The sequence below is a fragment of the Lissotriton vulgaris genome, chromosome 2_1 (genome assembly GCF_964263255.1).
Source record: "Lissotriton vulgaris chromosome 2_1, aLisVul1.2, whole genome shotgun sequence".
Lineage (NCBI taxonomy): Eukaryota > Metazoa > Chordata > Amphibia > Caudata > Salamandridae > Lissotriton > Lissotriton vulgaris.
The window spans coordinates 1,636,762,181-1,636,834,269 of NC_141687.1; positions in this window are offsets into that span (position 1 = coordinate 1,636,762,181).

Sequence of the window (72,089 nt, forward strand, 5' to 3'; positions counted from 1 at the left end):
AATCTTACGCCTCCTAGAGGCAGGTGCACCAAGGAAGAACATTTTTGTTCCTTCTTGTTTTTCCTACTTTGTATGTGTAATGTACAATGCACCACACATGCAAAGTGGAAAAAGCCTTAAAGCATAGTTTTTTATACTGGAAGCAGGGCAGGACTGGCCATAGCGGGTACTGGGCAATCCCCCGGTGCGCCACACGGGTGGGGGCCTGTTTTGGGCCCCTGGGGGGCGTTTTTGTTACAGGGCCGTTTTTGCAACATAGCTGCAAAATTGGCCCAGTACCAAACCTCTTCTGATACAAAACCTATGTTTTAGAGAACACACAAACCCTTGCACTATGTGGCAAGGGTGTGTACGTTGGTGCATGGCTGACAAAAGTGCCCCAGCACAAGGAGCGTCGAGAATAGCGCTATATCTAAGTAGTTCTGTTCTCTCCCTATCACGCAACTGAGTGCAGCTGCTTTAGTTGCTTCACTGCATTACATGACTTTTTAGTAAATTTGCACAAGATTATTGGACAGCAACATTGCGTCCACATTTCCCTCGTTTCATTTAACCTACATTTTCAACCTTAAGCTAGATTCTTCTGCTCTAGAGTCACAAGTGAGCAGTAACTATTTTGCAATCATTTAAGCTTGCAGCCTGTGGTTAAACTCCGCTAGCCGATGTAATCTTGATTCAGGTGAAAAGACTATTAACTTAAATAAACTGGACTAGAATGGAAGTATGTATGTGCCTTTAAGATAGTGCAATTCTAGCTGGAAGCAATGCTGTTTAGGGTCCAAAGCAGGCAAAGACAAAAAGAACTTGTAACTGGAGGGATAGCTGGTTACTAAGAGTGAAAGTGGACTGTTACATTTGATCATAATGTGGTGATCTTTAAAAAGATATGTCTTCGGTTCTTTCCTTAATTGGAGCAGGGTTGGGCAGTCATGATGGGTAAAAGGAGTGCTTAATTTGTGCTGGGGGGTTCCGGTGCTCGGCACCGGCACTTAATTGTTAACACCGGCTCTAGTGACTGTCCACCACATGATGGCGCTCTCTTTTTAATTTTGAGATGAGCACAAAGACCGTGTTTATTGAGTCAGTACACATTGAAAATGAATAATACCAGCTTCTCATGCAATTATTATAGCTGCATGTGACCTGAAATAGTCTGAATTGTCACACTTGTAGGAGTGCAATGGTTAGGTGTTATGTTGGTACTGTCATTGGCAGTGTATGGGTGGTGCACGCTGTAATGGCCTTTCTAGAAGGACCCCCGGCACTTAATGTTTTACAAATTAAGCATGGAGGATTTTGTTCCAGATTTAGATACATAGATACAGGACTGTTGTTGCCTTGGTTTTGAATTGTTGCACTTCTTCATCTCTAGTCTGCTTGGGTCCCCGCTAGGGTGTGCTGAAAGTTACCAGAGATGAGGAGCTTGTCAGGCAGACAGGCAGGAGAGCCGATCGTGATGTCTTTGTAGACAACGTGGTTGGGACTGAAATGGTTCAAGCTGGAAAGGGGAGCCACCGGCACTCAATCAGAATGAGGCAATGTGGCCATATGTTTTCAGGCGCTTGTAGAGCCCATAGCCCTCTTACGATTTGCCCTTAACAGGGAGCAGGGTGGAGTCCAGGAGGTGATGAAGCAGAGCATTGCCAACAAGGACTTCAACAGCAGTTCTGAAATCACTTTCCAGAAAATTTGCTTTGTTTAGAGAGTGGGTGCCAGGCCACTGTACTTTTCCTGGTGATGTTTTCCTCGAGGGTGAGATTGGTGTCCATGGGTGAATCTGAGATTCTTGGCATTGGGTGAAAGTTGGGGTTTGAATCATTCTAGGTTCTAGTTGAAGGAAGCCACTGTTGGACAGCCGAGAGGTTGCTCAGTGGGTTTTCACTACTTCTGCTAGAGCATGGTGGGAATGTATGAAACTAGTGAAGGAAAACTTTATATATTTTTCAAAAAATCTGACATCATGGTCACCAGTTGTGGCGGTTTCTGCACACATCGTGGAATATACCATCTTGGCTTCTGGGTTGACACACTCTTTTTGTAGAAGGCTATCAGAAGAATTCATCGTTTTAGAAAAAAGGTAGTCACAGTAATTAAAGCGACATGCAACCCGGCATAAAGTGTTCAGGTGTGTTCAATAGAACTTCAGTATGATCACTCCCTCAGACAGGTGCCATTTAAATTTAGAAGTTTAATCTACTTTCAGTCCATCATTCTGGTAGATGTCAGCATGTATCACGACAAAGCAAGAGTAAGAAGTGGAACAGAAAATAATGAGGATAAAAGAAGAAATCAAGGCAATAAAAAGGGAAGGGAAGGAAGAAACGTGTGGGAACAGGGAGTCTGGAATGAACAAGTATAAGAAGAAAAAGAAAGAAGGTAAAGCTGAGAAAAAAACAACAAAGTGAGTGAAAAAAATAGAAAATAGAAAGGAAATTAAAATGTTGAAGAAAAAATTAATTAGAATGTCGAACAGATAGAATGAAAAATACAATAGCCGATACACAGAAAAAGACAAGGAAATAAAAACTAAAGAGAAAATAAAAATTGAGGAACAAATATAAAGACTAACCAAGATAAATAAAAATATAAAGAACTAAACAGCGAATAAATAAGAAGCTGGAATTAAAATATCCAATGATCTAAAACTAAAGACAGAAAGGCAGCGAGGATGAAAGCACAAGAAATCCCCGAATGCCTTTCTGCTCCGTCTTCCTGTGGATGGCAGGAGGGTGACAGAGGCCACCCTGAACATGTCAGCACCCCGAGACTATTTTAGCCCAGCGCCTCACATACCAGTGTCCACATGATCTGAATGCAAATGTTGTCAATTCAGAATGCAAACATTTGAGCCAACGTTCTGTGAATTTCTGAAATGAAGACTAAGAAAAAAAAAATTGCCACTCGCACACGACCGCCACCCACACCTGAACACGTGCACCTGCCACCTGCTGCAAAGCCTACCAGGGGCGGCGTGACCCCACTTCTAAGACTCCGACAGAATAAAAAGCAGTCTCTGAAAAAAGATATTAAAATATCTCTGCATTCATCTCAAAATAATGAGTCGAGCTGCAAGTTTTGGGCGAGTTGTGATCAAATGCGGAAGAATCTGCATAAGTTGAGTGGAAAAAAAAACATTTGTGTTGGCGGTGGGTGGGGGCGCGGGATGGAGGGCAGGGGTGGAACAGGCACTGCGTTCGTTAACAGAGGACATTATTCTCTCATTTATGCGCCGGCAATAATTCTCCGACTGCCAGACAAAGCCCATCATTTATTAATTTAATGGCGTTATAAATGGGGCATATTATGTCTGTCGGGGAGAAGGCTGGGAGATAAGCAGGAGCTATTTATCTGTGTGTTACTGCGCGGCAAATGTAATGATTGCTTTCATAAACACAAGGCAGGGCCGTTCCTTCATCATTAGGGGCCGAGCATGACGGATCTAACGGGAAGGCGCGGGGGCCTGTACTTAGATTTTAGGTGTCTTGTCCGAGGGCTGAGGGTTTATCTCACCAACAGGGAGACTCTCTCAGTGGGAAATCGTGTTTAAATGCGCAAACTTGCTAGGCAGGAGGAGGCAGATAGAGACGTAATAACTTCAAATATACTCCAAGCAATAGCATTAATTCGTGTCAGATTCCATGGTCCGCTAAATTTCAATAGAACCTGAATCAGGACCAAGGCCAGAGGGCGCTGGTCCTTCCCTGCATCTGTGTTTTACAGGCTTTCACGGAGTGTCAATCATGATAAGAGTCTATAGTAGCATTGACATCAATAAAGCAGTCAAACCATCAAATGTTGAATGGTCGTGTGGCGCAAACCAGCATCAGCCATTCTAAATAGCTGTAGTCTTAATGACGTAACTGAACCATTAGTCTCCCTATCAACGGTTGAGCAGATTTTTGCAGGGTGTTTGTCATTTTTGACGCACCATTGATAGATTTTAAAAGTTTCTCAATCGTCATTTTCCTCAGTCATATGGACTTCAATAGAGTCCACATCCTTTTTAGATTCTATAATTTTTGTAGACTCGTTTCTTTCTTGATCTTACTTTGGACTGCAGTAGAACCTCCGTATTTCATAGTATATATCGCCTCATATAATTCAGTAGGACCTTAGTCGTTTTAAATGGCGCAGGTGATTTTGATGTCTATCCTGCCTCAATCATTCTCAATATGTAAAATCCGACAAAAATCTTCAATGGAGCTTCAGTCGTTTTTTAATATCTAAGACTCAGAAATGTCAGTGGCACATGAGTCATTCCAAATAACAATGCAGTAGGAGACTTCCGAAGACAATCAGTCTGTGCCTATGATTTGAGAGACTTGATCCTATGAGACTATAGTTTAATAACTTAATTGGAGAGGAAACGGTGTGCGATTTCCCCGCAAGCTCAACCACGCATGTCTTAACCACACATATGTGTAGTTAAGGTAGTGTGTGGTCTAGATGCTGAGATGAGCGGACCCAAAAACAGGAAATATCGGGAGAGGATGCGGGGAGGCAAAAGGGGCTGGGGTCCGGTTTTGGAGGGGGTGGTTTTCAAGGGATGAGGTCGTTTTTAAGGCTCAGGGGAGTTGGGTAGTTTATAGGGCTCCGGGGATAGGGATTATTTTTAGGGCTGGGGGTTCGGTAGTGTTTAGGGCTTGGGGGTTGGGTTAGTGTTTAGGGCTCCGGGGTCAGGGTAGTGTTAGGGTCAGAGTAGGGTCAGATAGTTTTTTTGATTACTCTCAGATGTTTGCCGTGATCGATATCACCAGTCTCAACTATTCTCAGTGTTTGTGATTTGATAGACCGAACTGGTCTCAAATCATCAACAGAGAGAATGATTGAGAGTTCACAAGTTTTTCAGTCACTCTTATCCATGAGATCTGAATTACTTGACCGGTCTCACTAAATCTCAGCATTCATTGATCTGTGAGTCTTTCCTAGATTCTCAATAATTGTCAATGTCTGCCATGTGATAGACGTCACTAGAGTCTCCATCCTTCTTAACGTCTCTGATCTTATAGATCTCATTTGAATCTCAGCCATTCTCCGTGCTCGTAAAGATTTTCTTATTCACAGTATTTTTGATAAAATAGTCCCTGGTAGACTATGAATTGCACTGTCCTTACCTAGTACAGTTTGCTTGAGTCAGTCATCGCTTTGACCACCACAATGCTTCCTTCTTCCCAATATCTGTAGCCTGCTGGACTGTAATCAAGCATAGCTCACCCCAAGCACTATTGACCACTGCCAGTTGATCTTCATTGATGCTTGACTGGTTCTGAACTGGGGTGGCGAAGTGAGCTTAAGAACAATGATGGATTCCCAGATCTGTGACTGGGGGTGAGTGTCTGAAAAGTTTCAGCGCTCCGTGCATCATCTCCTTGTGTTTACTTTGTTCGACGTAAGCTGGCAGGATATGCCCAGATGTGGGTCCCTTGCTCACTTTGCCACTTGATTCTAGTAGCCTGACTGATGAGGGGTGTTACCCCAAGACCAGTCCCAGGTGCTTGTTTCCAGTTGAGGGAAGACCTAGCTTGGCAGTTCATGCTGGACTGTTCCCATTAGGCATAGCGTCAAGACTGATTTGCATATAGCTAGGTCTGAACTGGGGTGGCGAAGTGAGCTAAAGAACAATGATGGATTCAACCCAGATCTGTGACTGGGCTGAGTTTCTGAAAGGTTTCAGTCCATCATCTCCTTACGTATGCTTGACTGGATCACAGCATCCATAATCTGATGAAATGGACCTAAACCCTAGTCACCTCCCCTCCCTGAGGGACCTGATGAAGGTTCACTTCAGTGATGGACTTCTGCGGAGTTATTTTCTATCTGCACATTATTTAAGCTGGTGCCTTGGTGATTTCCACACCACTAGGCTCCGTTCTGGGAATTCTAACATAGACCCCGGTATCCAGAGTCATGTTGCAAATACAAATCCCTTGCCTTACACTTGGTTGAAACCTTCTCCTTCTGTGATTTTTCTCTGTTTTCTGTCCCACGCTCCCACTATCCACATACTTCTCTCGTCTTCTGCTTTTCATAGGACCTAGATCTTTGCATTTTCTCTTCTGTAACTGTCCTTGAGCCATGTTCTCTTTGCCCTTTTCTCTCTCACCCTATTCTGAAAATCTTTCCTTGTTTCCTCTCTCACTTATCCTCCCCCTAATCCGTTCCCTTCCCGGTATCGCTTCAATGGCTCCCTCTCTTTTTCTCCCTCTCTCCACTTTACTTTCAATACCTCCCACTCCCTCTCTCTCTCTTTTTATTGATACCAGTTGAGTTTTAGCTATTTAAATGGAAATGAAATGCACTGGCAGAAAATGCCTAATGCAGAATTAGATGTGAGGTGGGCAGAATGAAATCGGTGGCATGGCATGAGAAAGGAGGGAGAGCGAGTATGGAAAGACAAAATGCATTGGCCGCAATTGGTTGCTAAGCAAAGAACCTTTTCTCCTCCATTATTTGAAATGCAAATTTCTCGATCTTTTTTGGAATAAAATCATCTTTTAGTTTACGTGTTCTTTCTAAGACGCATTAAACGCTGTAATACTGCGCAAGATAGAATCGAAAAGAATAATATAGTGTGGGGGTGTCATGTAGGGGGGCTGCAGGGGGAGGGTGCAGTGAAGAGGGGCCAACTAATCCTTGCTAAAGGGTATAACTCCATGAAAAATGGTCTCTTTTTATTAGAAACAATTTATTTATTTATTTTATTTATTTAGAAAGTTTTATAGAGCGCGAACCAGATCCTGCATGCAACCTTTCACCCTGTGCCTCTGCTGCATGAATGAATGAACGTCATAAGCATGTATGATAATGTTCCTTTTATATTTATTTGGGCAGCATTAAAAGTGCTGTTGGGACGCAATGATCGTATCAGTTTGATCTGGTGACTGCAGCAACCAATGTGTGCTGTATCTTGTGTATTCTGCATGCATTCTTCCCTAGTGCTCTGCTCCCTGCTGCTCAGCCAATGAGTGAGGTCATTGGAAGGTTGGAATGTGGAGAGGGTTTGTGCTTGGATGAGTGGACAGTTGGAGGGTGTTGAGGCCGAGCAGCAGGATGCTGCTCCTGGTGGGGCGCTACTAGTAACCTGGAACTAAGCTTAATAAACCTAGGGGCATATTATCAAGCACGGCATTAACATTATCGCCGCTTTAGCGGCAGAAAACTGCAGCTAAAACGGCGATAATGCGCTTGATAATACGCTGTAGAGAATTCCCATAGAAGCCCATGTTCACACCAGAACATGGGCTTTTATGGGAATTCACAAGGGTATATTATCAAGCCCATTATTGCCGCTTTAGCTGCAGTTTTCTGCCGCTAAAGCGGCGATAATGTTAACGCAGTTTCTTGATAATATGCCCCCTACATCTTTATAACCTACAAGGATCCGTCTTGTTGATAACAATATGTGGCCCCTAGTTATCGTCCTTGTTCAACCTTTCATGTCACAATGTAACATGGGGATGATGATGCTAAAGAGACTGGAGACCTGATGAAAGGATGAATGTTAGGTCTTATTACACAGAGTCTGAGCATAAACCTGTTTGCTTGCTTGCCAAACTACTTGTTAAGTCGCCAGACAAACACCTCAGCATTGTTTTCAATCATGGTGAGTGATTATTGGGCCGCTAGAATAATGCCAAAGACTCTTTTGTGTGCACTTCTGAAGATGAATTTTGGGGAGGCTGTACGTGCCAGGACCAGGAACGCTCCCTGCTCACCCACCCTCATGTGTTTGCTTGGGGATGTGAGCAGAAGGTTCACAAAGCTAAACAGTCTGAGGTCAAGGCAGGGGGATTTTGTTGCAAAGGTAAAGGGGGTGTGCAAATAAACTTGTGTAGTAGTAGTAGGGTGGAAAGAGGGTTCTGAGCTTTATCCTAGGATTGTGAAGTCTTTGAGCAGCAGGTTCTCTTTTCTTCAGGCCAGTCGACGGCTATGTGGCAGCTTATTGTTTCTTCTGCAGTCTGTTCTGTTAGTATTTCTTCATATTCATGATACACCTCTATGCAATTATATTTATTTTAAAGATTTGTAACTAGGATTCCCTTCAATTCACTCGGGAAACAAAGGGGCTTACTTTTAACATGGAAAAAAGTAACGCACTGGCGGCACAAGGGGCTTGTAAATAATCCCCAAACTGTCCAACGCCCGAAGATATATGTCATCAATTTCACAACGTGCTCCTTCCTAAAAATGACAGTTTGCTTCAGAAAGGCAAGTGGTTGACAGTAGTTCTGTTTCAGATGTATAGGAGATAGAAACAAGTACCTGCAAAGCCAATAGGTCTTACCTTGTGATGACTAGTGTCACTCTACTGCCTTTGCCAATGCTTATTAGCATTGGTGCTGTTTTGCCATGGCCTTCAACAAGTTGGAACATTAAAATCCAACATGGATGCCAGTGTGTTGCATTACAATGCAGTGTTGCACAGTACATTCATCTTAGAATGGGGAGGTGGTCGCCGTATATGATGTGCTGGAGGCCACTTTGGCTTTTACGGCTCCAATATGGCCAATGGGCATTTAGGAATGGTAAAAAGAAAAAAAAGTGTTCAGAAGTGCATCAAAGTTAAACGAGTGGCTCAGTAGCTTTCAGTAGATGCCGGGCTGACAAAAAGGAAATTATAAAAACAAGTGAAAATAAAAAATAAAAACAGGATGGGAATTCCTAGGGGCAGTAAAGCATAAGTGTGCAATGGATGAGTTGGGCAACTAGGTGGGATTAAGAATGCTGACGGAGTGAGGGGAGCCTTGCCTACATGTTAAATACACTCTGGAACTGTAAGATCATCCCTGTAAGAACCAATAGAGGGATTTATGCCCATGTAAGTACCATATTTTCTCTTGGGATAATTGATGTGTTTTCCAGGACATTTCCATGTTGTGAAGGAGCAGGCGGCCCGACTTTGTAGAAGCATGTTGTTTTGAGCCCTTTAAATTGGATCAAGTACCACCACAAACAAATGCTTTGATATTTTTTTTTCCAGGGAACTTAAGATGTCTATGGATGGTACCCTGCTGAAGATGCAGTTGAACGGTGGGGCCATTTTATTTTAATTATTTGCACTCTTCCCCGCAGCAAGAATCGCAGTGTTGTCTAGGCTAAAAGGTCTAAGGTCACACTGAGACAGATTGTATTTTGCCATGTGTTCCAGACCTCTATTTACTGGGATTTCAGATGTAATGGCTTCCATCTGAAAGTGGTGGATCTATGTTTTGTTCCACTGACTCAGACCTATCCTGCTTCTCCATCATTTCGTTGTTAAATAAAGCTGTAACAACATCTGGTTGCATGTGATTCTCCTCTCATGTGGGCCAAGGGGTATTTGTTACCTCGCAGTTCAGAACACCATGGGTGAGATGTCTGATGTGTTTTGATTAGGCACAGCATTTTGAAGTTGTGATAAAAGCACGAGGGAAAAAGAGATGTCCATCTGTGCTACTTTCTACCAGTCCTCTTTCTGCTATCATTAAAGCATCTGACCATCTTCTTAATCCAATGAGCTGGGAACTATCAAATTCTAGGCACAAGAGCCCTTAGCACCTCAAAACATTGATAAATGGCCTTCATTGACAAGCAGAGAGGGGAGGGAGGCGGAGCTTGACATCAAGATGAATGGTGGCATCTCTTTGAGGCTCTGATTCAGCCCCTCTGTCCTCGTCGAAGTACAGCAAAGTATGCAGTGCCAAACCTAAGTGGTGTGGCTCACTGGTTAGAGGCGGCAGACCCGAGAGCAGAGGACGGCCCGGGACCAGGGTTTAATTCCCGACACGACAGGGTCGTGGAATAGGGTCAGCGGACTCGATAATTCTCACCTCGGTGCCTACTCTAACCAGGGATCACACTCGGCAACTCTGGGCATTAGCTTGCCTCAACTCCACAACGGCCCCCCACATATGCCGGGGATGCCTGGTTTCACCTTGGAGATACCCAGTAAGGACCATCCCACAGGGAAAGCCAGGACGGGTTCCCCAGCGGTCTACTGCGCAGAGATACTACTTCGGGAGTCGATTCTAGCGCATTACAAACCCACAAACCCACAATTAAGCAATGTGATACCCATAAACTATACAGCACTGGAGACAGTACGGTACAGAGGAAGGCACCCCACAATATCACAGAGAAGATAAAGCAGAGACATATGTCATGTTGCACGTTGTAGCATCTTATCTAAAGGCCCTTTGAATGTGCCTAGATCAACTAACCACCTAGGAACACATGAACAGATGCACAGGAACACACACAGAGGTGGAGAATCCAAGACACAGCAGAGTGATGTCTGACTTACTTAGACAGACTTGGAGGCACAGAGATGAGGCCCATGGAGATCCTGATGGCTGCTTGTATCAGATCCTACACATGTTAACAGATGGAGACTCCTCAGAGGTGAAGGCAAGATTGGTCTGGGCCCAGGCAGACACTTGGCCACACAGATGGGGGCAGCATTGACCGCTACGGTAGGCAGTGATGGTGACACTTGATCGTGTGGCTGAGAATTCCACCCTCTTGGGTAACACAATGGTGTCTGTGTCACTTATCTTTCCAGGATAAATGCTTTTATATAAAAAACAACAAGCATTACTTACTTTTTTTTTTATTTACAGTAGTTTTATCTGCATTCATCAATTTTAAAGTACCCCAGTAGAGAAAATCAATTAATCCACCAGTCAAGTTGATGAATTTTAGTCCAGAGCTAGATTGAGTTGTCCTTTAGTCTTCTTGGCTTTGTGTGGACTTGCCTTCCAATTCTGTGTTTGTCTGTTCCCGTGAGCATAGCCACTTTACTTATCTCCTTCCACCAAAATATTGATAACAGGATATTGTTAGGTCAAAATATTTTGGCATTAATAACCAGGACCAAAATATTGTGAAGGTAAGTTTATATAGGCGAGCATAGCTCTCCTGGTTCATAAATGTAGAGTTAAGAATAGTACATCTATACTTGCCTATTAGCACTTAGCTTCTTCATATTTCTGTTCTCAATATTTTTGCCACAATATTTTGACCCACAATAGTTTTGTCATTGATATTCTGCCATACAATTGTCCTTCCTCTGCTTACTTTTCAGAAATTACATGTTTTCCTGTTTGTTAAGCACTTTATGAGAGTGCATGTGTTTTCCAGCTGTCCCCCTTATGCACTTGTTATGTTATGTTAAACAGACTTATATAGCGCACCTCTACCCATGGGTGTCTTAGCACCTTTCTTTCCCTCCTCCACCGTGCTTTGAGTTGCTCTCTCACCCCTGTGATTCTTACCCCGTGTTGCGACCGCCATTGTGTGCATCTCCCCCGTGTTGTTTTCTCGCTCATGTGCTTCACCCTGGAGTGCTTCTCCATCAAGTGCTGCTCTATCCCACTCCACCCTCACACATTCCTTGTTCCTGCTCCCTTCTGCGTTTTTTTCAAAATGCATATATATTGTTGTATAAGAGCAAGCAGTTAATTGCTGCTCTTCCATCTGCAGATAAGCAATGTTGCTCTACCTCCAGTTTTTTTATTTACTGATCCATCTCAGATCGGTGATTTCATAATAAAGTGACACCCGAATCATTTTGTAGGTGCTCAAGCTTAATAGAGCATGCATGCACCAACAAAATGATGTGGCCGGGTCATCACGCTTATATTATAGCTATAATGTATTAAGTTTGTGGAGTATTCTACCTTCCCAGAACATACAATGCTTTGCATTGAAGGATATTTAAAAGGGTATGAATCTCACATGTATCTACTGTTACCCTGGCAAAAATGGGTTAAAATGGCGTAGGTCCCAATTGGGTGTTAATGTTTCACATTTTGTGGGCGATTCCTCAAGGGGAGGCATGGGTTCTAAAGCTTTATGGGTGGGAGTTAGACTAGAAGATATTCCGAGAACTGATTGGTCATCAGTCTATACTCCCAGAGCATTCTACTGCAAGCCAATTTCTCATATTATTCTTCCAATAGTTAATTCCCTTTGAAAACGCATAATATGAGGCTCCTTTCTGTTTTCCAAGACCTATTGCTGGAAAGTTATAATTTGATTGACGACAGGGAGGTGAGTATTATCGCACCTCCATTTATGAAACTGTTATTGTATATTGTAGACGTCCCATCCCTTTATTTTCATGAAGTTATCGTTTATTTCTCCTTTCAGTGCTTCAATCTACTATTGCTCTAGCAACCCAGTGGTTCTGCAGCTATCAAGGAGCGAATTGTTTCTTTGCTGTAAATGATCATCTGTGAATACTATATTCTATTTCCGCTCTTGCACAAAGCAAACTGACTTTCTTCTGCGTCAAGAAAGAGGAAGTGATGGATTTAGAGGAGGTCTGTATATAATGTGTTAATGAAACACCTGTTTTATCCACATTAGTAGTCCAGCACCAGGGAGTGCTGGGTATTGTAGTTTTTGGTGTTTCTGTTATTATCTGGTGCCAATGTAATGAATCAGCAAGGAATACACTGCAATATTGGCCTCCTTATCTTTATTAAAATTAGGAGTTTCCAGCAATAGCTCTTGGGAAATTCACATTAGACTGTCTTTTTAAAAGATCCATATTACCCAGATTGCGATTCTTGCCTGATGACACAATTCTTGTGTTCTCCTTTTTGTCCTCATACCCCCATAGGGCGGTACTGGAGGTAGCACTGAACTGGAGGTCAGAAGTTATGTGATTCGTATCACATAAAATAAGGGTACTGCGTCAGAAGGAGGAGGGCTAGGACCCAGGCCACCCCTTTTCATGGGATCTGCTTGGTCACACCTTTCCCAGAGTGTTTATAAAAATAACCCCTCCTCACCCCAAACTCACATTCAGAACTAATGGGCACATGCATCAATATTGCATTTTGCGATTCCTTAATTGTGAAAAATAAGGAATCGCAATTAAGGAATTGCAAACTGCAATGCATCAAGAAATCGCTATAAAAATAGCGATTTCTTAAAATTCCTTAATTGCGATTCTCTAATTGCCCATAGGAATGAATGGAAAGACATTCTTAATTTGCAATTCACCATTAGAAATTTGCAAATTAAGAATGCAATTTCAAGGGTGCAGGGGTGTCCAAATGACACCCTGTTGCGCCCCTGAAATCTGCTTAGAAGTAAATTTTGCACACTCACATGTCCCAAGGGCATGTGTGTGTGTAAAATGGAACTTTGAAAAATGCACTTAAGTGCATTTTTCAAAGTTTTTGCAAATTACCATGAAGGTCAACTTCATGGTAATTTGCTCCCCTTATTTGCGAATTCGTAAATGTTTGGAGTTTGATGCATTGCATTTAAGGAATCTCAATTTGAGATTCCTTAAATGCAATTGCAATTTAAGAAATTGCAATCTTGCGATTTCTTAAATTGCGAAAATAACAAAAATGTTAATGCATCCCAAAAATGGGAATTGCATTCGCAAACGGCCGAATTTTGCGATTCGCACCATTTGCAAATTCAATTTCCTTTGATGCATGTGCTCCTAAGTCCTTCATAAAATTCAAAAGAATATGTTTCTTGCCATTGGAAATCTTGGGATGATCTGTTTAAGTTGAAGCCTGCCAGACAGCACAGCTGTTTGATTGCAAAATACTTATCAGGGACATGTCGCTAGCTGACCATGAAAGCAAATTTACCCATTGCCTCCCATTGGTGTTTGTCAGTTTGTTTTCTTTCTATCTATTATGGTTTCATTCGTTTTAGCCCATCCATCTAGTCTTTGCCCCTTCTGGGGAGCATAGCCTGTTTACCATCTTCTGATTGGCTTCTTTTATTCTTCCACAAGTGCCTGCTTTTTGGGGACTTTTTTTGCTTTTTAACAGCACTCTTTAAGAGTGCATGTGTCTCTCCCGTTCTCTGTGTTTTCCCACAAACTGCAGGCAGATTTTGCTTCGTAACAGTATAAAAATGTCAATTTTCAAGTCTTTGTCCATTATACTTCTCTTCTGTACACTTTAATTTTTTCATGACTTCACCTTTCAAGTCGGTATTCCGTGCACTGTTACGCCATGTTGCACTCGCTTCCACCCCTTATGTTGCTTGGTCTTCATTTGGTTCCAGTGGCTGCTCGCACAGGTAACGCTGTGGGGCGGCGAGGCGCGCGGGGCGGGGCTGGAGGGCCTGGGTGGGGGGGTAGTGGATTGTGACATACGAAGGGAAAGTTGAGAGTAAATAAAAAAAAATATTAAATCACTTACTTTGCGCTCGGCGATGCTGCGAGCTCAAAGTAAGTGTTTTTATGTATTCATTTCTTTACTCTCAACTTTCCCGTCGGATGTCACACTCCACTACCCCCCCACCCAAGCCCGCCCCACCTCGCCACATCACAGCTTTACCTGTGCGAGCCACTATGGTTTGGTTCCCTCTCAGAGCCCTCCGTGTAACTGGCCCGTCTGCACCCTTCGGATTCCCTTCCCCCTCACTCCTCTATTGCTTCCGCCTGCCCTCCGTCTTGCTTCCCGCACCCTCCTTTTCTTTCCCTGTCCTCCATGATTCTGTTTTTTGTGTGACTTCACCCACCTGCGTTCTTTCACAACCCGAATTCTTTCCACCTGCTCACAACACTTTCTTGTTGTTTGTTTAATGAGCCAACTTGTATTGAGAAACAAAAAGAAATAAAAACACCCATGTCATTTGTAGGTTTCACATGCTTGCCGCACATGCCTACAAAATGATGCAGCTGGCCATGTATGCTTCTTTCCTGTTTATTAGCTATGCTAACAAGATCCAGGACGTTGTGTAGCATGACTAAAACCATTGGCGAAGGCGAGCCCTAATGGCCAATGCTTGTTTTCAGACATGCATTAGCATGTGTGCCTGCACCAGAGGGTGTATTTACAACAAGGGGTGGTGAGGGACAGAGTCTCTGAATTAAGCAGAAAGCTCTCACCCAGTCAAGAGATCAGGGCTAGATCCAACACCGTTTTTTAGCTCACTGCACCATCCCAGTTTCAGAACCTGGCTGTATGCAAATTAGTCTGTTCCTGTCCCAGTGCATGATGGGAACAGGGCAAACCAAACTACAAAAGCCAATTCTTACACTGGGAAGGAAACAAGCTCCCGGGGACCGGTTTCTGGCATTACAGCCGTCTTCGGCCCGGTTTGCTTGAATCCTGATGGTGCAATGAGCAAGGGTCTCACATCTGAGAATACCCTTCCACGCTTAGGGTGGACAAACATATTTACAACAAGGGGTGGTGAGGGACAGAGTCTCTGAATTAAGCAGAAAGCTCTCACCCAGTCAAGAGATCAGGGCTAGATCCAACACCGTTTTTTAGCTCACTGCACCATCCCAGTTTCAGAACCTGGCTGTATGCAAATTAGTCTGTTCCTGTCCCAGTGCATGATGGGAACAGGCCAAACCAAACTACAAAAGCCAATTCTTACACTGGGAAGGAAACAAGCTCCCGGGGACCGGTTTCTGGCATTACAGCCGTCTTCGGCCCGGTTTGCTTGAATCCTGATGGTGCAATGAGCAAGGGTCTCACATCTGAGAATACCCTTCCACGCTTAGGGTGGACAAAAATATTTACAACAAGGGGTGGTGAGGGACAGAGTCTCTGAATTAAGCAGAAAGCTCTCACCCAGTCAAGAGATCAGGGCTAGATCCAACACCGTTTTTTAGCTCACTGCACCATCCCAGTTTCAGAACCTGGCTGTATGCAAATTAGTCTGTTCTTGTCCCAGTGCATGATGGGAACAGGGCAAACCAAACTACAAAAGCCAATTCTTACACTGGGAAGGAAACAAGCTCCCGGGGACCGGTTTCTGGCATTACAGCCGTCTTCGGCCCGGTTTGCTTGAATCCTGATGGTGCAATGAGCACCAGAGGGTGTACCTGACTATTGCCTTTGCTTTCACTTTATTTAGTCGGTCACTGTTATGTTGTGACGTGGACCATCCCATCTCCCAGATGAGAGACGCGTCACTGCAGAAACAGGGGGGTGATTTAGCCCACTCTGCACATCAGCGATCGTGAAGACCAAGTCCAGGCTTCAGTGCGAGGTCTGGTTCCCCGGTTTAGATGACTGAGTGGAAGCACTGTGAGACCATGTTCAATGTGCCAAGATGCTGGTCCAGCAGATCCTTCAGCACCTCAGATCATTGAAACCATGCCCCCTATTTCCAGGCAGAGAGTGAGTGCTGATTTTGGGAGCCTGCCTGATGGTCAGCACATGCTGGTGATAATAGACGATTTTTCCAAATACCAAGAAGTAGAGATTTTGTAGTCTATGACCACTGGCCGGGCCATACATACCCCGAGTGGAAATTTATGGCAGCCCATGGACTGTAGAAGGAACTCAGGCTGGACAACAGTCCTCCCTTCTCTAGTACAGAGTGCCTTGCTTCACAAGTCGTTTTCCATAGGTAAATCACTCTGACCCCAGGCTATCGGTAAGGCAGACCGCTTCATGTGTTCTTTAAAATAAAGCCCTGAGAATAGCACTGGCTAATGGTCAGAACATGGATCGCTCACTATATGCCTTCCTTTGTGTGTACGTCTCACTCCACACACTCCACCACCGAAGTCTCGCCTAGCATGTTGTGCATGAATCGAATGGTAGGTGTTACCATTCTCTATGTGGCGGAAATGTTGACGACCAGAGAAAAGGTTGCAGAGGCTTTGCAGAAACACGATGCACGAAATGACAGCATATCACAGAAGCCAAGGGCCAAGCAGCAGCTTCCAAACTGGTGACTTGATACTTGTCAAAAATCGACACCCGGGAAGCAAATTCCTGTTTCCATTTGAAGGTCAGCCATGGAAAGTAAGTGTCGATAAAGGAACAATGACCACTGCCCAGAAGCAAGGAGAGAGAATAACAAGGAATGTATATTTTTTCAAACTGTACCGACAAGCAGATTCAGCCAGTGAGTGGTGGCCAAGCCCCCCTGCGACTGATTCTGTGGAGGATGATGATACTATGACAAGTTCGCATAATGGTAGTTGCTCCTCCCCTTTATCACCCTGGGGGGTCTTGATAGTCATGACCAGTCTACTGACTCCTCAGAGTCCCCCTCAAAATGCCTGGAGGCAGGGCCGTTTCTGCCATTAGGCAGCCTAGGCGGCCGCCTAGGGCGGCAAAAGGGGGAGGGCGGCAAAAAACATGTGTGCCAGAAGGTCGGGGTCACTTGGAAGGCCCGGCGCCTTTTGGTAGAGTCCTGTCCGAGGACGCCGCATGCACAGCACTGTGCCCCCGTCTTGAACACAGGGGACGGCGCCTTGAGTCCCCAAGGAGCAGCAGAGGAGCGGGTGGGGGCATCATCAAGCAGGGCCCATGGCTCTGCTCAGAAGGACGTTAGTTAAAAGGTGCAGAGACATGCCCGCCCGTGGCCCCGGCCTTTAGCAGGGCCTCCCTCCCAGTGCCCGCCTCTAAGTACTTGGACAGCCTCAGGTCGCCAGCTGTGGGCAATGCACGAATATTTCTATTAACGTCAGTGCCGAACTACTGTGGAAGACTTACTCGGAACTTTGAAGTGCCTAGTCCAGTTTTTGTCATGTTGGTTTCTTTTAAACATACAATACTCACATAAAAATGTTTCCCATTTTCCGAACTGGGTAATGGAGGTTTGCAATGCCTGCGTTCATAACACACACTGTGTGGAGTTAAGCCAACCCTATCATGCCAATCATTAGCAGGGCAGATAGCGGTTATTTCAGAGAGGGAGTGAGAGCGTTACTAGGAGCTCGATTCTTCCTTCAGTAACACCTTCGTGAGGCAGGCCCAGGAAGCCCTGGCCAGGTCCACAGAGCCTTTCATTAGCTTTGCATTTCATCTGTTCCACAGAGCCGGATGGGGTCAATCTCCCATTAAGAAAGAATCTTTGCCTTTGATTGCAGCCAGCCGGCACTCAGGAAAGGCATCCTCACAGGCCGCTTCCCGCAGAGGCTTGAGGATATTGGCTTGCCAAGAATGGAAGTCTGTCAAAGCCAGAACTAGACATCCTCCCAGGGCCACCGCCAGCTCGACGCTGTCATCCCCGCAGGACCATTCTAGTGAGTAGTAATGGTGTAACGCTGCAGAAGACGCATGTGCCCAGTCCTGAGAAAGCACTAGAGACAGGCTTCCTTTCTTAGCGCCGCCTAGGTTTTCTGTAGTACACAATATGAAGTTTATTTCAGACAAAAAATTTATTTTTAATGGTGTTGTCTTGAAAATGTGCTTCTGAACATTGTTTTATTTTGGATCAATGTCTCCTCTCCCCCTGGTGCCAAAGGGAGAGGATATGGGGTAAGGGCCAGAGATGCCAACATAGGAGCTGGGGAACGAGGTTCGAGCCTCCGCGTCGGCTGAACATCCCGTGATTCTGGGCAAATCACTCAACCTTCCTGTGCCTACCAAAAATTAATGTGTCCTTGTGTAACATAAGAGGCCCTCGTGTAAAGCGCTCCAATACCTTTGGCTCGAGTTTGCCTAAATAAAACTGCAAAAAGTATACTTGCATTGGGTACAAATCCGGCCATGCTTTAGGCCCTTCCACATGACTCCGAAGGTGTTCAGAAAATTACAGTAGGGCTCACTCCCACCCTTGCACAGGCAGCTTGAAGCTGTAATCCTCACGGGTGCTAGTTTGGAGGGGGCCAGCTGAAGTGGACAGATCTACAAAATGCACCTGCCCGATCCCGAGGAAGCAGGCACGCCTAATCTAATGACGCTCCCCAGCTAGGACTTCTGGATGAAACGATTTGGAGTTAATGCCAGTTACATAAAGTTTATGTTTGATGGTCCTTCATTTGTGTTTAACAAGTGTTTCTGAGCATTTGGTACAGATTTAGGTCAACTTCACCCCTTTCTCCCACTGCACCCTCCAAACAATTTAGTGTTTCTTAGCCCTGGGGCTCCACTTGAAAAACATGTGTCCAGGGTTCAAAATGCAGCTGTTTTGTACACCTCATGTATTTTGTTTGCTCACAATTGTCACTATTACCTTATGTAACGTAACGTATGCTTTTGTAATCTGTTCTTTTGCAATGTTTCTCATTATGTTTCATTTCTGTTCCTAATGTGAAGGTAAAGTCTGCGCTATATAAAAATGCAGAAATAAAAAAAAAAAATAATAATAAAAACCCCAGCAGAGCGCAAGAACAGCGGAAATAGGATGTGCCCAGGGAGGCAAATCCTGGGACTTTTCCCAGACTTGTCGCAATACTGTTCTGTGCTTTTGCTATAACTTTAAAAGCAAAAACATCTGGACATGGGAGGGGGCGTCATTTTTCAATTCTCGCCTAGGGTGGCAAAATACCTAGAAACGGCCCTGCCTGGAGGGATACCAGTCATGCAAATCCGAGTGTGAGCGAAGGTGAAGGTAGTGAACCTGGTCCTGGTCGGCAAGGCATGGGGACATATGGCCTACATCCCAGATCCGTGCCATCAACTGTGACTGTGTGTCCAATTATTTGTTGCCCATCGCTGTGAGCCTATATGCATGCGGCCGCTCTGACCTAAACTCAATGGTCACTTGAAAAATAAACACTCAATTATTTCTGTGTTTTCTATCTCCATGCCCACACTGTGTTTCTTTTTTTTTTTTACTTCAAGTAGCCTCTGGCTCCACTTGTATTGTAATCTTCTAATTGGAATTGTAGATTTTGTGGCTGCTTATTTGAACTGTTTGTCCTGGCTGTGGGTTCTTTCAGCACGCAGATTCAGCAATTAATGTGCAAAATAAATTCAAGGAGTGTGTTTGTATCCAGAAACAGGGAGAATTTCAGCAGAATTACCATCCACACCTATGGACAGATTATGAGAACTTTTCTATGGGCACTTATCATGCAATGTAGTACACCAGCAAAGGTTGCTGCACTGAGTTAAAGGGACAGAGCCGAACAGCGCCATTTCAGCTAAGATATGGCACTGTTTTTCTCTCTTCCTGCACTGGCGCACTTTAGGCTGTTATGCTCCGCCTCCAACATGCACACCCTTGGACCATAGAGCAAGGTTGGGTGTGTGCACTTAAGCATAGGTTTTGCACTGGGAGGATATCCTTTCAGTCCAACAATTATGATGTAATACTTTTCTCACTTTGCATATATATGCTGTACAGTGCAACGTGCATGCAACGTTCGTAAAATGTGGAGAGTTTTAAAACTTCCTCCACAGTTACACCGGCTTTGTGGAAAATAAAATGTACGTTTTTGCTGCAAATCTCTGTCTCCAATGTCAAAATCCATACATGGGTGCATGGGAACGCCCATGTACCACCATGGAATGCCCCTTGAAGCAAGATAGCGCATACCACTGCTTTGAAATATTTTGGCCAACTTTCCAAAGCCAGACTCAAAGTTTCTGAAATGTGGGCCCCTGGTGTAACTCCTGCGAGTACAGTCACCCGCTGCATTTTTAGCTAGACCATGCCCCACCCAGTGTTATGGTGAGGGTATCAAGTGTACCAGATTGAATTCTACCCTACCTTCCAGTGTTAGATTGGAGGTACGCATAGTTCATGGAGTCTAGACTTTCTCTCTGTCTCATGGTATAAAGACTGAGAAAGGAAGCAGCCACCCTGGGGAAAGTGTAGACTCCCTGAATTATAAGTGAGACCGGAGGCAGTCATGGTGCAGGAAGCCTACACCCCCCCAGTATAAGACTGAGAACAGAGGTGCTTATAGTGCTTACAGTCCAGACTACCTCCTTATTTCAGTAAGGCTGAGACCAGAGGTACACATATTGCAGGAAATGTACGCTACACCCAGTATAAGACTGATACGGAGGCACTCGTAGTGCATGAAGTCCATACTAACCACAGGTGGTCATAGTCCATGCAGTCCAGACTACCTTTTGTGTCTCTCTGTAGAAAACTGAGAATGGAGGTGCATGTCGTGTATGGAGTCGAGTCTACCCCCAGAATAAGACTTAGACAAGAGGAACTAATCAGACTACTGCCAGGAAGAGGCTGAGACTGAAGGCGATGATAGCGTACGGAGTATAGACTACTTCCTGTATCTCCCAGCTTGAGACTCCGACTGATGATGCTCAAAGTGCAATTAGTCTAGACCTCCCCTAGTATAAAACGGAGATCAGAGATGCTCATATTTCATGGTGTCTAGATTGCCAACCAGATGCCCCACTGTATGATTGATGACGGTGGTGCTCACAATGCAGTCTAGACTATTCCCAGTCTCTGTTATGGGAATGAGATCAGAGGGGCACATAGTACATGGATCTAGACTGCCTTCTACTATAAGACTGGGACTGGAGTCACACATTTTGGACGGAGTCTAGACTATCCCCTAAATGACCCAGTGTAAGACTAAGACCATAGGCGCTAATACAGCACCCTGATATGTAACCAATCATCTCCTCAACAGGTACGCCAGCATAGATCACCATTAACCACGCAATCATTAACTACTGAATAGAGTAAATCAACTTAAATAAACTGTGACTGCCCCATTGGACAAATTCCTCACCCCTTCTGTGCTGCAGTGATTACCGCGACTGGCTGTCCCCACATTTCTTGATTTGTCTCTGTGAGACATAGAGAGATAAGCAGGGATTTCCATCTCAGCATGGTCATTTCAAGTCTTTTTTTAAATATTTATTTATAGCTTTTGTCAAAGAATGCAATGCAATAGCATCTCTTACATATGACATGGATATAGGTAATTTCCTGCACCCAATTGGGCGTATCTTCTTTGAACTTCTGATAACATTATGAAAAATATGTAAAAGTTAGGCTGCTTATGCCCCTGGATGCAGAGTATGTCAGTCTTTCTCATTAAACAGTACCAATCAATGAAACTCCCCCTACCCTCTCCAACAAAGAAAGGGGCAAACCATATGGAGCTCCACGTGTCGACAGAAGTGGTGAATGTACATTTGACTACTTCGCGTACACAGCCTGGCCACTGTTCTGCAAAGCATGGGACCCCCGCACAGCTCATTCTTTGGGTACCTAGGGGGACACCAGCTCCTCAGCACTCAGCACATGATCCCCATCCTCCCACTCTGTAAAACATGTAAGGAGGGATGCCCAGACACCAGCAATTGGGTGCTGCCAAAGATCCCTGATTTCCTCTGCCATCAGGGGCATTTCCTCTGCCCTAGCACAGCGCTTCCCATCAGATCACCATCTGCAGGGAGGCGGCCCATCAGTGGACCTCCAATGCATGACCTGGGCCAACCTGGCCAACTCCAGCAACAGATGCAGGAATCTAGAGTTCACCTCGGGCATTTTCGGGGATGCTGATAGACCGATGACCGCCAATCCCCCAATGTCAAGGTGGTCCAAGGCATGCCCTAGGTCAGACCTTACTCCCCACCAGCATCTCAATGCACACTGGCATGACAAGTTCATATGTATAAAGCCAGCACTGGGTACTTGGCAGCGGGGGCACCACTGATCATATGCATCCTTTATTGTATTAAAGCGGTCGGGTGTCAGGTACGTCATATAGGAAAATGAACTCTGTGTAATGGAAAAGGTTGTACCGGGAGACTGTATGAAACCTTTCCAGTGCATGAGTCTATTCACCATCCCATAGATTCGAACCCAACGTCATCTCCCATGTGCCCCTAAGCAGCATCTGGTCCGGTCATGACTGAAGCAGCGTTGATTTGTAAAGACAAGAGATTACCCTATGGCCCTCCCCGAAGGTCAAGACGATATGCAGAACCTCATGTGCCAGCGGTTCGGTTGGTCCACACCTCCATAAGGCGTGAATCACTCCTGCTGCCTTGGCATACGCAAGGAACTGCAAAGGGGGCAACCCCGCCCCTGCCATCAGTTTGCCCAGGAATCTCAGTCTGCCCTCCTCATAACAGTACCCCACAGTGAGAATGTCCGCTATGTTACAAACATAACATTTAGGCTGTAAGCGGGCCCCCACCGGGTGCCTGGTGCCCCACCTGCAGCCAAGTTCACCTAGCAATGTAATGCGATTTTCAGTAGTTTTAGGAGTGACCGTGGGTGAGCTGCTCCCCCAGCACAAGTGGTACTAGCTAGTCCCAATCTAGGTCCGCTTCCAGTGCTGCTTTATGGCTGCCCACAAACCAGCGGGTCAGCCGTTGTTCTTGTGCCACTATGTGAAATAGCTCAAGATTAGGGACACCCAATCCACCCTCCCTTGCTGCACATTGGATACCCTCATTAGGGTATCTAGGGAGCAATACCAGGATCTGGGTATCCAATGGGGGAGAGTCATGAAAAAATAAAGCAGTCTGGATAAAATTATTATTTTTGTGCGTGATACTTGTACCTTCAAGGGGAGTCTCAGTGTGCATCAGAATGCTATGTTTCCCTTCACTAGTCTAAATTCCCCTCCCAGGTTGCCCTCCAGGCTGCATGCATTGTTATGGAAAATTCAAATCCTGAGGTATCGGAATGACCAAAGCTCCCAAGGTGTGCCACTATCCTGGACCACCTGCATTGAAACGTTTGTGCTCTCTTCAACTGGGAAGGCTCACAACTTCTCCCAGCTGGTGCATAATCCTGTTGCCTCTCCCAGCTGCTGGAGCATTGAGACCCCATGGGGTATCCCAATTCAGCCATCCCATAAGAAGAGGAGCATGTTGTCCACATTTAGGGAGATGTTATGCTCCCCATCATGGAGCCATATGTCCTTATCCTGCCCCTGCTGTTGGTTGGATCCCACAAACAGCTCAATGGCCAGCGTGAACAACAGGAGGGAAAGAGGATACCTCTGCTGTGTGCTCATGCAAATCTGGAGCAGATCTGAGATATTAAGCCCAGTTTTACCCGGGCTCCAGTGTACAGGAATGAGATTCACTTGGCCTACTCAGAGCCCATGTTCATGTGGCGCATTACTGCTGACATATATCTCCACTGCAGGGTGTCAAAGGGTTTACATAGATCCACCAACAGAGCCACTGCTCCTGAGATAAGATCCCTAAGGGTCTTGTCGAGTACCCAATGGAGGCATTTAGAGTTATTGCGGTGGGGAATCCCCATGAATCAGGTGGTGTACATGGGGTTGCAGGTGGGTGGCTAGGACCTTACTTAGAATGTAGTAGTCGGTGGTGAGCATCGACAAGTGCTGGTAAGGGAAAGTGTCCGATGGGTTCTTCCCCGGTTTTAACAGGGAGATCAAAAGAACCTCCAAGCATGTGGGGGGCAGAGTGTCTACCTCCCACTCAGCTCTGTAGAGGGTCAGAAGCTGGGGCAGCAGCAGGGAGCTAAACATCTCATAAAATTATGCGGGGGCTATCCACTCCAGGGGTCTTCCCCAACGCTAGGTCCCCAATGGCCTCCCTGATCTCAGGTTCTGAAAAGGGCCAGCCCACGTCTTGTTGGACAGCATTGGGGAGGTGCAGCAGGGCCACCCTGGACAGAAACCCATCAATCTTGTCATCAGCAGCAAGGTCCGAGTCCCCATATAGGTCCTTGTAATGTTGCATAAACACCTGATGAATGTCTGATTGGGTCTACAGTAATGTACGATCTGCGCCTGGAGCGCATAAGTGGCCAGTGAACGCTGCTCTGAAGAGACAAGCCAGACCTACAGCCTACCGGACTTGCCGCTCTCCCTATTTGACTGAGCCACATACTCTTTATAAGAGATAATGCCCAATCGGTGCGTGGCATCTTCATGAGATGCCCTTGTCTCCAAGAGCTCCAGAAGACAAGAAGGATCCAGCAGAGATTCAGCCTCCAAGTCTTGCAGCTTGGTCTCAGGCTAATGAGTTTGGATTCCAGTGTTTTGCGCACCCCACCCTGTACACCCATTGAATGACCCCAGATCGCCACGTAAATGTTTCCCAGACCAAAGCAGCGTCTTGGTTCTGTGGGAATACATCACTAATTTCTTCCCGTAGAGAATCGTGGAAGACTGTCATGCAGGTCCTCTGGGCAGAGCCGCCACGTGGTGATCAGGCCTAGCCTCTTCCCCCTCTCCAGATGCAGCAGGAGTGGGTTATGGTTGGAGTATGTGCCGGCTAAGTATCCCGAGTGTGTGACTTTGTCGGCTATTGAGGGGACGCCAGAAGTCCATCTGATGACACGTGAAGGTCATGTACGTTAGGGTAAAAGGAATACTCTCACTTCTGGTCATGCTGTAGTTGTCAGATGTCCAGGAGGTTCCAGTTCATCATTCATTGCCAAAAAGAGGTAGCTAACCTCTGGTCAGGAGAGTCCAGGAGTAGGGGGAGGACCTGTCCAACAATACATCCACCACACAGTTGAATTCTCCATTTAACATCCTAGCAGGCGGCAAGGATTAGCCTAGATGCAGCACCAGAGATTGCAGGAATGTGGATTGCTTAGCATTGGGGGTCTAGACACATCCCAAACCAAAAGGCTCCCAGCCGGCGTTCCACTGAGGTGCACGCATCACCCTCCTTTGTCAATGTTTTGGGGCTCACAGTGAAATGGGACCTTGGCTCAAATCCAATTGAGAGTGCCCCTGGTGAAAGAGGAGTAGCCAGTGGCTGTACCTGCCACCTCCTGCGCAGCTGTTTCGGCTTGGCCCCTGCCACGTGGGCTTCCTATAGGAATGCAATGTCCACACCTCTCCTTCCCAGCTAAGAGTGTTTCAGGTGGCGTTTGTGGGCAAAATGCATCCCCCTGAAATTCCAAGTGATGTATGTGTAACAAGGAACCTGTGTGGCCATTAGAGAACATGGGTAAGTGGAACAATGCTCTCTGCTCCCACCTCCCAGACTCTATACTCAACCCAGAAGAAGCAGCAAAAAACATCTCCCTGAGGATCACAGAATGCACCAACACAATCGATCACCCAAAGACAGCCAAGCTTAAAGGACCAACTAAAAGATCCAGCTGGTCCACTGAGGAACTGCAATCTACCAAGTGCAACTGCCGGCAACTGGAAAGGAAGTGGCACATCAGCAAAAAGACGGAAGACCTCATCGCCTTTAGGACAGCTCTCAAGCGGTACCACTGAAAGGAACTAAGAGGAACTCCTAAGCAGAACGCATTGAAGCCAGCTCAAACCACAGCAAGGACCTCTTTACCATTGTGAAGGAGTTCTCCAATCACACTGCCACCAAGAAAGACATTACATCTTCTCAGGAACTGAGCGACACCCTTGCTGACTTCCTCCATGACAAGATCTTGGCCATCTACAAAAACTTCAAATGCCAACCCTCTGCTTCTGACAGTATCAACCAGTCACACCCATGAGCACAAACCCCAAACACCTGCTCACCCACTGGGACCGCCTCACCATGCGAGACACTATCTCCATCATGAACTGCGTGCACTCAGGAGCACCCGCAGACCCCTGCACTCACCATGTCTTCAATCTCGGAAGCAAGACAATCGGAAATGAGCTCAGGAAAGTTCTGAATACCTCCATTACCTCAGCATCCTTCCCTGAAGACTGGAAGCTCACTGGAGTGAAGCCTCTCTTAAAATAAACATCGCCGACCCAGCCAAACCAAAGAACTACCAGCCCATCTCACTGCTCCCCTTTCCAGCAAAGATCCTTGAGAAAGCGATCAACCGACAACTCACCCAACATCTAGAATAGCACAATGCCAAGCAATGTCCGATTTGTGTGGCCTTGCGTGGCTTTTAAAAATATTTAATGTAACACAGCTGCTTGCATTATGTGACGTTACATTTCAACTTGGGATGCGTTCCATGGATAAAACATGGGCGTTTCCATGCATCCATCCATGGATTTTAGTGCATTCCCAGATATACTAAAACTAGTAGACCTGGGAATGCGTTAAAAATGCTGCACCTTTCCCAGTGACGTGCAAAGGGAAGAAATGTCTGTATTTTTCCCCGCTATTTCCTCTTTGCACATGTGCTGCATTCTACAGCATACATAGAAAGACGACAATGCCCAAAAACAATCTGGGGCATATTATCAAGGGGGTTTATCTCCGCTTTTTTGGCTTTAAAAACCAAGAAAGTGGAGATAAAATTATCTCCCTATTACCTAGCTGTCGCTAACACCAGTTAGCGACAGCTAGTAGGAGATAGCGACCATCTTGGGCCCCGCTTTGCATGTCAGTGAAATTTATCACTAATGACATGCAAAGTGGGCGTGCCAAGATGTTAGCGACTGGAAACAGTCGCTAACATCGCTATCTTCTATTATCAACTTTTGGAGATATTCGCGCTAAGCGCGAATATCTCCAAAAGCTAACACCTGCCCCAGAGCAGTTCTTAGCCATGTTATCCAATGGTAGGTGGATAACATGGCTAAGAGCATTAGCTCGGTAATGCATGAATATCGCTGACTTTTCAGCGATATTCATGCATTTCGGCCGATTTTTATCGCTTAGGAGATAAACCTTGATAATAGCAAGGTTCCTAAGCGATAAAAATCGCCGCAGCTCGGCGATAAAAATATTGCAGCTAAGCCTACATAGCGATAATTATCGCTAGTTGTTGGTAATATGCCCCTCTAGTTTGTAATGAATGCACTCTTGCACTATGGTGTAACAGTGCATGCGTTGGTCCTAAGCTACACACTGTGCGACACCACAAGGCGAGAGCAGACATATTCCATATCTTTGTAAATAAAGAGCATTTCTACTGCCCTGTGTTGCGTGAAAGATTAGAAAATGTGTCCCATAATGTCTGTCCCATAAAAGAATGAAATAAAAAATAAAATAGGATAAATCATTATTTGTGCAATTGTTCTTGCACACAGATAAATCTTGCATGCTTACAGTGCGTGCACATCTCTTACATGGGGGGGGGGGGTCAGGGGGGGAGTTAAACAAAGTAGAAAACCTAACTCCAAGTCAGTTTCTCTAAAATACTCTTGAATGAATAATTCATGTGTCTTTGTTTCCTTCCACTGAATTGGATTTTAGGTGTTAAGCTTCAGATGGCTCACAGCCAGGGTGATACTTGAACAAAAGAAGAGCTTTTTGCCCTTTAAATCAGTCCTTTGTTTTGGGTCCAGCTGGAAGTGAAAATCACAAATCCCACTTACTGCTTGCAGGTTCTGCACCAAATGAAATGCAGAGAACCTGTGGGCACTGCTGCATTATGTGCCAGTATCAGTAAATTACACCAGGAGAGATTCAGCACATATCTCGGGTTCGGACGGATCCCAGATCTGGCCTGATCGAGCTGCTGGAGATCCGCTCGATCCCCCTACTACCCAGGACTGCAGGAAAATATGTGAAAATAAATAAGCAAATCATGCATAGCTCGCATTTAGATTTCACTGGACATTCTGCAAGGTCACTGACTTATGTAGTGGAGAACATGTATTTCGTGACACATTTCTCTGCTCAAGCCTGTGTGCAAGACAAGTTCTGCTAGAGCCAGTTCTTTGCCACAAAAGTGTGAAATTTCACATTGGCAAAAATTCTGACAGTTCAAATAATTTGCATTACGCGAAATTGCACGAATTATAGAAATTTCACAAACGTAGCCAAAAAAAGTGGACAGGCCTAAATTACTGACTCCCTCCCCTTGCTATCAACTTCTTACACTCTACGCGTTTTATTTTTATTGCGTACGCTTTTTTATGCTGTTTATGTGCATATAGTACATACACTCATAACTGCAGGGCAAGCCGAGTATGTGCCATTTGACTCCTATGAACCTGTCGTTAACTTTAATTGTCACAGATTCGTACATTTTTCCATTCACACAAAAATGGCTTTTTGGCGGTAACTGTACAATCAATAATGGACAGGTTTCATGAAAATATTCTAGTTTAGTGCGTGTATTTTTAGTACTGTTTCCAAGAAATTTAGAGTGCTATCAATCCATATTGTGCAAAAAATCATACATTTGACAGCTTAATTTATACTGCTCTCTGAGTACTTTTAGAATGTGTTTCTCCGAACCGTTGCATTGTCGGAAGTCAGGATCATTTACTTCACGAAGTTTTACTGTGTTGAAAATGCTGCGTGGGCATTTTCCATTATACATCCACTGATGAGCCCTAATCCGACTTTTGGTGGTGCATTTAATACTTAATTATCGTTATTGTCCTTTTTGCTTCTGTGACATATAGGGGTCTATTACGACTGCCCGCCACCGTAACGGTACACAGGACCAACCACCAGAGGTGCAGAGGTCGCGCTAGGCTCATTAGGATGCTACCGCCACCCTGGGGGTCGCATCCCGCATCGTTTACATTGCAGCGGGAGGTGCTGTCAGCAACACCCGCCTCAATGCAAAATGTGCATGTTTTGCATTGGCATGCACAACGTGACAGGCACCGCACGGTGTCAGCCACTTTGTGTATACCAATGAAGGGGGGTACGCAGCACCCCACCCCTCCATCGCACTGTACTTACCGTTGTCCGGTGTGATTAAATAACATTGAACTAATTACTTTCCAAAATACCATTGTTTATTTTATTTTAATCTGTTTCCAATGTGCATTTGTTCCTATTGTCCTTCCACTAGGGCCACTCCAATTGTACTGTTCTTATACCCAGGTCCCAGTGACTGGTTTGGGTCCACCCTTTGTTTATAGCTGTGCTTTTCCACGGCGGCATCGCCTCCATGGAAAAGCCTTTAAAATTGTACATCCTAATATGGATGGCTGTGCCTGCAAGGCACCGCCACCATTTGAGGGCCTTTCCGCCCGGCGAGAATCCCACCGGCGGAAAAGCAGCTGACGGTCTTTCCGTCCGCCGCGGTACCCCTCGCCATGCTAATATGGCGGGGTGAAACAGTAGCATCTTGCGGGTGGATCGCCACCCCAGGCCAGCTGTGGCCCCCGACGTCCCGGCGATGGCGTTGTGCCCAATATGCTAACAGGCCCCATAGTTCATACACTTAGAACGTAATGGCATTACTCTGCTATGTGCACGTTGTATTTGTGCATATCATGTGACCCCTAAGGAGCTCTCTGCCGCCTGATGTAGGAGTGAAATGGAGGCGTCTTGACTGGGGAATCGCAAGCAGCCCTGGCAAACATGCTCAAACCATTGTTGCTCCCTTTGTGTCTGATTCACAAAGGTAAACTGAGACGAAAGTCTAACTTTACGACTTTCGATATTCACAAAGGGCATTTCGGAGTAGTGAAGTTAGACTTTTGTCTCAGTTCAATTTAATTTTCGGTCCTAAGTTTAACTGAGACCAAAAGTGAAGTCTCAGTGACAATGACAATGAGCATTATTGTGATCTTGAGCCTTGATGATGTCCTTGTGGACGAAACTCGTTGGCTGGGCTGAGTTGACTACTAGTGATGAGATTGAAAAAATAAACATCAAGATTGACATGAAAGACAAGACTCCCATGTGAATTACAGGATAATGAGATTAGTGCTTAATTTAAGCCTGTGGTTTCTAGTCCTCAGCGCCGGCACTTAATCATCAACAGTGCCACTTTTCATGAGCACCAGTTAAGGACACATGTATTTACTGGGAGAGTAAGTGTACGAGGAGATTACGTGATTTGCCCAGAATCAGAGGAAGTTGAGCTGATGCTGAGACTCGAGCCTGGTTCCCTAGGCCCGAAGTTGGCAGCTCTGGCCATTACACCACATCCTTTCCCTACTTTCATGGTTAGTAGCTGGTTCTGTTTTAGGCGGTGCTAACAGGAGAAATTGGCTGGTGCAAGCTGCCTCCTGACGAGAGCCCCAGTACTTTTTTGTTTTTTTACAAATTAACCACTGTTACATGGGCAACATTTGGTCACTGTTCATGTCTGGGACCAACATAGTTTACATGGCAAGCTCTGGCTCATAGAATGTCTTTATCGAGCTTGCCATAAATAGGACAGACCCTCAATTGCCGTTGTCGCTGGCACTGGGTTTGCTGAGTTGGGTTTCCTCATGCGGAAGCCAGGTGCGACACTCTGTGTGTAACCAGCTGCCACAGTAACTAATCACAATGGGGTTTCTCCTCTATTGGAGAAACCTGTTTGCTGTAATGCACATGTAGGGGCATACTGACTAATCATTCATGCAACGCAGGGCAGCAAGCAAAGTTGCTGCACTGCGTGAAAGGATGAGAGCAGAAAAGCTCAATATTTATAGGAGCATTTCTGCTCTCTCCTTGCGCTAGAGCACTTTGTGCAGCCTTGCACCAATACAGTCACGTTTACACCATAGTGCAAGGGTGCCTGCATTATGGGCAGGATTGCTTTTGTGCAGGAATGCACACCTTCATGTACAAAACAATCCTTAAAGGAATGTTCTTCTTTTTATGTGTGATTTGGAATGCATCACACATAGAGGAAATAACCAGGAGAAATACAAATATTTCTCCTCATTATGCGTCACTGGAGAAGGTGCAGCATTCTTACATATTCCAGGTTTTTACTAGCTTCAGGAAACCTGGGAATGCGGCCAAAATCATGGGTGAATGCGTGGGAGCACCCATGCTCCACTCATGGAACGTCCCCTAAATGCAGTGTAATGCATCTCAGTTGAAGGGGCTATGCTGCGTTACTTTTTCTTTACAAAGCAAAGTAAGCCGGTGCAAGTCACCCCTTGTGTGGCTTAGTAAATCCAGGTGAAGGGTTTGCGTTCTTCTTACGTGATGCGAGTCGTCACAAGGCAATGGAAGTACTGATGGCAGCCCTCTGGAGTGGGCAAATCAGACATCCCCTTACAGTTGGGTGCAGTCACTCACTATACCCTCCTGCAAGGGGATCTCTAGTCCCCTTTAAAAGCGTAGGGGGGTTGCCGCCTGCACAGTGAAACATGCAGCGGCTGCTTCAAAGGCGCTCCGTTTTTCACCTGGAAGCGCTGCCCCCAGGGCAGCGCAAAATTGGGGCTACCCTGGTGGCAGCGCATTCTATGTAATAGGGTGTACTTTCCCTGTTTGCGTGCGGCGTATCTGTATTAAGGTGTGCCTGGTGCAAACAGTGAAAGTGCACCCTGTACATAATAGGGCCCCTGCTGTTTAATTTTACCTGACATAGACAAACTTCAGCAAAGGTGCTGGCAGGCTCAGAATCTCTGTCACGTGCAAGCACCAGCTGGAACATCACTTAGAACTCCCTTGCTTTATAGCAGATTAGCTTCAAAACTAAAGCAACTATTCAAACTATTGGTAGTCAGATCCCCTGGACGAGTTCTAATTTGTGGATTACACATACTGTTTTAACTGATTGCAGCTAGTTAATCTGAATATATGATCAATCCATTAGTAATGACTGTAAATCACCTGTAGCTGGTTAGCGACATCTTTGGAAGTAATCTGGTGAACATCAGTACTGAGAGACAGCTTGAGTATTTTGTTTAACCCGTCTGGTATTGAAATTCACCTGCAGTCACTTAGCCCCAGTATTAGCCTTAACCACCTGGCCCTCACACTACACCTGCAATATTGATGAGAAATACTGCAATTTAATTGGGATGATCAGCTTGCATTTGTAGTTCACCTGGAGCTGATTGACTTCAGTGTAAGCTCTACGTGGTTTCTATTAAAGTCCTGTAGCCGGGCATCATTTCATGAAGCTTTAGTTTGTGTTAGGCTAGTGTGATGGTCACAGCACCTCCCTCATGGAGGACCTTTCTTACTATTTTGGCACCAATTTAGCAAGGCACTACCAGGAAGGGAGAAGCAAGGCGAATGACGGTGTACACTATCCTGCTCTATGCGATTGCGGCACGGGCAAGTAAAGCAAGCAATATGTTTGAAAAAATGAGCTCAATGTCCGAAAGCTTCCGAATTTAATGTCCTTCACCCACAATGGCGACTAAGACTAGAACTTGGAATTTACCATTTGTCAGCCAAGATCAATTTTCAGTGTTTGTGCTTGTCTGGCCATTCTGGCACTTTGATACTTTCCTGGTGGACTGCTGGGCGGAGGAATGCTTTCAGTGCTGGATTAGCTGCAATGACCCAATTTTGTTTTCTAGAACAAAAAGGGGCAACCCAGTAACCCTGTGACCTGGGCAGCACAGTAAATATGTAAAGGGAGGTCCCTAAGTGTAGCCCTTGAAGTGTAGCCCATAAAGTCAAGGGCTACACTTTCCCCGTGGGGACCACCCTTTACATATGACCCAATTGTGCGCCAATTGCCCCATTTGAATAGTGTCTTTTGTAGAGTGAGGTTAGTTCGATTTTTTTGCCATAGCTGGTTTTGGATTCCAGTCAGGCCCTGACTTTGACTCTTGAGCAAATGTAAACGGAGGAGCATGAAAATACGTCATTTGCAGTGATCTTTCCCAACCAGAGTTACATGGCAGTCAACTGGCTCTCTGAGGTACCACAGGAGTATAAATTGATCTCTTTGGAAGTCTTACTAAAATGTACAAAAGCGCAATTAAAAACGGACAGAAAATGTGTTAAAGAACAAGGTTATTTAAAATGATCTTATGGACTATGGGAATTCGCTCTGCAAAATCAATGTATTTAATTCTTGCACTATGCAAGCTGAAACCTATCTACATGTTTGTTTAGTGCCTTGACTGAAGAAGGAAAATCTTTGATTCTAGTTGCTTTAACTCCCTTGTATTTTACAACTTGAGAGGGATGGTTAATTGATACAACCTGCCTAAGGACCACAGGTCTGTCGCTTGTGTGTTTGCTGAGAGCTGTCCTATCCATACCCTCTCATTAGGGAACCTGGTTGCCATACAATAAATGAGGCTACTGGTATTTGCTTCTCTTGTGGTTTTAACATGCTGCTGAGCTGTGTGACTAAATTTATTTGCCTTGTAAGTGTAATTATTCGTAAAAAGAAGCAAGAACATACCAGCACAGACAAAGGGGTCTAACAACTCAATTTAAGTGATGTTGCAGTGGTACATTGTTCTGTTGGGGATTTGCATTGGCTGTGATTAATGTGAAATTTTAGTTTATGTATCTCAGGGCAAGCCAATAAATTACTTATACTGGTTTTATATTAGTTCCGTGTGTATTGTTTATGGGGTGTGTATCAAATTTATAGCAGTACAATCTTTCCATTTTCATGTTTTACTTTTTATCACACATTTATTCAGTGTTCTTAACTCAAATGTATTTAATTTTTAAATGTTAGTTTAATCTAAGCAATATCATTGTGTTACTTCTACTGCATAGAGCATGGGTACTCGCAAACATTTCCCAGGGGCCAAAAGGTGAGGTCTGTGAAGTGAACGAGCGCCACATTGATGTCAGTGGGATGTGGTTGTGCCGGAAGTGGAGGTTTGGGAGGGCATTGGCAGGAAGGTGGGTCTAGGGGAAGCAAAGCATGTACATCTAGTTGCTGAATTGCACAACGAAAAAAACAGAAAAGCTAGGATTAATCCTGGCTTCTCCACTTTACCAAATTTTGTGATCCTAGGCAATAGTTGTATCTCACTTTCCCTTGTTTTTCTTCATTATCACATACACAAGGACATCGAAATGCATGACTTCAGGATGCGAGCTGTACAAAACCTTCTGTGTTTGATTTAATACACTATAATGTTTTACATGTATAATAGGAACCCAGGTCACCCAAAGAGTTCGCTTAGCAACTAACTTGCCTCTTTAGTTCACTATTGGCATTGTTGTCAGGTTGGAGGGAATATTTAATGTTTCCAAATTCATTTTTGAAAACTATAACTTTGATAATAATACTGCTCAATGCACTATTATCGGATGTACTAAAGTGAAAAGGTTATGCATATTATTAAATACACTTTATGAATTTTGAAGAGACTTTATCATATATTTTACTCTTTGTCTGCAAGATGGCTTTAAAAAGGAAGGTGCTCCTAAAGTTAAGTGGTACAGGACTCAACAGTTACTTCCTTTCTTTAACACCACTGAACCTTTAAATAAAATGTTGGCCTGTTTATTTAACATCTTTTTATATTGTTAGCACTCTCTAGTAAACAGCAGCTAAGTGCAGCTGTGCACCAGGGGACCACGTGTAAAGGTCAGGAGGGCTGCATTGCGGCCCGAGTCATTTTTTGAGTATCAGTGGTATAGAGGATGACAGGCAATGGGTATGCCATACAGGAGTGAAAAATGGCGCTGACGGTACAATGCAGAAATAGGACTAACATAGAAGGAAACCTCCCTCATTTAAAAATCACACTTACACACACATTTACTGAAGGACCCAAAAACACATATATAGATGCTCAGCAGTAAAACACATGCATACACTAACTCAATAATATAATCCATTTTTAGGTTATGAATGTTTCAATTTCGCAAAATAAATCACTTTTGTGCAAAATTACGCACCATTGAAGACAATGGGAGAAAACAGAAAAATGCATTTTAAATCATACAGTTAGTTTTTGAGGTTTACTTTCTGGATTTAGGTAAGTAGTAAGGCCAGGCCCAATGTTCCACTAGCAGATTGTTGGGAGCGTCCCGGATTTAGATGGGATCAGGGGGCTGGGCCTTTGGTAGCTGGTGCGCTACATAACTGACTAACATATCGACCACTCAAATTACTTTCATATTTTCACTATACTAATTCACTACTATCCCCTCCACTATCCTTCTCAATCTAAATAACTAACTAACATATCCACCACTAAAATTCCTTTCATATTTCACTGTATTAATTCACAGGTAATCCTTTATGGGTTCCAGAGTAGCATGCTGCTCACAGACAAAGAGTTTCTACGTCTCATTAGGGGTAGTAAGCACTATATAAATGCAAACCTTTTTCCCTCTTCTGTCCCGCCACTATCCTTCTCAATCCAAATAACTAATAACATATCCACCACTCAAATTACTTTCATATTTCACTTTACTATTCACCACTAATCCTTTATGAGTTCCGGAGTAGCGTGCTGCTTGCAGAAAAAGCGCTTCAACGCCTCGTATGGGGTAGTAAGCGCTAAATAAATGCAAACACAATACAATTATAGATGAAAGTGCACTTTAGTTATTATAAAAACACAAATTTCATAACCTTTATGTTTTCGAATAATTTTATAACACAAACTATGAAAAGTGATATGTTAGAACACTTACATTCTTATAAGTAGCTGAAGGGAAATTAAATATGATGCAAGTCACATCACAAAAACAGGAGTTAATGAGACACAAATCATGTTTATTGTACTGACAGTGCGATCGGCGGAATATCCACATTTCCCTGCAATTGACCTTTCTAGGTGCCTGAGAAATAAAGAGGAGGTAGCATCATCCACAAGTTCAATTTTACAGTGTAATCCATATGGCTACACAGTGAGATTCCAAGTCGATAAATGGGATCAAATGTAGGTTTGTTACAAATTCAAAACAAGACAGATGTATACAAGTCTCAAGAATACATTGTAACAGTACAAACCCACTACTGCCAGGCCAAATCATCTAACAAAGTTCAGTCTCAATAATATGAAGCCCACAAGGAATTTGGTAAAAGCAATTCAGAAAATGAGTAAGAGAATTTGGTGGTCAGAATACAATTTGCGGTCCTCTTGCCTTTTATGCATGAGGAAATCTAAATCTCCTAACCTACATCTAAACTAAACAGCAGTAATCGGGGAAACTCTAATTATATCCAGTAAATTAGGAGGGTGTCAGCATTGCAGAACGTCTATAGAAGTTCTCCAACAGGAAGTGCCACACAAAATAGTTTTCACCAAGAGGTCTGTACCTCTCTGGATCTAAAAGGAATCTGTCTGAACTAAAGAAATGTTGCCACCTATTAAATTCCACGAAACATTTGAGAATCTTACACGATGTGTCTCATTACTTTCTCCCCTTCTCACAGTGAAACTTGGCACCCTCCCTTGATACTCCCATCTCCTGGTCTGCACATTAGAACATCCTTAGATTTCTCCCACCATCACCTGAATGGTGATGTAGTGTAGTTCCTATATTCCCAATAGGCTCTGCGCATTGGAATAATATATCCTATAGATGTGACATAGGACTTATGTCTACTAGGTCTCTATCGAGTATATTAGACCTAATTGTCAGTGCCAGCTAGCTCAGAGGTCACTAGAAACTTTCTCGAGTTCACAAGAAGGGATTTAGTTTCTGACAACTGCTTAAACATGACAACTTTGTTTCCCCAAGATAAAACTGATCTTCAGAGTCGTGGAAACAATAGATAGATATTTTACTCAGTCAATCGTGCATGCTTCGTTTCACCAGAGGTGCAGAGAAATAGATAGAAGTGCGTTTTCAATAAAAGTATTTATTGAACAGTCTTCTTTCTCAAGCAGAAGAAATGAACTGCTACAATCGCAATACTGGTTGCAAAGTATAATGCGTACAGTAAAAAGAGTAGGATAAAATAACACTGTAAAAGCATTGTATGGCTCCTAGACCATAGATAAATACATATACAAATAACAGAGGCTAAAAAGTACTCAACTGGTGCTTCTAAAATATGCCTACCCCGATGTACCTAAACTAAGTTTAGTACGACGGAAGAAGTAAGTGAGGTGTGGCATAAATTTAGTAGTCTTTGCCAAGAATGTATCCAAGATTTCTCTAAGGGTCTAATCAGCTCCGTACCTTGGTTTAGAATGAAGAAGGTCAGTCTCAGGACTCAATTTCAAAAACAACCCGCAAGGGTAGCTTGGAAACACTGGAGCTGGATTTTGCGGCAAGAGAAAAGACAGCGTCTCTCTCAGTGCGTCTGCTGGAGGTCGGCTTCCTTCAGCAATTGCTGTAGCAGGATGCGTTGGGAAGTAGATGGTCGAGCTGCTCCAAACCACTGTGTGCTTGCTATGGGAAGTGTGGGCATATTTATACCTTGAAGGTGCCGAGTTTGACGAAAAGGTGACATAATAACATCATCAAAGAGTCTCAATTCTTTGAAAACTCCATGAGTTCTTGGACAAGTCAATATTCGAGCAAGGAAAAGTCCCTAGCTGCTGAAGCCAAGTTTTCCAAGAAATCGTTGTGGATTTTCGGAACTAGTGGAAGTATCCCTGCCGTATTTGGACTGCATGAGATTTGTCTAAATATGGTTATGATTTCTATGCCTATATAAGGATATGGTGATTTATACCTATATAAGGGCATGAATTGGGAAAATTACAGTAGGGTCCTAAAATGCAATACAACAGTGATACTCCCCTTGTTTGTTAGCAACTCTTATCTTTGCCAAAGTAAGTCTCTAAGCCTCATTATCTCTCGCACACAGTGATCCTTTCACTAACTAATGAATACCTTGAGACTGCACCTGCAGAGGAGAGAACACGCAAAGCAAACAACTTTCATGTTTAAGGTTAAACTTTACTCCAAATGCTTAAGGCCTTTGGTCAAGCTAGCCTAGCAAAATACTTCCATACATATTTGAATGCATGGTTATAGATTTATACATGGTTATAAAATAAATTCAGGATACTTTTCAGATGAATACTGGAATTTATGAGAGTTAACAAAATCATTCAAATCCCATAAATGTAGATATATATGAGAGCGGCAATTTGGTATTGATATAAGAAAACATCTGAATGCATGCTCATGTACATGTTTAGATTATACAGCAAGCGCACCTTCAGTATATCGTCAAGTGCACCACTTTACATTAATGATATTAAAACATACAAATATATATGGGACCATGTGTTCATTTATATTGCATGATCAAAACATAAAAGGGTAGAGCCAAACGTTCGCTGCTCCACTGCTAAAAATGTTTTCATCTACAACGAGCCTGCTGGCCTGAATTTAAGAACCGCTCAACTGAGGAGGTCTCAGTAGAATAGCTCAATGCTGAGGCTTTTTTACATTTCTAACTTTGAATACCATAAATAGATGTAACAATTGTCACCTCCTAGCAGAGATGTAGAACAATCACTGTTACACAGACAGGCTCCTGATTGAGCAAAATTATGTTTCCATTTTCGTATTTCCTCACAATGTAGCAGGAGCCCCAGGATGAACCTAGCACATAAAGAGGGGGAAGGCTACATAATTTCAATATATGGTTTTAAGCCCTTACAAAGACAAAGTGGACTCTCCAGTTGAACAGATCTGATCCACGCAATTAGCATGGATCCAATGATATTATAATTCATTAGTATCATTGTTCGTCTAGGTGGTATTGGGGAGAGCCATAAACCAGGGAGTTATCACTCACCTCCTTGCTAAACTATTTCTCATATTATCTCTATACTCTCTTCCATTATGTGTTGTCCATTGGCAATTCCAATACTGCAATAGTTTCGGCTTTGCTCTGTGAACAACACCACAATTACGCATTTCTTCATGCATGAACCAAGTAGGGGGGAAGGGTTGCTTTGGGGCAAAGACAGTTCATCTCTATAAAAACAGCTGGTAAGATATTGAGGCCCCAATTTGCTAACGGTTGACGCAACTCAGGCAGAAAGTAAAGTTGCTGCGCTGCATTGGGTCAACTGGAGAGAGCAGAACTGCAACATGTATACAAAGAAGTGGTGCAATTCTACAGCCATTCGCAAATGCAGGCACCCTTGTACTGTAGGGCAAGGGTGCCTACATTGTGGCATGCATGCTTTTTGTGCAGAAAGGAGCCCTTTCCTTCACAAAAGGCATGCTTTAGGCGTGGTCCTCTTTGAATGAGTGCTGCAGAATGCAGCACACATCCAAAGAGGAAGACATGAAAAACAAGGAGAAACAAAAATATTTCTCCTCAGTACGCCAGCTCTCTGAGGCACATGATTTTGGCACAAATCCCTGCATCTAAACCTTTGTAGATATGGATTTGTGTCAAATCCATAGGTGGATGCACAGGAACACCCATGCACTACCCATGGAACTCCTCCATGATGCAAACGTAGGGATTTTGGTTGCAAACCTATGCATATTGCCATTTGTGTCAATTTGTAAATACCAATCTGTATTTTGCATCGGTCTGTGCAAAAAAACATATTGCAAACCTGACGCAAAATCCTTAGCAATGAACATTCAGGTCCAGATTTACATAGTTGCTGATTTGATGTCAGATTCAGTATGAAGAATGTTAAACGTGTTATTACATTTATCAAGCAGATAAGAGAGACCCCCAATTGGACGTAAATTGTAAGGAAAACACTTCTGAGACTGGGAACCAAACACCACATTTGCGGTTGCAATGATGCACAAATCATTCTAAGGCCTGAAAAGTAATCAGCGGCCATAATATACAGAGTGTCCCGGGGGTGCAGTGGGGGGTTGTGCGTCCCCTGGGCACTTTGGTATTGCAGATGCTTGTGTGGCTCTTTCTGTAATACCGATAGCGCTGGCACACATAAAGCGCCAGCTCTGGATTACAGACACAGGTTGTAGAAGCAAAGAAGCTCATAGGAGGCGTACAGACAGTGCGCGATCTTTAAGGTGGGGCACTGTCAGTATACCCCCTGAATCAGCCCTGTGGAATGGGAAAAAGGGGTCCGATGGACCCCTCAGACATCCCTTTGCAGGCAGGTGCAGCCACTCACTGCACCAACCTGCAATGGGATCTCTAATCCCCTTTAACAGGGCAGGCGGTTGCAGCTGCTCCATTTTTCACACCCTAAGACAGCGCAATCATCACATTTTCCTTCATTGTTTTGGGCACACCTTTTAAAAGGTGCGGCCAGCGCAATGAAGGAAAATGTGTTGCATGTATAATGCAGCCCCCGGTGTCAACTCTTGTGCCATCATCCTTTAGCCTATTATCACCTTTGTGAATTCTCGTCTCACTATTCTACTGAACTATACCCTGAGATCCCTCTGTGGTCCCTCACTACCTGCTTCACAGGCTGTGGTGATTCCAAAATGCAGCTGCCAGACAACTCTCTTGATCTATATATCCGGTCTCACATGTCCCAAGCCCTCCAATATATACACTGCCTGCCTGTGGCTAGGTACACCACTCTTACAGTATTGTGTATCATACTAAGAGCCAGTCCCAGTTCTGAACCTCTCTTGCCTTAACTTGCACATTCTGCTCAACTAGATTGCTACATTCCATTATCTCTTCTTTCAAACAGTCTTGCAGTCCTGGGAGCTGTTTTTCAGATTAGATGACCAAGTTCTGAACTGCAAGAATAATAGACAACCAACTTGAATTTTAGAGAGCCATATTGTCACATATTTGTCTGCAAAAGAAGATGGTCTGAGCTTACATCCAAGAGCGTGTCTAAAAAACCTCTTGCTTAAGTACAGCTTAAGTTTGCGGCATCCTCACTGGAGCACAACTCAAGCCTTCGCACCAGCACACCAGACCCCCAACATCTCACAGTCTATACCCCACAACTTTATCATGCACTTCGAAAGGGCGTTGTCTAATGACAATCCGTGCGATTTCTGGCTATATTGGGGTTATGAGGCACTATATAAATTCCTCAATACAACACAAAAAACCACTGTAGAAGGACTCTGCACTCAAAAGAGCAACATTCAACTGGTTTTGTTGGGAAACTAGCGACTGAAATCAAATCTTCACTCTAAACTGCTAACCAACACCGGTGATATTAACCACAGCACATATCAAACAAACAAGACAATGTAATCACCTATGAGAAAAACCTGCCAAAACATCTATGTAATTTATGTTGTACAACTTAATGCTATCAGAATTAGAGAACAAAAGGAGAATAGCTAAGGGAAACATAGTTAGGTTCAGCTACTGCAATCTGCATAGTTTAGGTATGGGTTACTGATCAATATTCTTTCCAGCGAATAATACAAAGAGATTTTGGGCCCAACTCACAAAGGTAAATCTACAAGGGAAGATCTCTAGGGTACATAGATGTAGGATTATTCTTAAGCATAAGTCTCTGTCTACATGCACTTCGCCATCTCTGGGAGGTGGTACCTAGTTGCAGGAGGGAAAAGTTGTCTGGATGATTGAGAAATTGTGAGCCGAAGTGTTAAGGTGGCGGCAGTGCTTCATTTGAGCCAGTTCTTTCTGATGCTTGTCGCCGGCATTTAATTGTCAATACCGGCGCTTGTGACAGTCTACCACAAGGTGGCGCTGTCTGGCTAAAATTTAGAGATGACCACAACAACAGTTAATTATCAATTCATTGAACATTAAAAATGACTACTATCTGCCACCCAAGCCATTCCTATAACTTTGGGGGCTGGAATAGTCCAAATGGTCACACTTGTAGGAGTGTGATAGTTCGTAGTTGTGTTGTTACTATCATTGGCAGTATAGCAGGTGCAATGTGTGGTGCAAGCTGCAATGGCCTCCTGACGAGAGCCCCAACACAGCTGCAGCACCATCCCTTTATCTTTCTCTGATCATTGAGGCCAGAAAAAAGAGAAACGACAAGCTGTGTCTGCATTGCTGGTGCAATTCATACAATCACCACCACGAAGGGAACCCTTTAAGTTCCACAAAGCTGCACAGCCCCATTGAATTAAGTTCATATATTTGTACTTTTACTCAATTATTTATCCACTCTTGTTAATTCAATTCATTTTATTCAATCCTTTCAAACGACCATCCTCAAAGAAAGCTCGAGAGCATGGGATGAATTGCATGCCAAGATTTATTTTCAAAAGACCCAATGCATTTCGGGATTTCACACTAGGGGTACAAACAGAATGTGTCATTTTATATGAATTTTGCCAACAAGGTATATAATCGTTACATCATAAAGCACATGTTTCAGAAAGTACTACGATAACCCATTTCTTTAAAAAAATTAAAAAAATGGAAACTGTTTACATTCCTAAATTTTACCAACATTTAATACTTTCCCAATCTCCTACCCTACTGAGAAACTACTGCATTACAAAAGTTAAGTGCGCCCCTTAACTATGTTACGAGTCCTATCGATCTTCAACAAAAATAAGCCACCGATTTCTTGAAATATCTTTCACTTACCCTGGCATACTAATAAATCTAAACCATCAAATAAACGCTCGCCGCGCTACTTCAGGCATCTCACAACAGTAGTTTATTATGTTCATTTCGCAACGTGGCATCGTACACCTGTTTCGTTTAACTGCAAATTTTTTTTATAACTGTCAAGGCCCTTGGTGGGTGTCTGCAGGTGAATATTATTATCTATCAGTGACGCAACCCCATGTTTCTTACAGCTACAAGAGCCAGTGTACTCAAAAGTTAACATTGAAGCTACTCGATTACCCAGAATGCATTAACATGGATTGTTTTTCATGCGTTGAACAACCGAGCTTACTGTTAACCTTCACCCGCTGTGAACTAGATAGATTCAATAACTTAATAGAACATGCTCTGTCTGGTCTGCCTGTTGCTTATCTGCACTTGACTGCATGTACCACAAAAATCTAGAATAATATCAATGCATCATTTTCTATCAGTGAATTATTATTTAACATGACACGAAGCCCTTCCAATGCTCGGAATGTCCTCTATAACTTGCTCTTGACGAACCACTTTCTCCAGTCTTGCTATATCAACTTTTGTCCAACGCAATTCATACAATGCCATTCGATGGATGGACAACCTTCATGCACACTTCAGCCAAAACTGATGATATGGTAGCTATGACCTGGGATCCAGGCTTCTCATTAAGTTACAGTCGTTTTCTGCATACCATCAAGTGGTTTTAGCCGATGACTCTCTGCATCCTCTGGTGTTTGTGACCACTGACCTGGTGTTTCAATTTAAAGTATCTAGCTATCTGGTGTGTCGTCACACACTGCTGGTTTTGTGGTTGCTGCACAAGCTTTTCTGAGGAAAGAAAGTTACTTTAATTCTTCATGACACCATTTTGATATTCTGATAAAATGAACATGATCTTGATTAAAGGCCAAAGATTGTTGTGAGTGTGTTCAAATGGAAATTTTAGACACTATCAAAGGAAAAGGGTGAGTTTTCCTAGATGGAAGTTCAGCATTTGGGACACCCAGAATCATCAAAGATGATAAGACCCACATAAGGTTAAGTCAAGATTGGGAGAGATGCCCCAGCACCAACCAGCTGTGATTACATACCTTCTTTTTTGGGATAGTAGAAAATCAGAGTTGATACATTAGTGATATCAAATTATTTAAGTAATAATCAATTAATTGAAGGGAATAAATTGTCAAATGGAAAAATTAATCTCTGGCCATTAAATAGTAGAATCAATCAATCAAACATCATTTGTAAAGCGCAACACTGTCACACCTAGGGGTATCTGGGAGCTTAGTTTTCATCAAAGAGCCGGGTCTTAAGTCTCTGTCTGAAGTCTGACAGTGAGAGAGCTGTACAGAGCTGGAGGGGAAGGTTGTTCCAGGTCTTGGCAGCAATGTAGTGTAAGTAGCGGCCACCACTGCGGCTGTGATTGTTGCTGCAGATGTGGGGGAGGGCAAGTGAAGAGGAGCACAGGTGTTTACAGGGTTTGTGGAAGCTTAGTCGACAGCTGATGTATGCAGGTCCTAGGTTATGGAGGACTTTTTAGACATGTGTGAGACTCTTGAACTGGCATCTCTTCTGGATGGGCAGCCAGTAGAGTTCTCTCAAGTGGGGGTAATGTGGGTTCATTTGGGGAGGTCCAGGATGAGTCTAGCTACACCATGCTGTTCGATCTGGAGTCTTCTGAGTAGTTGGGTGGAGATGCCAGAATAGAGGTTGTTGCCATTGTCGAGGTGGCTGGTGATGAGGGCCTGAGTAATGGTCTTTCTAGTGTTGGTTGGGATCCATCTGAAGAGTCTGCTGAGCATGCAAAGTGTGTGGAAGCAGGAGGAGGCGACTGCGTTGACTTGTCATTTCATGGCCGGTTAGCTGTTGAGGATGATGCTGAGGTTGTGTGCACAGTTGGTCTATGTGGGTGGAGGTCTGAGTTCTGAAGGCCACCAGTTCTGGTCACATGCAGATGTGTTCTTCCTGAAGATCATTACCTCATTGTTTTTGGGGAATTGAGTTTGAAGCAGTGTTCCCTTATCCATTTGGCTACATTAGTCATGGCGTCAAGGCAGTTGGATTTGGCATTGCAGGGGTCCTCAGGGAGTGAGAGGATAAGTTGAGTATCGTCTGCGTAGGAGATTATGTTGAGTCCATGGGATCTGACGACGTCTGCAAGAAGGGTCATGTCGATGTTGAACAGGGTGGGGCTGAGGGATTATCCTTGTGGTACGCCGCATATGATGTCTTTGGGTGCAGAGGTGAAGGAAGGCAGTCGGATGCTCTGTGTGCATCCTGTAAGGAAGGAGGCGATCCACTTGAGGGCGTCTTGCTGTATGCTCATTTTGTAGTGTCTATTGATGAGGGTGCTCTAGGAGACAGTGTTGAATGCCACAGAGAGGCCGAGGATGATCAGGGGCAACATTTTTCCATGGTCGAGGAAGGTTCTGATGTTGTCTGTGGCAGCGATCAGTGGCGTACTGGCTACTGGGTTTTCTTAATAAACTATGCAAAACAAAGGTGTTAAAAAGTATGCTTTAAAGCTATTTGTGTTGTATTGTTCATTTAGAAGCGCCGGCAACGCCCCAGCAACAAATTCAGCCCCCTCAGTAGTGAACCTGTACCACACCATGCCACCCCACCAAAAAACGGCAGCACCCCAGCTACTAAATCAGCCCCTTCAGCAGTGAAACTGGACCCCACCCTGCCACCCCAGCAAAAAACGCCTTCACCTTCAAAACCTGCATGCTTTTGTAATGACCAAGGAATCGATAAGTACTACTGCTTGACATCTTAATTTCATATTGGATGTACTTTATAAACATTTATTTTGAGTAATCCAAGCTCTAATACACATCACACACGTGTTGTACCTCTGATAAAATCACTTAGAAACCTGCTTCTTGTTTCCCTTCTTGTCCTTGTCAGTGAATGTATGAAGTCTCACCTGTACTACCTATGTTCATCTCTTAGAATTAGTGTGATATTGTTCTTAAGATTTAAATTCTGTGACGGATTATCAGCTGTTTGATGTCATTCCCTGGATGTCCAGTCAGACAGTGACTTCCGGGGTGCAGGGGCGCAGTGTTCAGCAATGAATTACCAATTAAAAGCACCTGCTGCAGAGTTCCTTGTGCTTCCACCTGGCAGGCAACAACAAAATTGTCAAGATAACTCTTGTGATTAATGTTCCTGCTGGAGAGAGAGATTGGGGTTTTGTCTAGTGGTAATTTTGACTCCCCAAAAAGTAGCGCAGAGGGTTAATATGTCTGCTACAAAGAACAGATCTGTATTTTATGTGTAGTTGAGTGGATTAGAAAAGCCAGCCTTTACCAGCGCTTTAAAACAAATGAAATGTATGCGAGAGAAGGGCTATGGAGAGATGAGGACCACTTTTGCCGGGTGGTAGTGAGGGAATCCGAGGAGGAGGTTATGGGAGGGCGCTCAAAAAGATTTTTGCACCGGGTGCCACTAGTTCAAAAGCCGGCCCTGGGTCCACACATCTGGAACTACCTACCAGATTACGTCAGACCAAAGCCAAGACTGACAGAATTCAGGATGCCTGTAAAACAAATAATTGAGCTCCGAGATCAATAAATATCAAGGCTCCTATTGCCAGTGTACACCGCTGCTATTTTTTATACAGAATACAATTATTTATCGTTTTCCTTCTTGCACCTAGAAGCAATTACCTTTGCAGAGCGTGCCTCATAAATAAATACATTACTGCATGCCCACATCTCTTCCACGAACAAATTAGCGCTACTGCGCTCTTTCCCAGGTCTGCACCGTGCGATACTCCCAATTACCAACAAACGTTTTATTAACGTGCCCATGACGAAGCATGAAAAATAGTCTGCATTCTCATCTTTATCTCCGAACACCGTGACCAGCGTGGTTCTGGGATCAATAGGCCTGATATCTTTTATTTCAGTAATCACCTCTTTCCGATAATGACCTCTCAGTCTTGTTAAGCTTCACCGCACATGACGCATGTTTCTTTCTGACCACATTCCTTCTGGTAGCGGCGCGCGCCCCTCCTCCCCTATGGATGGCTGCAGCAAACACCATCTAAAGAGAATCTTGCAAGGAAGCCACGGCTGTACGCACTCGTGTACATTTCCCTTCCAGTGATGTCAATCTCTATTTCGCCACCTTCTGCATCATTATTTGCAGATTTACATAGCGCGCTTATCTAACACCCGTGAGCGTATCCACGCGCTCCATTGGGCAAGGCGAGATTCGGTGATTTACCCAGAATCACAGGATGTTGCTGCCAACGCCGAGCCTCGAACACAGATCTTCAGCTCCCGAGTCAGCAGCTCTGGCCACTGCGCCACATCCTAGCACTCCCATGCCACCACAGAAGGAGGACTAGTGATCACTAAAAAGCCTTAGAGTCACTGTTAGTCCCGTGGCAGTGCAATGTTTGGTGCAATGTTTGGTGGTGATCACCAGGTGGCACTAACAGAGGACCCCAGGTTGCCCTTACCAACATCAAATATGAATGCTTTGTCAGGGGTGAAAAATTGCCCTATTCCTAGCCTGCACAATTTTTATCGCCAGCCTTGCTAATAATTCGTTCATTGACAACCAAATGTCGGAGCAGCTTCTGATCTTGTCTAATGGTGTGAACATAATGGCGGCTCTATGACGCTTTCTAATGCTGCCATTGATGACCTACTGCCTATGGGTGCAAATTGGGCAACTGTTTATTCTCCATCAAATGAACTCTGGGGACAGATTCACCAACAATTTGTGCCAGGTTTGCACAGCAAAAGTGATGCAAACTGGTGCAAACTGTTGATTTGGGGTTTGCTTTCCAGAGCTAACATTATTTGTGATGGAAAGGAGCCCTTAAGTGAGGCATGGAAGCACTGTCACAGCTTTGCTTTGCTTCATGGAGGCATTCCATGAGTGAGTCACAGGCGTTCCCATGCAACCACCTATGCGTTTTGATATAATGGTAGACAGCTCTATGTGCCAAAACAAAGCTCTACAAGGCATGTGTCGAAAAAGGAGAAATGCTTTCATTTCTTCTAACTTTCCAAACTTTGGATGTGGGCTGCACAGTAAAGCATACATACTGAGACCATATTTAGCATTAATTCACACAATGCAGCAAGACACCTGGCAGCGCTGCACAGCATGATAGGGAGAGGGCAGAAATGCACACTATCTATTAACCGGTTCCATGCTGGTGACGGAACCGCTCCGTCACCAGCCTCGGACGCGCTGTGCTGGTGACGGAACGGTTCCGTCCCGGCCCGCCTGGCACGCCTGCGTAGCAGCGATTTCACGCCTGCGCGGCGCGTTCTATTGAGCGGGCGGGGCCATGACGGAACCGTTCCCTCACAAGCACAGCGCCACTGAGGCTCGTGAAGGAACGGTTCCGTCACCAGCATGGGAGCGTCGCGCGGTCCCCACCTCCCCCCTAGCGCTGTGGCAGAATTACCGCCGCAGCGAAGGAGTTAAGATATGGTGCATTCCTGTCCTGGCACACAAACTGCTTCCTAGTGTCAACGCAGGCACCATTGCACAATGGGGCAAGTGTGCCTGCTTTGCAGACAGGATTGATTCTATGCAGGAAAGCAGATGAACAAGGTGGTGGGTGGAGCTGTGTCAGCAGGTAAAAGGGAATGGTGGGCTGCATGCAAGCCCGGCTCCAGGAATTTTTATCTGGGTGGGCCAAGGGTGCATTTGGGTGGGCCACTGAGGGCCCAATTTGTCACTTCTGGAAGTAGCCTACAAGCCTTAGATTACATCACATCTACTTGCAAACAGTCACTATGATACAACAGATCGATTCTGTGTCTATAGAGAGCATGTGGAGAATTATTTGAAAGTAAGAGCAATGTCTGGACCTAAGAGCAAACCCTCAATTTCCAACAGGCAAGGCTTCAACACAAGTAATTCCAGGCCCGATTATCGACTTTTCTACCATCCCTCTCCTGTGCACCCTGCCTCACAGTTGACATTGGGCCCCAGCCCCATATCAGCCACTATCAGGCTTCACTTTCATTATTCCCCTAAAAACATTAGTAAAATCACCTTCAAACCTAAAACATTGAATATAGCAGTAAATATAATTAGCACACATGTTCCACAGTTGCCCTAATGACCTGACTGCTATTTATATAAAAACAGAAAGGCCATGACAGGCCGGCTTCAGTGCTAGTGCGAAAGTCTTTTTTGTCGCCCCACCAATGAATGGCCTATTTTTTCCGCAGATACCATTACTACCATCCTGCAACAGTGCCCGTCATCTCTCATCTCTCCGTAGGCACACTCCCATATGCATTTAATTTGTTGTATAGCGCTACAACAAATTTTGTTGCGCGCACTGCATCGCCTTTGGCGATACAGTGCGCGCAACGAAATTCTTTTTATTTATTTATATGTTTACTTACCTGTTAAACTCCGTAATCCATACATTACTACCCCCCACCCTGCCCCTCCCCCTCCCCACGTCACCGCCCTGCAGGAACCCCTACTGCCGACCGCGGCTGAGACTGGGGACGTTCTAACTACATAGTAACACAAAAAAAGTGAAGTTCTAACTATACCATTCATGTGTGTATGCAGCTCTTTGATGACAGTTCATAGGTCACTGTCCTATGTTAGGATTGTAACTTCTGAACTGCAAGTAACACAGGAATCTTTGTGACAAAGGCAGTAACCCACTGAGCTATCCACATAAAATACAGCTTATCTGCATTTCAAAACTACCAACAGGCAAAGGATTTCTCTCCAACAGGATCATTAATCACCAGTTACCTGGACCTTTGGATTCTTGCATCCATGGCCATGATGATAAAATAATTTAAATGAAGCATACACAAAGTGTGTGCCTTGCTGTCCTGTGCAGATTCAAAAATTAAAAACAAATAGTAGGACATTCTCTTACCTACTCCTTTTGTCAAACTCTGTGTCACAACCTGATATGATAAGCAGCTGCAGGGGTCAGGAAAAGGTAAAACAGAATAAACAAAGTTTTTTTTTTCCCCATGCTGAACAGAAAAGGAACTATCCACCAACAGGGTAGGCAAAAGTTACTCAAAAGTTACCCTGTGCCAAATAGAGAACGTGTCCCCTTCCTCACGCCCCTGTTGAACCTGCATGGCACAGCCCACCTTTCTAAAAGGAATTGAGTGATTGGGGATGGCTGTGAGAAAGAGCCCAGGCCCAATCATGCAACTCCCAGAATACGAAGAAAAACAACGTTCGGAGGAACGTTGCAAATTATAGTGCCCATTTTTTATTGGCCTTCATGTCCTCACTGCGAGGGCCAAGGCTCATGTTTAGGTGGGTCAGGCTCATGTTTGGGTGGGCCTGGCCCAACCAGCCCCCGCTAGAACTGGGTCTGGATGCAAGGGATATGGTGGATTCCAAGGGCGGGGTAGGTGTCCTAGCTCAGTGGAAGTGGGGGATGGTGTAGTGGTTGAGACGAGGGCCACGCTGACGGACACAGCAGTGGCCCGGGGGGCATTGGCCCGGGTGGGCAGCTGTAAACAGGAGGTCTATATGGGGGTCCAGACAAATGCTAAATTTGACAAGGGCCAGGAGGATTGTAAGTAGAGAGCCGAGGAGGATAAACATCAAAAGAAACTTCATTTATTGGGGCTGGCGATGCCACTGGGGTCCCATTTGCCAGAATAAAACCAAGAATAGGATATGGAAGGACGAATATGTTAATTTCTTCAAGGACCTCCACAAGAAAATTCAAGTGAAAGAGGGTCTAAGGAAGAGGAGTGGGAGCTGATTCAGAGGCCGAGGGTCCCGATAAATATGGAAAATTGGACCTCCATCTTTTTTGCTCTACTCTAGCATTAATTGTGAGCAGCATTTCGCTAGGGCTATTCCACTGTTCATGTACATGGACATTATTCGCAAGGCCCAGATGCACTTTGAGGCTGAGTTACGACGAGGAGTTTCGTGCAAGGGTTTTGCCACCCACGACTATTGTGGGCAAGCTGGCTGACATCTCTTTCTATGGCTAGCTGTACTTGGGAGTTTGACCCTGCTAAGGATGAGATTTTGGGCTGGGTTCTGAAAGCATGGGGAGGGGAGAGGGGTGTGGGGGAGATGGCGTTGCAGGAAGCTGTTACATTTGAGCTGTTGTGGGATGTGTTGGCTGTGTTGCCTCTTTGTTGCTATGATGGGTTTGAGGTGGAAGTGTTTCGCCTGTTTATGATTTGGATGTTTTTTGAGGCTTTCCAGGTTTTGGAGCTCCTGGGTACCACCCGCCGAGGTGGAGTGTTGTATGAGGAAGTTTGTTTGGAACAGGGGAGACTGGGTATTTGGCAGTGGCAGTCTGCGACTGACCAGGCAGACGGGGGAAAATGGGTGTGGCTGTGTGAGGGTGGCAGGAATCAGGTGCGCCCAGTCTGGGAAGGGCGTGGTTTCCAAGTTGTGGCCTAACAGGTGTTAACCAGGAGTTATTTTCAAATGCGGATGGCTGTAGAGTTCCTGCTTTTCAGTTGTTGGCAGTGTTGCACATGGCCCTGCGCCGGCTGGGTAGAGATCCAAACATTTTTGGTACGCCTTCTTTCCAGATTGGAGCAGCGACAGTGGCAGCATGCTTGGGGTGGTCTTGGGGCTGGATTTGTCAGATTGGCAGGTGGATGTTGTGATGCTGTGAGTGCTATGTGTGAAAGTATTGAGGACGATTTTCCCGGGGGGTGGGTGGTGGGTGGTTGGGTTGAGCAGGTGAGGTGGGATGAGTATCTGGAGCTAATTGTCTCTTTTTTCAGCCAGCTTGATCAGTCCAGGGACCAAGACGGTTACCTGGATTGTGGGACATTCCTTTGTGCACTGGCCAGTGAAGTATGCAGACTAATACATTTATGAACGGACCCTAGACTTACGGAGCAGCCACCTTGGGGTTCTTTGGTGGAGTAAGGGGGAAATGCATTGGGGTGCCTTTTTACCTTGGCTGACTAAGTTGGTTCTACAAAGAGGCTGCCTGGACATGCTTCTGATTCATCTAGGGGAAAATATATTGGTTCGAGTGTCAGGACTGTCCTTACTCTAACACATGCAGATGGATGGAAAGGCAATCAAAAGGAAATTTTCATGGAAATTTGTGATAAGGACTGAGCTAGTGCCGCGCAGGCTTTGGAGGGTGATGTTTAAACATGCTGCAATCAATAAGGCACAGAGTAGGATGAACAGGGCATTCAGGGTTTTCAGTCAGGCTCATGACATCAAGGTGATTACGCATAGTGGGCTCAAAGAAAAGGAGGCGGGTCTTTTCAGAGACAGTGGGGTGCACCTTCGTACCTCGAAAATGCTTACTACATGATGGAACTGAGGTGATGCAGTGAGCGCACTGTGGAATGAGTCCACTTGGTGCCACAGATCGTATTGCAGAGAGGCGAAATGTGCATGTGTTTTCTGTTGGGACAGGAAACCACCCTATTGGGTTTTCGTGGTTGTCAGTATTTTGGGGAGTGGCGAATCACATTTGGGCAGATCAACTCCTCAGAGAGGGGGAGGAAGGGAGACCAGGTGACTGATGGAGGTGCGCAGAATGTGACGACCAAGGGAAGGGGCTTAAAGTAAGGATGTTTGTAGCGCAAGGGAAGGAATGACTGGATAAATGGAACAAAGTAAGTGAATGTAAGGGAGAGGAATGACAGAAAGGATATGGTCTATCTTGGCAATTGAAAGCGAGTGACTGTGAATGGTGCGGATAGAATGGAAATGTCTGGGTATATGTCAAGATACATAAAGTTGAAATATTGTTGATGTTATTAAAGTTTAAAAGAATGTTAGCAACCCTATCCTAATAAATGGCTTTTTACACTAATACAACAATGTGGAGTGTGGTTATTGCACAATGTAGGCCTCTGGGAAAGTGAAGGCTGCAGATCAGTCTTCGCCCGGGGTGCTTTTTGCGGGGCAACAGGAGAGGGTGGGAAAGGGGTCAGTGTTAAGGGTGCTATATAGGCGTCGGGTGAGGCATATCCGGCCTCTTCAGATGCCTAGCACCACCAGAACAGGGAGCACAATTGTTTCAGGTCTTCCCACCTCCCCTACAGAAGATAGAAAGCTATTGGTGGTGACTGATTTTCCAAGTGTTGCCAGTTTAGGGCAGGTTTCAAAGTGTAGGCAGTATTTTGGAGAGTAGTGAGTCTCATGTGGGCAGATCCACCCCTTGGGAGGTAGGAAGGGAGCATAGGTGACTGAAGGAGGTACGCAGGATGTGACGACCAAAGGAAAGGGCTTCAAGGGAGGATTTTTGTAGGGCAAGTGACGGAATGACTTGGTATATGGAAAGTGGTCAGTGAATGGAAGGGGGAAGAATGAAGGAAAGGATATGGTCTATCTGGGCAATTGAAAGCAGGTGAGTGTGAATGGTGCGGGGAGAATTGAAATGTCTGGGTATATGTCAAGATGCATAAAGCCGAAATATTGTTGATGTTAATACAGTTTAATAGAGTGTTAGCAACCCTGTCCTAATAAATGGCCTTTTACGCTAATATAACAATGTGGAGTATGGTTATTGCACGAGACTAATTTGCACAGCTGGGAAAAATTAATAGATGTGATCGGTGACAGGGCTTGTGTTGATAATGGTGCGCTGGGAAAACGACTGATTAGTGCAGTTTCTGACCAGGGCGGAAATCTATGTGTTGCCGTGAGAGCAGAAGAGCAGTGCAGAGGAGGATCACCCGCCTTGAAGTAAGTGTGAATACAGGGGGTCTCTCCTTGCCTCCCACCAGTTTTAACATTGTTTAGGGGTAAACTCACACATCAACAGAGTACTGTCGAGGGAATACCCCGGGGCCAAAACAAGTGGGTCTGACACCCTCTTGTCTCGGGAATACTAGGTAAGAGATATACACAGATTTTCTGGGATCGGTAGAGTCCTGAAAAGGCTGGTGTGACCCCGATTGAGGGCCACAAACACACAGCTGAAACATGTCGATGATTTGGCAGTAAGAGGGGTGTAAGGAGCACATTACATCTCCCAATCACCACCATCCTTCACGATTTTAATCCTGGCCGGAGGGTCCAGGAATAAAGTCTAGGCACAGCGACACCTCCAAGCTAGTTTAAATCTACACTACACTTTCACTTCTGGGGATCCCAGTTGCTTTAGAAATCATTTGTTTCTCTTTTGTGTTTTGTTTGTCTTCCCCTACCCTATTGCTCCACTCCAGGCATTGGCTGCGCTGGGGTGTTTTGTAGCAGCCCTATGATGAAGCATGTCACAGAATTGTGTGAGTGAGGGCAGTATTAAGACACACAGCACATGCCAACACTAAATAGAGACACGTTTTATCACTCCCTACTCCTTCAGGTGTATAAAAGTATTGCCTGGGGGTCCAGTGTAGGTGAGTCAGTTACCCTCACCCCTCCTCTTTTGTGTGAATTATAAGACCAGGTTTCCCTGGTCTTCATTGTGGCACTGCCCCATATTTACGCCACCCTTGTAAATATTTGGCAACGTCAAAATCAATGGGTGTTGTGGTGGAACGCCCACCACAACACCCATTGTCCGCCCCTGTTGATGCTAACAGTGTGACAGTGTTCCTTATTCACAAAGCAGCGTTAAGCCACGTTAAGTGGCGTAACGCCACCTTGTGAATAAGGTGAAGCCCCTATAGCCACCACAGCATCAAGAAAAGTGACTTTGTGGTGGTAATAGGGGCTTATAAATATGCCCCATGTTATGCCCACTTGGCACTAAATAATGCAAAGCTATGCGCTGCTGTGCGTCACTTTCACGTTATTTCCAGCACTAAAGAAGTTTAGCACTGGAAAGATAATCGTACAAAAAGAGTTTGCGCCGTTTTGAGTCACTTTTGTGATGCAAACACAGCATAAAATCTTAGTAAATTTGCCCCGTAGTGTGTTATATCAAACATAAAATAATCAAGTCAAAAAAAGTCAATGAATCACCTGGCTGAATACGTTTCACAAGGATCTGAACGGAATTCATATGCTTGTTTGGTGGCATTTTCAGGGGTTTAGCCACACAAAGAACTCGTACACTTAATCTCTGTTCCTGGAGGAGTGGGGTTGAAGTCTGTAGGCTTCTTTCAGCAAGAGGCTCGAGGAAGAATTATTTCTCAAGTTTACAGGTTGCGATTTTCCCTTATTCACAAAACTCAGTTTTATTAAGTACATATTGAGTCATGTCATTTATTTTTGGAAGGCTGCTTTTTCCCACTACATTATTGGCCATAGAGTTATGCACTGTTCAAAAGGCAGTCCACTGTGTAAATCCACACTTATTTATTTTTTATCCATGGGGAAAATGATTATCTCTGTGCTGAATTCACAAGCTGTTTTCTACCACCAGGTTGGAGGTGATTCATTCCCCTCCCTATTTTTGAAGACAGTGACCTCCCGCCCTCGGACCATGTACAGGTTGAGAAGGTGTGGTGAGCCACCCGGCCGCTACAATACATTGTTTGCACTCAACTCCCTGGGCTGGGCGCGGACCTGGGAGTATTTAATAAAGGGTGACGTCAGTGCACATGGCTGACGGCACGAACGGAGCACATGAGTAGACGTCCCTTATTGCGGCTCTGCTGTTAGCACTTAGGCCTTCCTCGATTACCCCAGTGGCATCCCTGATCCTGATTACCCCTTCCCTACCTCCGGGGTATCACAGAAGGGAGAAATTGGAGTTTGTGAATTCTCATAACCTGACATGGCAAACAATGCCTGGTTCCTCAGACTCCCCATCCCATGCGAGAGGTAGATACATCATTCATCACCTTCCACAAAACCCAATTTATTTGTAAGTCATTTGGTAACAAACTTGACAAGTGCACAAGCTATCCCATTGACCTTTTTCCGGTGAAGGGAAAAGGTCACGTTAGTCAAATACTTACAGTACATAACTACATTTACTCCACCGTTCTTCGTCCTTCTTCTCCTCTCCCCTCCGTGTCCGGTTCCTGGGTTAAAGAAAAAAGGACAAAATAGATTGGGAGCCCTACTGGCCCCACCCCACCCCAGGAAACTGATGTGTGGCATAAATGGAGCCTTTTACGGTTACAAACGTATCTATAAGTCTCTAATTGCTGAGAATCGGTCTCTGTATGGCCTAAACACGTACAACACAGTGAGTGTGCCAAAGTGAGTCTCCCTTCATGTTTGGCCACCTGCTCATGCCCACCCCACCCGCCATCTTGTAAAGCTCTGTTTGAGACAATAGATTTTGTTTACACAAATCATGTTTGCTTCTTAAGTTGTGTGATTAGGGCCTGTGACCTTGAGCTGGTTTGCATTGGCACGTGCCACCATTCTCTTTGGCCACCTCCTGCTCGCCCAGACCCCACCCACTGCCATTCACAGCTTCATTTGGGAGTGCAGACTGTCAGCGACGTGGCAAAGTACAATAGGTGTGACTGTCAGGCTGTCGGATCTTGAGATGGGGAGCTTCAACCTCTGGAGGGATTTTGTTTTTCTGTTGGAAAATATTCTTTCTTTCTAACTTTAAAGCTGTCACTTTTCTTGAATTATGATTTTTCTTTTAAGTGGGCATGCCGCTTTGATCTCATAAGAGAGACTGAGGTTTTCGAGCGAATCACAAAACAAAAAATAATTCATTCTATTTTTTTCCACTTAAATCTTGATTCTTATTTACAGCTTTAATAATTTGCTTCCTCGTTCAAGTATAAAGAGTTTTAGGTCTTGTATAGTTTTTTTCACTGTGATAGTTGCACAATTTCATGCTTCCTCTCCTTATGCTGTTAAGAAGAGAAAGAGGAGGGTTTGGTAATCGACTCGAATTAGACAATTTTTGGTACCATGGGCACTAACGTTTATAAAGAAGGTTTTCCAAATAAAACCATGGGCCATATTATCAAGAAAGGGCGATACATTATCGCTGATTTTATCGGCAGGAAATTGCTGCTAAAGCGGCGATAATGGGCTTGATAATAGGCCCTTGTGAATTCCCATAGAATCCCAGGTTAAGAACCTGGGCTTCCATGGGAATTCACAAGGGCACATTATCAAGCCCATTATCGCAGCGTTAGCAGCAGTTTCATGCCGATAAAAGCAGCGATAATGTATCGCCCTTTCTTGATAATATGGCCCCATGTCCTGCCTTTCATTCTGTTGTATCGCTGGCTTTGAGAGCTATGGAGCGATTCCTTCTACCTAAACTTCCCAACACAACGTTGATTTTTTTTTTCTCTGATTGCTCTATGATGAAATTTTCCAAGTTATCACTCGAGCAACAAAGAGAAAGCATGCAGTATGCTGAATTTTATTCTAATTTCCATAGTAACGTACCTGCTCCCAGGCCGATGGACCAACCTTTATCTCCAACGATTTATATATTTAAAAATATTTTTATTGTCAATATTGAAATTTATGATTAAGTCATTGGGTATCCAATATCAACTGATGTTTATATTGAATCAGCTTTTCCACAGACTGCAAAGGAAGCTTTAATAGTGGAGCTGCCCAAACTGGGATTATACTGGAAAAAGTGTCTGCTGACCCACTCCTGGCCATTATTTTAGAGTTAATGCATCATGACCAATAAAGGTCCATTCCAGAGCGTCGAACCTTTCTTTTATAATTTGAGGCAACTATTTTTTGTCATTGATGTGATATCGGATGAAATACCGACACCAGTCAAGGTACCTTTGACATCAAAAAAATCTTTGACACCCTCTATTGTCAATACCTTTGTGCCAACGTTAGGAAAATGGGGTTAGGCACGTAATCCTAACCTTGATGAGCCTACTACATAGGAAAGTCATGGCTAGAGCATGCGTGAGCTAGTCATTCAACAACCTTTGGGGCATATTTACAAAAGAATGGCGAGCACGGGCGTTAAGCCAAAATAGCTAACGTCATGCTCTGCCATTCAGAAAAAACAAAGATGCACTGTATTTACAACAATACAGTGCATCCCTGGGTTTTCGCTGGCGCTGAGCTCAGATACCTAATGCCAACACAGACACCCTTGCTCCATAGTATAAGAGTGCCTGCATTGAGGGAATGATTGTTTATATGCGGAAGGTGTCCCTTCTTGCACAGAAACAATTCAGAATGGGGATTTGTAACTTCTATGTGTGCTGCACAATGCAGCATTGAAAGTCGAGGTCATTGCGTCGCTTACTCGGCGAGCGGTGTCCATGGCTTTGGTGCAGGCAACAGCGTTGCGTCAATTTTGCAGAACTGCGCTGGTTCGAAACTAATGCTTTTCAATTGATTTTTTGGTTCCAGCACCAAATTCACCTTTAAGGGCTCAGGACTTGATTTAGCACCATTTGGCAGAATAGGACTCACAGCAGAGGAACCCAGGTGCTGGTAGCAAGTTGCAGGTGAAGACATTGATATCCCTGAGATTTCTGAAACAGGAGGCAAGCCCAACCTGCCCTCGGAGAACCTTTAGAGATGCAGGATGTAGAGAGTAAAGTCTAATCTTCTCATGCCCAGGCAAGAAGCAGCAGGCCAACACAGCAAAGCAATCAGCAAAGTGGCAGTCCCTCCTGGCTTTACAACAGCTCTTCTTTCTGGGAGAATGTCTACAGTCCAGAAGCGTTGTGAGTATATGGTGTCAGAGGTCCAGTACTTGTACCCATTTTAGCCTTTGAAGTAGGGAGACTTCACAGAAAGGTCTTTGTAGTGCACAAGACCCTGCCCTTCCTGGCTCCAGACACACCTCAGAGGGGTGTGCAGCTCTTCGCGTGGGGACAGACCTATTCACGTGCAAGTATCAGCTCCTTCCACCACTCTAGCTCAGAAGGCTTATCAGCTAGGTGATGGGCCATCAGGATATGCAGGGCACACCTCAGCACCCTTTGTGTGTGACTGTCTAGAGTGAATTCACAAAGCTCAAATATCATCCAACCCAGACGTGTAGTCTAGGGACAGGCCGAGGTACGGAATTGATAAGTAAGAAAATGCCCACTTTCTAAAAGTGACATTTTCAGACCTGCAGTTTTTCACTAAAAGATGTATTTTTAAACTGTGAGTCCAGAGACACCAAAATCCAATTTTCAATCTGCTCCCAGTTTGAAGATACACTTGTAAAATGGTACTTGGCAGCTCCAATGCTGACTTATGGGAGAGATAGACCTTGCTGTAATGAAAATCAAATGTGTCAGTTTTTCACTACCAAGATATGTAGAACACCATAGTACATATCCTACTTTTTAAATACACTGCACCCTGCCCATGGGGCTATCTCGGGTCTACGTTAGAGATGGCTTACAATGAATAAAAGGGAATGTTTGGGGATGGCAAGTAGGTGAACTTGCAGATTGAATTGGCAGTTTAAAACTGCACACACACAGACTCTGCAGTGGCAGGTTTGAGACAGGTTTGAAGAGCTATTCATGTCAGTGGCACAATCAGTGCTGCAGGCCCACTCGTAGCATTTGATTCACATGCACCATACTAGTGACTTATTAGTAAATCATGCCAATCATTGAGAAACCAAATGCCATTATATTTTAGACACAGAGCAAATGCAAGTTAGCACTGCACAGAAGTGGTGAAGTGCCCAGGGTCCTAAAACCAGTAAAACGAAGTTTGACACACAGTCTAAAACAGCAGGTCAGAAGCAAAAAAAACAAGGGAAACCACTCCAAAAGATGCCAGGTCTAAAAATAGTACTTTCCAGATTTCTGTATTACTTTACTATTCTCCTGATAGTAATACACCAAAACATTTCACTCTTTCCAGTCGGATTCGACCTGGAATAAAGGGAGACAAAAAGTAGCTGTGGTCAAAGTGCCCCTAGCTGGAGGCAGGATAGGAATCCAGTTAAGAAAAATATTACCTAGCGGCCCAACTGCAGCGGCCCGTGAGATGGTTCAAAGATGGAGGAAATGCAGAAAGCCAGAAGCTCACAACAGTGCTCAGTGCTGCATCAGCTGGCGAAGCTTTGCTGTAAAGTGAAGAGATGGTGACTAATTGCCCCAAACTGGTGAGGTGCAGCAAATAGGAGTGGGAACGATGCAACAAGCTTGAAGGTGCTGAACAAATATACACACCTAGGATCCCATTCTTTTGTCTACATACTTGAAAAATGCTGAAAACGTGGTGGCAAATTTACTAAGATTTTACAATCTACAGGGTAGCAAACGAAGTTGATGTGCTGTGTTGCATCAAACGGAGAAAGCAGAAATGAGCCCTATCTACCAAGATATGGCGCACTTCTGCTCACTCTTCACGCTGGTGCACTGTGTGCCGCCTAGCACCAATGAAGGCCTCCTTGCAAGGGAGCATGCATTATGTGCAGGATTATTTTTCTTCAGAAAGGGGCACCTTTCTGCACAAAAACAATCCAACAATCCATAAAGGCATTTTCCTTTTTCTATGGGGCTGCACAATGCATTACACATACAAAAAGGAAGTGACAAACCTTGTTACGCCTGTGTCTGGGAGGCGCACCAGTTTGGCGCAATACCATGTTTACAGACCTTTGTAAATTCGGAGTTGCATAAAAATCAATGGGTGAATGCACTGGAACGCTCTTTCTTAACACATGGAACACCTACCTGGTGCAAGGTAACACAAGGCAGCGCTATTCCCTGATTTCCATTTCTTTTACAAAGCCATTCAAGGTGCCACAAATCGGCCTTAGTGTGGCTTTGTAAATTTCTACTGGTATTGGCATCATCGTTGCGCAAAAAGAAAGTGGTGCAGCCATGACACAAAATGTTTGTAAATCTGCCCTAAATGACAGACCCACGTAGACTAGGTGCTGGCAGAAAAATTGTATTTAAATGGTTCTTTGTTGAAACAAGAGAAATGTGCATTATAACAGTACAACATTTCATCAGGGCCTGCTCCTCCATTTGAGCTGAGTAGCGTCACCACACTCAATTGCCCCCAGAAATGCCCCAGAGAAGAACAATTACAATATTTTCTGTCAACATGTCCTGAACCTAGTCTCAAAATTGGGCATGGTCTGCTCAGTAGCAGCTGTGGTGGGCTGCCTATGCACTAGCTTATAGTGCGCATGTCATGTTTGCCGGCCATCTTGCGACGGCCAGCTTGACATACACACTATAAACTTCTCAACGAGCGGCATTACACGCTGAGTTGAGAGCAAGCATAGTCTTCCAGCGCCATCGAGAGCGCAGAGAGAGTCTGCTTCCTTCAATCCTGGCACTGCTCTGATGCAAGTTAACAGCATGAGAGAAGCGCCAGGATTGGTTAAGCCCAGCTGAACGTTACTTCAGGAATAAAAGACGACTGGAGCGAGTAGGATGTGTTACCGGAAACATGGTAAGTACCTTTTTACGTATCTCATTTATGTATGTGATTTCATTTATGTATTTTTGAAATGTATTTACCCATTTGCCTAGCCCTCCAATTGCTGTACTTGCCAGCCGCACCTGCATTTCATGACACACGCGTCCCTAAAAAAAGATGCAAACCTCACGTTGGGTATAGGGGTAGCAGCACCATCAAAATCCAAACTGTTGCAGCTCCTCTTAGTGCAACGGGAGGCAAAGAAGCCATTTCACTTTTCATGGAGAGCTCCTCAAACTCTCCCGGGCTAGCATCACTGGGACCAGACCACTGTGGGACATGAGACTGGGAAAGGTGTAGAGCAGAATGGAGTGGCGTAGAGGGTGTTCCACAGAGTGGAGTAGATTGTTGTAGAGTGGAGTGGCATAGAGGGGGTTGATTGTCATACTGTGGATTGGAATTGAGTGGAAATTATGCAGGCGAGTGTAATTGCATAGAATTGAGTAGATTATTGTAGAGTCAAGTGGCGTAGAGTGTAGTGAAGTGGCATAGAGCAGGGTTGACTATTAACAGAGTGGAGTAAAGTGGCATAGAGAAAGTTGCATAGAGCATCGTAGAGTAGAGTAGCGTTGTAGAGTGACATAGAGTGGAGTAGAGTGTTATAGAGTGGAGTGGCATAGAGTGGAGTAGAGTTTGATGGAGTTTAGCATCGTAGAGTGTAGTAGAGTGGAGTGTCATAGAGTGGAGTAAAGTGGCCTAAAGTGAAGTAGTGCAGAGTACAGTGGCATAAAGTAGAGTGATGTAGAGTAGCGTGGCATAGAGTAGAGGGGCGCAGAGTGTGGTAGCATAGAGTAGAGTGGCGTAGAGTGCAGTGGCATTGAGTAGAGTGGCGTAGAGTGCAGTGGCGCAGAGTTGTGCAGAGCAGAGTGTAGTGGCATAGAGTAGATTATTTCAGAATTGAGGGAAGTAGCATAGAGTGGTGTGGTTCAGGGTAGAGTGGAGTGGTGCAAGGTAGAGTGTAAAGTTGTTAAGTAGAGTGGCTTTGAGTGCAGTGGTGTAGAGTGTAGTAGCATAGAGTGCAGCAGAGTGGCGTAGGGTTGTGTAATGCAGAGTAGAGTGCAGTGGCATAGAGTGCAGTGACATAGATTAGAGTGGTGCAGAGACCAGTGGCATAGAGTACAGTGGTGCATAGATGAATAGAGTGCAGTGGAGTGCAGTGACAGCATGTAATGGAGTAGGGTGGCGTAGCATGCAATGGCATGAGTGCAGTCTTGCAGAGTAGAGTGTTGTAGAGTGCAGTGGCGTAGAGTAGATTGGTGCAGAGAGCACTGGCATATAGTAGAGTGGTGCAGAGAAAAAGAGAGTTGTGTAGCGTGCAGTGGTACAGACTAGTTGGGGTACAATGCATTGGTTTTGAGTAAAATGGTGTTGAGTGCAATGGCGTAGGGTGCAGTGGTTTAGGGAAGAGTGGCACAGAGAGTAGTGCAGAGTAGAGTGGCATTGTGTGCAGTGGCATGGATTGGCTCAGAGTGGAATAGAGCGGCGTAGAGTGTAGCGGCATAGAGTGCAGTGCCATAGGATAGATTGTTTCAAAGCAGGGTGAAATGGCATAAAGTGGAGTGGTGCAGTGTAGAGTGGAGTGGCATAGAGTAGTGGCACAGAGCACAGTGGCGTAGAGAAGAGTGGTACAGAGTAGAGTGGGATAGAGTGCAGTTGCATGGAGTGAAGCGGAATGGGAGTAGAGTGTAGTGGCATGGAGTGGAGCTGAATGATAGTAGAGTGCAGTGGCGTAGAGTGCAGTGGCGTGCGTTAGATTGGTTCAGAGTAGAGTGAAGCGTAGTGGAGTGGTGCGGGGTAGAATGGAGTGGTGCAGGGAAGAAAGGAGTGGCATAGAGTAATGGCGTAAAGTACAGTGGCTTAGAGATCAGTGGTGCAGGGTAGAGTAGAGTGCACCAAGTGGATTAGAGTGGTGCAGAATGCAGTGGCGTAGAGTAGATTGTTTCAGAGCAGGGAGAAGTGGCATAGAGTGGAGTGGTGCAGGGAAGAGTGGAGTGGAGCGGCCGAGACTTGAGTGATGTAGAGTACAATGGTATAGAGTGCAGCGGTGAACAGTGCAGTGGTGCATAGCATTGTGGGGTAGAGTGCACTGGCATAGAATGGAGTGGTCAGAGTAGAGACAGGTAGACTCAGATGGCGTAGAGTGCAATGTTACAGATGGTAGTGGTGCACAGCAGATTGTAGTGGTGTAGAGGGCAATGGTGTACATTGGCAAAGAGTGCAGTAGAGTGGCATAGAGTGGTACAGAATAGAGTGTGGTGGTGCAGAGTACAGTGCAGTGGCGCAGAGTAAGTGGTGTAGAGTGCAGTGGTGTAGAGTGGCAGAGAGTTCATTGGTGTAGAGTGTAGTGGTGTAGAGTACAGTGCCACAGAGTAGAGTATAGTGGCGTGCAGCGGTGCAGAGTAGATTGACGTAGAGTACAGTGGCATAGAGTGTATTGGTTTTGGATAAAGTGGTGTAGGGTGCAGCAGCGTAGAATATAGACTGTCGTGAAGTGGCACAGAGTGGAATGGCACAGAGCGGATTAGAGAGTTGTTGAGTGCAGTGGCATAGAGTAGATTGTTTCAGAGTAGGGTGCAGTGACGTAGAGAGTTGTGACGTAGAGTGGATCAATGTAGAGAAGAGTGGCATAGAGTGTAGTAGCGTACAGTGCATTGGCATAGAGTAGAGTGGTGCAGAGTAGAGTCCAGTGGTGCAGAGTGCAGTTGTGCAGAGAAAAGTGACATAGGGTTCAGCTGCTGAAAGTGCAGTGTTGCAGAGTACAGTGGCATGGAGTAATGCAGAGTAGAAGAGTGCTGTACGTTAGAGTGCAGTGATGCAGAGTGTAGTGGCCTGAAGTGCATTGACGTAGAGTAAAGTGGTGCAAAGAGGAGTCCAGCAGCATAGAGTGCAGGGACATATAGTTCAGTGGCAGTGGGTGCAGGGTTGCACTAGCAGAGTGCAGTGGTGTATAGTAGAGTGGCATAAAGTGCATTGGCATGAAGTGCAGTGATGAAGAGTGGGGTAGTAGAGAGTGGCATAGAAAGCAGTAGCAAAGAATACAGTGGGGCAGAGTAAAATGGAGGGGTAAAGAGTGCAGTGACGTGGAGTACAATGGTGTAGAATGCAGTGGCATAAAGTGTTGCAGAGTATAGTATAGAGGCATAGAGTGCAGTGGTGTAGAATAGATGAGCATAGAGGGAAGTGGAATATAGTGCAATGGTTTTGACTAAGGTGGAGATGAGTGCATTGGCATAGAGTGCAATAATGCAGAGTATGATGTAGTTATTATTATTATTATTATTATTAAACAGATTTATACCGCGCATAGCTGCCCCAGAAACAGGGCGTCCCAGCGCAATCTCCACATTACCCGTACAGTGTAGCAACCAGGTGGAGAGAAGAGCATTACGCTGAGAACAGCCAGGTCTTTATGGCTTTTTGGAAAGCTAGATGATCTCTAAGTCCTCTGATAGCCGTTTAGAGGGAATTCCAGAGTCTTGCCGCCTGATCTTTAAAAGAACACCCACCAGCTCTGGCTCTCAGAACTCTAGGGGTACATGCCAAAGCTTGGTCCGCTGACCGTAGGTAGCGTCTTGGGACATACTGCGTTAGTAGGTCAGATAAAACCAGGGGGGGGCCTGTTGAGTGAAGATTTTATGGGCGATGCACAAGGTCTTAAAATGGATTCTTTTTTCCAATGGAAACCAGTGTAGTTTTGCCAGTGACCCACACACAGAACTTGTTTTCGGCAGCATCAATAGGGTGCGGGCTGCTGCTTTTTGTATTCTCTGGAGGCGCTGAATACAGGATTTATTAGCACCCAGATACAGGGAATTGCCATAATCCAATCTCAATAGGATTGTAGCCTGATTTATAGTCTGCCGGACTTTTGGCTCGAAGAAACCAAGTATGGGTTTTAGTCCTCTCAGGAGCCCAAAGCAGGTCCATGCGACTACTTTGGATTGAGCATCAAAAGAAACACCTCTATCCAATCAAAAGTCCAGGTTCTTAAACGCCTCCTTTGGCAGTGGTGCATGTTTTAATTGATCTGGCTACCATTGTTCTGACCACATCTCACTATCTCTTCTGAACAAAGGATTTATGATTTGCTGGCATTAAGCTGCAAGCAGTTTGTTGTCAGCCAATTGGCGACTGCCAGAAGGTCCTCCTTAAATTTGACAAGATTGTTTTTACAGTTCTTGGAAAAGGCGATGACTAATTGGGTGTCGTCGGCATAAGAGACCAACGACAGCCCTCTACTTTTTGCCATCTCTGCCAAGGGTTGAACATAGATATTAAAGAGCACAGGGCTCAATGTAGATCCCTGTGAAACCTGGGAGTGGTAAGGTGGGACAATGACCTGGAAGGTTCTACCCTCTAAGAAGTAGCGAAACCAGTCCAGAGCCAAGCCCTCAATCCCTATTGCCTGTAGCCTGCCTAGAAGTATTTCATGTGAGACAGTGTCAAAGGCGGAACTTAAATCCAGCAGTAGTATGGAGTGGCGCAGAGTGGAGTGACGCAAGGTGCAGTCGCACCAAGTGCAGTGGTGCTGAGTGCAGAGGCATAGAGTAGATTGTTTCAGAGTAGAGGGGAGTGGTGCATGGTAGAGCACATTGGCATAGAGTTCAGAGTAGATTAGAGTGGTATACAGTGGGCAGGCATACAGTGAATCATTAAAGAGTGGAGTGGTACAAAGTAGAGTACATTGGCATAGAGTGCATTGGCATAGAGTGCACTGTTGCAGAGTGGAGTAGCGCGGAGTGGTTTAAAGGGCAGTGACGAATAGTGCAGTGGTGCATAGTAGAGTAGTTTGGAGGACAGTGCACTGGCATAGAGTAGAATAGACTATAGTAGAGAGGCATAAAGTAGAGTGGTGCAGAGAAGAGTGCAGTAACACAGTGTGGAGTGGTACAGAGTCAAGTAGAGTGAGATAAAGTGGAGTTTGCATGGTGTGGTAGTGCACTGCCATTACAGACAACACATCTATCTTCAGTTGAAACGATCATGACATTTGCACAGACACATAGCTTTACTGATAAATGTATACAGCGCTCAAATGTGAGGAAATGTCATCACCTAGTGTATTGATTAGTTTTAATCGTATTAAAATATTTGTTTTCACCTCACTTCAGAATTACCAAAAATGTGCTTCATTTATGCTTTTTAGAACTCTGATATATTCTGAAATATTGTAACAGTTCTTTTACACATATTTAAATTTTGTTGTGTGCTAGAAAAAAAATGACATTGTACAGCCTTCCTCAAGCATGTCCCAAGTAGCATGCATAATTGTCACATAAATCCTCTCACAAGTCAGAGAAAGAAACACCAAGCTCCATAGAAGAAAGAGCCTGATATTTTTTACTTATGTCTTTGAATGCACAACAAATGTGACAAGATAAGTACATTTTTTAAAGGCCTCTTTACAGAAATTCAGTACTGGTGGAAAAATACCGTAAATAGTGTTTGGGCAAAATAAGGGACCAACTCAAACTGGACAGCCAAAAACAAATAGAAAGCAAGCAAATGTGAGTTGCAAACCACAAAGCCAATGGCAAGCAATGGGCCGAATGCGCTTCCATTGAAGCTTTCCAAATGTCTACAAGATGTCTTTCAACTTAAAAACAAAAAAGAATAAAAAATCTGAGGTAGACACTATTACATACAAGAATCAAATGCCTGAAGGACGCTACTAATCTCAAACAAACATAAATAAACCTGTCAGCTGTTTAGTTGTTGAAGTTTTGTTTGTCATTTCTTAGCATACTTGACATAAAGCCGTTTTCATTTAAACAATTGTTAGAGTATGAAATAGAAAAGCTGCCACAATGTTAAAAAGAATTGATGTATACCTGTAAAATACGGCAAGACCAGCAAAGAATGATTTTTAGAAAGTCAGGGATTGCAGACCTTCTGTAAGACTTATTACATGATATAAAGATACACAAATCTATAATTTAATCTCTTCTGGGAAAAAGTCAAAAATAGCTAAAAAGTAAACTCATATTAATGATAATAAAATGTTAAATGCAAATCGAGGAGAAATGATGAAGCTTTAGATTATGAAACTAGAAAACTTGGTCACGAAGATTAAAAGTGGCGTTCGGTGTGCCTCCTTTCCACTAATGAAATTTTCAAAAAACTCGAGTTCTGAAGGATAAAAACTTTGGAAATGCAAATAAGAAAGTTCTATGTGGAAGAAGAAAGCAAAGATAGCAGGTTTTTTTTAAACACAGACCCAGATTTAATAACGCTTTCCACTAGACTGCCTCACTTTTGTAACACAAACCTGGCACAAAATGTTAGGGTGGGATTTACTAGCCAATGCAAATTAGGATTTGCGTGGGATAGTATACCACAGTAACACACATTTGTGTAATGTGCTGCTTTGCATTACTTTTCATCAAGGAGGTGTTCTATAGGTGGTGCTTGAACATTCCATTTTATCCACCCATGGGGTTTGTTGAAAATCCCTGTTGATAAACATTGATAGATAGGGGTTTGTGTTGAAATCATATGCCTCTTTGATTCAGAGATAATGAGAAGAAATCTTTAATTTCTCCTTATTTTTCCAACTGTGCATATGTGCTGCAGTATACAGCACACAAACAAAGTTGGAAAGCCTTAAAGCAAGTACCCCCTTCCAGTACAAAATCTAGGTGCATATTTGTCAAAAGATCATACAACTCAGGACAGCAAGCAGATATGCTGTGCTGCGTTGTATGAACAGGAGGGCTAAATAGCTCGATATCCACTAAGATATGAAGCTCTTCAGCTCTCTCCTAGCACTAGTGCACTTGTGGCGGACTAACACATACACAGGCACCCTTGCACGATGCAGGAAGCGGCTGCCTGCATCATAGACAGGATTTTATTTTCTGGAGGAAGGGATAACTCCTCCAGAAAAACAATCCTCTAAGGCAATTACCTCTTTCTGTGCATCACTTATAGATGTAGGAATTAAAAAGGGGAACTAAAGATATTTCTACTTGTTACACCCCACTAGGGAAGTCCCAGCATTTTGATGCTTTCCCAGGTTTACTGGCTTTAGCAAATCTGTGAATGTATCAAAATCCATGTGTGGATGCATAGGAACGCCCATGTTCCACCCATAGAACGCCTCCCAGATGCAGTATAATGCAACACAACTCAAGGGGCTGCGTTGTGTTACATTTCTTTACTAACCCACGTAAGGGCTGACTTACGTATTCTTGTGTGGGTTGGTAAATACCAATTGACATTTTTCTTCAAGGCTACATGTGCTACAACGTGTGTGCATTGGCACATGGCTGTTAGAAGTGTGCAAGCACCAAAGGAGAGAAAAAAATGTACCAAATCTAGTAGGTATGGCACATTTTTTTCTTTCTCCCTTTGACACAAGGCTGCACAGCAACTGTGGTTCAGCGATGCCTTACGTTAAATAATTGCAATTCTGGGTTGAGTGTTACCCGATTTTTAGTCTTTCTTATAGCCCGCCGTAGTGGACTATACCTGCTATAAAAGTCCTGCTCCAGCTTTAAAGGCTCGAACTGCAGGCCTTTAACAAGGGGGTGGGACATAAATGCGGGTATAGCTCAACTATAGAGGGCTACAAGGCTATTGGAACATTCTACCACTAGAGGGCAGAATGTTATAAAAAATAAAACAGGCCTCATGGAGCCCGAGGGTCTTGGAATCCAATTGGGCTCTGTGAGTTCTTTGTTCACAGCCACAGCTGTGAACAACAACTTTGGAATGTTGGCGCTCCAGGCTTCTACCGGCCATTAGAAGCCCATAGCACTCCAATGTTTTCAATGAATCTCGCAACATTTCAATATTCTAATAAAAATCAAAGCATTGTTTTACAGTCAAATAATCACAGCGTTATGGGTAAGACAGTAAAATAGTGGTGTGTGAGAAGGGACTACTATATTACAGAAATATTTAAAAGGAAACTACATTTTCCTGAAAATGTGGTGAAGGAAACTACATCATGTCCCTCGAATATTTGCTGTACCTCATATGATATGCATGTAATTGCTCTAGCAGTGCCTTTTAATCGGTATTCAGCCAAAATATATTTAAAAAATATATCGAGGAGCAGCAATATTGAGTTTGAAATATCGTGATGCAAAAATATCGTTGACAAGAATATCGAATTTAAGGTAAGTAATATCGATGTTAAAAATATCTGTGTTGTTAATAACAATGATAAAAAATATCTATGTTTTCAATGTTGTTTACAAAAATATTGCTGGTAATAATATTTTTTAAACTATTTTTATGTTTTTAGTACATATTATAATTCTAAATGTTATAAATTGTTTGTATAATTCTTTTTAATGTTTTTTAAAATAGCTTGTACATTTGTAGTTGTTTTGAAATTTAATGTAATAGTTTATTTGTATTTTTAGTGCCGTAGTGGGTTGGGGAGTTTATATGGGTACAATGGGGGGAGTAAATTAATTGTGATTAATTAATAATTATTATCAATTATTTAATTGATAGTTAAATATGTTAATTGTGTAATTATTTTTGATTGTGTTGCATTTTTGGTGTGTGTTGTGGGGTTTGTAAATGTATAGGGTGGGTAGTAAATTCAAATTCAAATACTTTATTCGGTTTTCGTAACGTCGGAAAAACCATAAAAGTTCATACCATAAAAAAAAAACAATGATTATGTGATAAAAAGTTTAAAAAGTTCTATGTACATAAACATTACGGCAATCGGTAAAAAAGCAATATTTTCATAAGTTAAAAAAAATATCAGATTATCGGGGCCAGGAAAAACAGAATATTATGGATGACATTACACGATTCCGGATACATTCTCAACATATCAAATTCATACTATGGTCTAACCTTGCCCTACACCTAAGCGTTGATTTAAAAAATCTGGCTACCTGGTATGCTATAAACTCTTCCCCTAGGAATTGCAAGCAAAGAAAAGCTGGGCGGCATCTTCGAAGACCCATTGTACATTTGTAGTTGTTTTGAAATTTAACTTAATAGTTTATTTGTACTTTTAGTGCCATAGTGGGTTGTGGAGTTTATATGGGTACAATGGGGGTAGTAAATTAATTGTAATTAATCATTAATTATTATCAATTATTTAATTGATAATTAATTATGTTAATTGTGTAATTATTTTTGATTGTGTTGCGTTTTTGGTGTGTGTTGAGGGGTTTGTAAATGCATAGGGTGGGGAGTAATTTAATTATACTTATTTCATAATAAAAATTTAATTATTAATAATTATTTAATTGATGAATAATTATGTAAATTGTCAAATTAATATAGATTTTTTAAGGAAGATTTTGGCGTGGGTTATGATTTTTGTAGGGCTAATGGGTGTGAAGGAAAATTATTTCAATAATTAATGTTAATTATTAATAGTTATTTAATTGATAATTATGTAAATTGCACAATCAAGATGTTTTTTAAGTTATATATGAGGTGCGGGTTGTGTTGGTAGGGGTAAAGGGTGGGACATTAATTAAATATAAGTTATTCATTATTAGTTCATTGTTATGAATTATTTAATTGACAATAATGTAATTAAGACTTTTTTTATATATATTAGGTGCGTGTTGTTGGGTTTGTATGGATAAAGGGTGGGAAGTTAATTAAATATAATTATTCGATTTTTACTTAATTATTATTACTTTTTAATTGATAATTAGTTGTGTAAAATGTGTAATTAATATAATTTTAAGATATATTTTAGGTGTGTGCTGTGTACTTTGTAGAGGTATATGGTTGGTAGTTATTTAAGTAATAATAAATGTAAAATTGTTACTTATTGTTTAAAATGTTTATTTATTTTGTTATGTGTTGATTGTGTTATGCTATTTGATTGTAAATAACATTATATTTATTGGTTATTCTAATTATGAAAATATAGTGTGGTATTTTAATTACATTATTATTATTTGTTTTAATTTAAAATATCTATTGAACATTGTAATAAATATGTAATTTATTTCATAAAAAAAATATATTGATATATTTTAGATTTAGATATTTTGAACAGATTGGAGTGGGAATAGCGAATGTTTCCCCTCCTGAGTCCAACCATTTCCCTACTGTTGCACAGACTGGAGTGGAAAGAGTAACTTTTACCCCTCTGCAATCCAACACTTTTCCCACTGTTGCACTAACTGGAGTGAGAATAGTAAATTGTTACCCTTCCTGAGTACAACCCTTTCCCTACTGTTGCACTGACTGGAGTGGGAATAATACATTCTGCCCCTCCGCAATCCAACACTTTGCTTACTGTTGCACTGACTAGAGTGGGAATAGCAAATTGTTACCGGTCCTGAGTACAACCCTTTCCCTACTGTTGCAGCGACTGAGGTGGGAATTGCAAGTTGCACCCTTCCTGAGTCCAACGCTTTCACCACTGTTGCATCGACTGGAGTTAGAATAGTAAATTTTACCCTTAGTCAATCCAGCACTTTCCTTTCTGTTGCACAGAATGGAGTGGGAATAGTAAGTTTGACACCTCCTGAGTCCAATGCTTTCCCTACTGTTGCACAGACTGGAGTGGTAATAGTACATTTCTCCCTTCCTGAGTCCAAAGATTGCCTTGCTGTTGCAGAGATTGGAGTGGGAATAGTATATGTATTATTCCTAGAATTTATAGTTTTGTTTATTTTGTTTAAATGTATATTATTATGATGTTTCTGTGTATTTAATATTATATTATTTTTATTTATTAATGTAACATGTAATACATTTTTTAGAAAAATGTAACTTTTTTATTTTGTTTACTTTTTTGGGCATAATTAAATTGGAATGTTTTTAAAAACAAAATCCAGTTTATTTGTTACAGTTTGTTATTTGTGTGTGTGTTAGTGTATATATGTATATATTCACTGAAAAAACATAGGTTTTACAGACGTTATAGTTAGGAATTAGCATTTAGAAAACCTTAGAAATTTACAGAAAAAACATAGGTTTCAGGGACATTATAGTTAGTTGGACATTTCACTCATACAAAATGATAGAAAGTCCGCTGTTATAGTTAGTTGAGCTAACTATAACTCACGCCCCCGCTATGTACTGCTGATGACGTCACATATTACATAATTCGTGACATGGTCAGTGACATCACTGAAACCTATGTTTTTTTCAGTGAATTTCCCCAAAAATTTAAATGCTAATTTCTAATTATAATGTTCATTAAACATATCTTTTTTTCTTTGTTTTTTAATTATCATCCCATTCTCAACCTGGTGAAAACTGCAAATCTCACCACTCTTCCATCGATACCTTCCGCCAACAAAATCGCCACAAACGAGAGCCACAATTAACGCTAATGATATGCAAAGTAGGCGTTCCCGTGCAAAAAAACCACAAAAACACCACTTCCCCATATTTTAAACAACCAGCCA